At 38.6% G+C, this 62,731-nt stretch overlaps 1 protein-coding gene across 5 annotated transcripts; it reads left to right on the forward strand.

Annotated features, from left to right (window-relative positions):
* The first annotated feature begins 3,814 nt into the window (after positions 1 to 3,814).
* Positions 3,815 to 57,132, forward strand: NR1H4 (nuclear receptor subfamily 1 group H member 4). 5 transcript variants are annotated; one of them, XM_068560392.1, is made up of 9 exons: positions 3,815 to 3,893; positions 18,609 to 18,974; positions 37,777 to 37,929; positions 39,867 to 40,000; positions 41,499 to 41,597; positions 41,922 to 42,021; positions 47,195 to 47,341; positions 54,729 to 54,842; positions 56,587 to 57,132. In XM_068560392.1, the coding sequence occupies exons 1-9, from the start codon at positions 3,815 to 3,817 to the stop codon at positions 56,823 to 56,825; spliced, it is 1,431 nt and encodes a 476-aa protein (XP_068416493.1). In that variant the 3' UTR covers positions 56,826 to 57,132. The 5 variants fall into 5 exon arrangements, with proteins under 5 accessions (XP_068416493.1, XP_068416494.1, XP_068416495.1 ...); XM_068560393.1 differs by having other exon boundaries at positions 37,777 to 37,917; XM_068560394.1 differs by having other exon boundaries at positions 3,822 to 3,893; positions 18,755 to 18,974.
* The last annotated feature ends 5,599 nt before the right edge of the window (positions 57,133 to 62,731 follow it).

Raw genomic sequence — 62,731 nt, forward strand, 5'->3', positions numbered from 1 at the left:
TACAGTTATTCATAGTCTACCTATGAGGTTACTTTGATTTTTTTTTTTAATTTCTTCTGTTATTTGTTTAAGGCAGGAATTAAACTTTTTCTGCAAAGGGCTAGATGGTAAATCTTGGCTTTGTGGGTCATACAGTGTGCGTTGCAACTACTCAACTCTGCCATTGAGAAAGAAGCCATAGATAGTCCAGAAACAAATGGATGTGGCTGTGGGCCAATAAAACTTTATTTATAAACACTTAAATGTGAATTTCATGTAATTTTCACATGTCATGCAATATTTTTCTTCTGATTTTTTCCCAACTATTTGAAAACGTAAAACCATTCTTAGCTCACAGGCGTTACAAAACCAGGTGGCGGGCCAGCTTTGGCCTGCGCGCAATAGTGTGCCAGACACCAGTTTAAGGTATGGGGCCCTTTATGCTAAGAGAGGGCATAGTATCAGAAGGATACACAAGAAACCAGCTATGGCGGTTGGTAAGGGAAATGCGTGACAGAGCTAAAAGGAAGACTTATTTTTCAGTTTACTGTTTGAATTGCTTACCATGTGCTTGTGTTACCATTTCAAAAATGAAAGAGTTTCCTTTCTATTAAACCCCTTCAGGAATCATAAACCAACAGACCTGATTTGAGCAGACTTGGTCAACTGTCTGGATTCTGGAGGGCTTTTTGTTATTGGCTAAGCAGGGGCACCCACGTAGTGGATCTCCAGCCAGGGGTAATAACCCAAATGATGCAGAATTAGGAGAATCGGACTTTCTTTCAGGCGAGAAACTAGTAAATTTTGTCCCTTTTGCCAATAAGAGAATGAAATCCTAGTCTTGTGCCATTTCTCCAGGAAGAGCATGCCGAGTGTCAGAGAGTTTGGCAGAACTAAGCAGTAGAAACAATTAATACAGATCATTTGATTGAGCCAATATTTCTTAGGGGCCTATTGTGTGCCAGGTACTTGAATTAAAGATGCCAAGTTTATATGAATATATAGAGGAAAATATAAGAATCCAGAATGAAAATGAGCATACATGGAAAATAGTAGAGAGCTGTAATGTGCTGTGGAAGTGTGGGGGAGCTTGGTGACCAGGACGGAAAGTTAAAAAAGACAAATGTGAGAAAAAGCACAGAGGGAAACCCAAAGTTAAGAGTCACAGAGCTGAAATCTCCTATTGTTTTTTAAAGACCAGAGCAAATGGGTCTTAAATGACAGAGGGTAACTTTGGATTGAATATTAGGAAAAATTCCTGACTTTGCTCATTTGTGGATTCCTGGAAATTATTATTATGGGAAACTGTTGAATTTTCTACTCCAAAGATAAGGGTAACTATTTAAAACAATAATTGCCTGAATTTGGGGGAGCTTTTCAACCTACTTATTATATGATATGCAGACACATATACACAATTGTTATACATAATTCATATATGTATTAAAATATACACATTGAATAGATACCTATACAATTCATATGCACATCGTGAAAGTTGAATTTCCCTAGTTCTCAGCTAGCTTATGAGTATGAATGAGGTCCCATCAATAGTGACAACTGACCTTTTACTGGCTTATTCCTCAGGACCTCCAGTTCCCTATCAGAGGCCTCCTCCCCCTGCAGGTATTTCAGGAATGCTCTGGGGTCTCTTTATGTTTTTTCATAATCAAGTCTACTCTGGCCACTTCTTCCACTAGTTTTTGTGTCCATGGGGGAGAGCAGTGCCCAACCAGTGGTCACGGTTCCTCTGCTGGGCACATCTCCACAGGTTATGGTGATACCTGGCATGGTACTGCTGTTTCACAATTGCCCCAGAAAGGCTTGGAGTCAAAGCTCCACTGTGATACATGGCAGAGTTGTTTGAGGGTGACGGTGGAGTTGAAATGAGCTCTCTGCTACTTGTTGCATTCTTTTGGAAGATCTATCTTACACTTCAATACTTTCAGACTCATATTTATTTATAGTCCTTTCCCTTCTCACCTCACGGTGGCATGAAGGCCTCTTGAATCTAGTTTGGGTTGGTCAAACACTGTGCCACATTGAGAATTACACATTCCTCTAAGGACTGAGGCTTTACTTTGAGGTGAAGATCATGGTTCCTGGTTCCTTCTGACTTTAGGATGGGTTTTCTCCTAGCAAGCCCCTTGGCTTACTGGACAGCAGACTTTGGTAGGGCCAGGCCATTGGTTCCCAGATGGACCCAGATATGTCTGCATTCCCACAGTGGACACAGCTTGTATCGTTTCACAGGAGCTGCTCTCTCTCTCATTTCTTCAACTTCTCTGGTATATTCTAGATGTGATCTAGTATTGCCTACCTCTAAAAATTGCCCTCAAAACCACATTTTCCTCCAGCTACTTCTCTACCTCAACTCCTTTTCACACCCAGCCTCTGCCCATTAGAGTATCCTCATCTTTGCCTTCATCAACAGCTTTCAAGTTAATACGTAATCATCTATGTATTCCTGTGATTGTTTTTTAATGTCTTTTTTCCTCATTAAGCTTGATGTCATAGATTTTGGATGATTTTTTTTTCCTTTAACCATTTTATTTCCAAAGATCCAACACAGAGGTTAGTTCAGAGTAAGTCCTCAATAAGTATTTGTTGAAAACATGAATAAATGAATGAACGCAGCAAATGTAGTCTGGTGGACTACCTTACCATCAGCCAGATGTCTGCTTGAGCTCTCACTTCTGCTTGAGCTGGAACATTTTGCTGAGTGAGGGAGAAAGAAATAGAGACATGAATAGTAGGGAAGTTCTAATGAAATAAATATTTGTCCAACAAAAACCCTGTATTCTCTTTCTGAGTAGCAAGTATAAGTAGGTATTTGTAAACGAAATGATTTCTTGGTGGAGATAGGATGAAAGGTTTAAAAAATCATCCTCAGAAAACAGCCTTGGAAAAAAGTTCTGATAGCATACATTTTCATTATTCAACTTTTCTCATTACTTTTTCAGGGAGGTAGGAGACATTGGAAGGAAGGAAGAAAGGAAGGAAGGAAGGAAGAAAACAAGACCTAGAGATATAGCTAGAAGTGAACACTGCATCTCTTGGATTTTTGGATGCATTCTGGACATCTCCTCAGGATGAAACTTCAGACATTTTGGTGAGATTTACCACTGTTTTGTTTTGTTTTGTTTTTACCATAACTTCTTTTACCCTAGATAAATATATGATCAAGGTAGACCATGAGTGAAAATTCAAGCCCCTGAAATTTTCTCTAAAAGGTGAAAATAAAGATGATCTTGGGTGAACACTTTCTGAATTTTTTATCTGCTAATATGATGCCTACTCGACTTAAGAAAGAAGGAAGGAAGGAAGTTGTCTTGAACCACTTTTGTGTCTTTGCAAAGACCTGTTCAACTTTAGAATAAAATTTAAGATAATAAATCATCAATTCATCCCATTTTAATCAAGGCTTTTATATCTGTTTCTGTTTTTTCTACATGTAAAAGAAATAAGGATATAACAAAACATCATCATATCTTGCCCAAATCCCCCAAGTGCTGAAACAAATGAAAACATATGGTGTTTTCCCAGATAAATTAGAGAGTATCTATTCTGAAAGCATATATCTTAGATATTTATAAGTCCATATGAGGTGTAAAAATGGTAAATGTTGAGGAAAGGTATGTACAGAAAAGCTATGATAAAATGTCTACAAAGGGAGCCATATGTGCTTTTTAAGATTAGCTTGCTCTCTCTCTCTCCCTCTCTTTCATAATCACCTCCCTACCCTCCCCAAACACTCTATGTATTTATTTACCTTTCAGGGGATTTTTTTGAAGACCACCATAACAAAGATACATTCTCAAACAGAAAAGTTTGGATGGCATCAAAAATGAATCTCATTGAACACTCCCACTTACCTGCCACAGATGAATTTTCTCTTTCTGACAATTTATTTGGTAAGTTGTCAAGTTCATTTGAATATTAGTAAAAACAAACTGCAATTTGGACATACATAAGAAAAAAAGCCCAAGTCCAACAGAGAGTCCAGAAATTTTTTTTGTTCCTTCTAAGTACTCAATGGATGTTAGCTACTATGCAAGGTTAGAGGTAAATCGGACCTTGGATTCATTGAACCTAATGGTCTTCGTTTTTATAGATGAGGACTGCAAGACTCAGGGAGCTTTGTGACTTGTCCAAGGCCATGAGGCTAGATAATTAACAGAGCTGGGAGTAGAAACGCATTCCCGTTCTAGGGCTAATTCTAATATTATTATAGCCTGTACTAAGTTATGAAATCATGATTCTTATGGTTTAATATTATACCTATTAAAATCTGAGGTTACTTAGGTTATAGCTCTGCGATAGGTTTCCTTTCCACCATTCTTCTGGTGCTGCAGGAAATATGGCACAGTGTCAGGATTAGTCATTTAAGCTGGATTGAGGACAAATTGTACTAAGTTGTTTTCAGTAGATCTGTAACTAGATGGTACCATAAAATGATCTATTGCTCCACTTTATGCATTTATAAAATAACATCTCATTATAAAGAGTCTGAATTGAGAACATCAGCAAAATGCCGGCAGGGGCAATATTTTGGGTGGGGCAGGGCAGCTTTCTGCCACTCTTAAAATAATTCCCTTCTGCATTATAACTCTGCTGGGAGGCTTGGATGCTCCCAGTTTTTCACTCTATATTAATATATCAACCATGATTGATGATGATAGTGAAAATGCAAACACTTGAAATTCACAAAATTCAATGTGTTAAGGCACGATCCCCTATTTGGTTGCAGAAATCCCTGGGAGACATTAATCAATAGCTTATACGATTACCTACCAGTCATTAGCTTTAGTGTGCAATGGTTTATCAGGTCATTTCCAAGGAGGGGTCATTATTTTATTATCTATTTACATGTCTACCAGCCACCATTCAGTATAAGAGTATCTAAGGACAGTGACTGTATTTTATTAATCCTAGTATGTACTTGATAAATAAGAATGAAATAATAAATAATAGAGGGAAGGAGGAAAGAGGTTTAGGGGAAAAAGAGACGTTTATCAGTAACTCTCAGAGAGATCAAAGGCAGCAGTTATTATTTATGCAATGCTAGTTCTCAGACATACTTGCTACATCTATTTCTTCCAGTTGGCTTCTCTTCATCCTGTGGGTACAGTCAAGGGCAGTGGGACACCTACCTCCATGTCTGGACACTTGACCATTTGCTTCTGGCCTACCCTTCTATGGGTCTTTAAAAAAATCAATGTATGGACATCTTTATAATTTGTGATCTACCCATCAGAACTCATAGGATGATTAAGACTGTAGGTGCATATCACAGACTAAAGAAAATTACACTTGAGATGATTTTTTTCACATATAAACTCCATTTCCTGCTCTGAAATTTTACGACTGCATGTTAAGATCTCCAAATCTAAACTCTGGTGTCATCATTATGAAACAAATCCGTTCAGCTCTAATTTGTATATACATCAAGAGGAAAGGGTAAGATCTTTCTAGCCCACTTTAAGCAAGCCATCAGGTTGAAAGTTGACCTCAGTTGTCATGAGGTGAAAAACTTGTAAGTAGATAGAGAAAAAGTTGTGAAGGAGCTGTCAAGTTAGAAGCATCTGAAAATGATTGCTAAGGAAGCACCGTGGTTCATGCTTTCTTCCAATGGTGCTCTTCCCTCATCCCTCCTTTGCTGGACCACATTCTTTTACAGTTTCCTAACACTTCTTTTAAGGTTTCTTAGAATATATAGCACAAGATGCATAAGCTGCAATGCATAGCTGTTATTCCCAGCTGGAGCCGTTTCCTCAAATCTTCATCTGGTCCACCTCTCTTGGGAAACTAATCAGAGCCATGTGACCATTGGGACTCCTTTTCCTCTTCCCCATTAAGTTCTAGAGCCAGGTCTAAGCATTTTTTTCCCCACGCCTCTTTCCCACAGGGGAAAACATACCTGCGCTAAAGGTCCACCAAAGGGGAGGACAAAGAGCATTTTGACCCCTTTATTCCTCCTGCCCATCTTCTTTTATGTCCTGATGACACTGATGGATTCTATGGACCTCCCACCCTGAGCTTAGGGTACAGAGCGCCAGGGAAAGGACTGTGGCTCATGGATGAGTAGCCCACAGTGCCTAACTCACCACTCCTAGATCTTGAGATGTGCCCGAGATTCAGAAGTGTTAACTCATGGGCTCCATTAGCCAGAGAGCTGTACTCTTTTCCAGTGGTCTAACTGTAATCAAAAACAGCCATCATGTTGTTAGAACAAGGGCAAGTGAAGTTTACTGGATTGCATATGGATGGCTATAATTTCTTCCAACCAAACATTGAACACTGACCATATGCTGGAGGTTGGAATAAAGCAGGGAAGAAGACAGGAAAAGAAACAGGCAAAGGAATGAGTAAATGAAATAATATCAGGTAGTGGTAAGCGCTATGGAAACAACAAAACAGGGTGATGTCATGGTGACTGGAAGAATGAGCCTGCTCTAACTGGTGTGGTCAGGGGAGGCCTCTGGGGAGTTGACAACTGAGCTGAGAAAGACAGAGCCAAAGGGAACATTCTAGGTGGAAGAAATAGCAAATGCAAAGGCCCAGAGTCTAGAATGACTTGGAAGGGCCTTGTCTTCTCATTTTTATTTAGGCAAGTCAAAAGAGTCTAGAGAACTGGCTCTGGACCCCACATTTCCATTAATCAGCGCTGGTAAAAGGAGATTATTAGGCTGGGAATTCTAGGACAACCTAGAATTAGCATTTGAGTCCACAAATTGCTACAGTTGTCGTGTCAGGAAGTTGTGACTTGGACTCAGTGGTACTCACCTGACATGACATGACTTTCAAGGTGGTCCTGGGCATGATCCCCCTTCCTGCGGGTTACTCTAAAGGCCATAATTAAATCCCAAGACACTGGGATTTAATTTAAGACATTGAGAAGGTGACATAAAGATTACTCAACAAATACTGATGGGCACTCACTAATGGGCAGTGGAGACACTAATGACCTCTTGAGTGAGACCTTTCAGCTGCTTCTAGAGAAGGCTGTGGACCCCTCACCCTCTAAAGGCTTTGCTCAAGAAGGGGACGCATCTCCACCCATATAAATGGTTACCCTGAAAAGCAGAGTCTGAGGCAACGACTTGTGTGCAGGCAGTTTATGTGAGAGGTCATCCATCCCAGGGAGCAGGAACAAAGGACTGGGTTGATGAGACAGGGAAGGAGGGAAAACCAAGACGAGATGAATTATGAAGATCGCTGCTGTGGGCAAGGGGAGCTTGCTTCCACTGGGAGAAGCAGAGAGAATTGTCCACTGAGGCACCGGGCATGGGGGCAGTTATTAACCGACCTCTGGCTCCCATTGGTTGAGGGTCGCCCTTGGGGGCATTAACTTCCCTGCACTTCTGGGCTGTGCTTCTGCTGCTCCCAATGGAATCAAGCCAAGTGGTCTCCTGTGGCACTGGAGAAGCTCTGGGAAGAAAGCAAAGAGACGTGCAGCAGAGTGCCAGTGTGAAGTGAGTCTGAGCTCGCGCTTGATTATCTGCTACAGCTGCAGCTGAAATGAGAGGTGGGTCCAAGGATGTGCATCCTCACCAGAGGGGCTGCCACACAGTATTAATGTGATTTCCCCCCAAAGTCAATTGGAGTGTTTAAAGGAAAGCTAAGATGGTGTGGGGCGTGGTAGGTGAGGGGAAAAGGTGGAGATTTGCTCTATAGCTCTGTTTCCTTAGGCTGGCCCTTATAGAAAAGAAGGAAAGAAACTTAGAATAGAATTACAGAGATGGGGCTGGAGTCACCTTGTGAGGTCCTCTAACTTATTCTGCTGCCACACATCCCTAACAAATCCAGATGGGAATCTAGCTCATTGGTAACTCAGTCCACATGCAGAACGCAGGATGGAAGGAGGTGGTGACCTAAGAGAGACAAGTCTGCTTTCCTTTGGGAGATCCTGAAAGCCAGGAAACTTGGTCAAAGATTAATTTAGTGGGTTAATAAAGGCTTCTCTGATGAATGAAGAAGGCAGGGTCTTATGCAATTAGTGCATAATAAAAGGTAATAATGACAAAGTCCACAGCTTCCCATGGTTTAACATAGTGAATAGGTAGAATGTGACATGTTAATTAAAATCTATGTATCCTTTTAGCAAATTGTGGTTTAAGAACTAAAGAAAAAAAAATCACAGAATTTTAAAGACTCAGTAAATAGAAAAGCATTCTAATAATAGCACAGAATAAGCAAGAAGAGGTACAATCTTATGTTCCCGTACCAAATGTTTCCAGTACAATGGGTCCAGTTCCTTTAGCTTGGTGATACTGGGAAACGTTCAATGAATGTGAGTGGAAATAAGCAATGAAATTGAAAGAAATAAAGTCTCAGAGGCAACTGAGACTCTCTGAACTTCAGTTTTCTCCCCTGTAAAATGGGAATAATAATGACATTCACTTCACAGTTTGTTGGAGGATTGAATGGCTGTGTGGAAAGTGTTCTGTAAATCTCAAGGCATCATAAAGCAGTATTGCTACTCCAGGGTTTGAAATGTAGTTGTTATTATTTAAATTGTTAGAATGATAAACACCACTCTACTTATTAAAGGGAGGGAGTTCTGTTAATCTTATCATTGTTGAGTGCTAAGAATTTTCAAGGAGCCAACAAAAACCAACAATATGGAACTAAATTTCTGGGTGCTCTAAGAAAAAAACACATGTTCTATCTCACCTTGGCATTACACCATTGCTAACAACAGCTATGGAATCCAAGAGAGGAACGGTAGGGCACAGAGCACCATGAAGAAAAGGAGCCTGTGTACCCTCTGTCACAAGCATCCTCTTCCAGAGAACTCTGGAAACAGTGCACAGACGTTAAAGAATTCATCACTAAGAACATATTTGTGAAATGCTTAAAAAAATAAATAAATAAAGGAAAAGAAAATTTAAAAACCATGCTTCTCAGATCACAGCCATTTTCCTTGTAAGAAACAGATTACTACAGCCCCTACTAATAAAAGCTGTAACATTACAAGGGAAAAAATAAAAAAAATTTTATTATTGTTTCTAGTAGTCTTTCCAAAGCCCCATTCGGAATGAGGCCTAGCAAGGGGCAGGAGGGCAGATTCTATATAATCCTATTCACTCACACTTCATTTCCTTTAGCTACTTCTCATAACGTTATGCTTTTCTCAGCTGTTGATGCAGATTTTCTCTGGGTAGCTTTATTTTTATTTGAATCTTGTTCTTGCCTATGTCTTTTGCTTAAATTAAAAGAATCTTTCAGATGTTACAGAATCAGCTGGATGTTTTAAAATACAATTAAAGGTCTTGAGATGCAGTGTTGTGTAATATTTCTGACATTTGATTTCAAGTCTTCTTCCATCTCACTGAGTTTAACACAAGTGAATGTAGTTCTGACTTGATGGGTCAATCAAAGCCAAAAGTTTCCAGAAGATGGAAAGATACCACTGTCTCAGACAATATGGAACGTTGCTTTAGCATAATTTAAATATTTTGTCACTACCATTTCTCATCTATATCTCTTCCACAGATTGAAGCAGTCTCTAAGATATTTTACTAATTCCCTGTGGCTTTGGTTTTTGCTCTCCCAGGATTCTCAGATCTGGTGCTCTTGTTAGTGAGGTTAAGAAATGGGAGAAGGAAAAGAAATATCAGAAGAGCCTTTCCTTATTACAACATAAATTACTGCTTCTTTTAGATAGGGCATGCATAGTTTGGAAAATGCATGCAATGAGGTGCATGTTGGCCAGCTAGTGGGCAAATCCATTGCCATCCAGAGCCTGGCTCTCAACCTTGCAGGCTAAGAAACAGGTCTCAGGGGCTCTCAGAATAACCAAACTGAGAAAGGTTGACTATGAAAACAGACTGCAAATTTATACATTTACAGTGATAAAAAAAATTGTGATCATAACAGCTACCATTTCTTGAGTGTTTTCTATATGTCAGGCATCATGCTAAGCACATTTTACATTTGTTAGTGGACTCTCATTCAATCCCATCTCTGCCATTTACTGGTATGTGGTCTTAGGCAAATTCTTTAACTTTGTGCAAGTTACTTGTCTTATTTAATAGAATTCTCAGAAGAATGCCTGGCACATTGTAAGTACTCTGTAAGTATTTGCCATTAATATTAATTCTCATAACACTCCTATAAGGTAGATGCCATTACTATTCCCCTTTTACTGCTGAGAAAATGGAGATTTAAAGATGTCGAAGAATCTGCTGAATTTCCATAGATAGTAAGTAGACAACCAAAGTATAGTCAGGACAAGGAATCGGAATTGGATGATTACGGATTCAGGTTAAGAGAACACTCCTGTTCACCTTCTCAGTGGAGAAGGTCTTTCCAGCGAGATTATTTCACTCAAAGTCTGTTAGCCAAGTCTATTCTCAGGGATAGTTCTCAGAAAAGCATTGCCAGCACTTGCTCTGGGACTTCCCTATTTTTTATAGCATCATATCTAATGCCCCTCCTTGCCGTGACTGGCATTTTATTCACATTGCCCCAAGTACCGTCTACAACAGTGCTGTCCACTAGAACTTTCTGTGATGATAAAAATGTTGTAGATTTACTTTGTCTAATGCAGTAACCACTAACCACACGTGGCTACTGATCACTTAAAATGGGACTAGTGTAACTGAGGAACTGATTCTAATTTTACATAACTTAAATTAACTTAAATTTAAGTAGCCATATATGGTTAGTGGCTACTGTTTCAAACAGCACAGACCTGTAGGGGAAAAAATGTACCTTGGGGGAAAAAAATAGCACGAAGCAGTTGGTCCTCACTGCAAAAGAAGCAAAGGGATTCAATCAGTCTTATTATGAGAACATCCTGTGTGAATTTCACTCAGCAACAAGGGTTTCCTGGGTCAGCTAAATTATCCTGCTCATTTCTTTTTCAGTATTGAAGTTTCTGAGGGCAACAGACAGGCTCATCTGTTTGACCAGTGAAAAACTCAGTAGAGAATTCTTGAAATATAAAATTCAGAGATAGTTTGTCCTGGTTCTTAGCCTTTGGGTAGCTCTTCCAGCTTAGAGTCCCTCAAGGCAAGTATAGCTCTTGGGTTGTGGGGGGGGGGGAGAATGAGGTCAGAAGTAAACAGGATTGAGAACAGCTTTGCAAATGGTGATTCTTGGTTGAGCAATCCAAGCTGAAATACACCTAGGAACCATCATTCTTTCCTTTTTCTTGGCAATTAGGGCAAGCGTGCTTTAGTTTTTCCACCACAAGGTTTTGAGCGAGAAGACCTTGGTTAAAGCCTTTGCTTCATCCCTTAATAGCTGGGTGACTTTAGACAAATCATTTAACTTCACTGAGTTGACCTTCCATGTCTGTAAAATAGGGTAAAAGATAGTGGGCATCATAAATTATACCTTCCTCAAAGGGTGCAAGTAAGGATCAGATGAGATAATGCATGTAGAACCACCTTGTAAACCTGTAAAGGCTGAGGAAATGGCTTAGCAGTGATTATCACGTTTATACAGATCACATTTGCCTTTTAAAACTGCTTTCACACTTATTATGTTATTTTATCTTCACAACGGGTCCATGAGGGAAGTAGAGCAGGAATTATTAGCTCTGTTTTACCATCCGTTGATGTAGACAAATGAGGTCCACAGAAGCTGAGAGACTGTCCTAAGGTGACACAGTGTGTCTGGTTGCATTATCCCTAAGCTCAACCCTGGACCTACTGAGTCCTATTCTGAAGCCCTCCCTTCCAAAAAATACCCAACAGTCACAAGCTTGGTATCCACAAGTTATGCTGCAGAAATTATTCCTGCTCAGGAAGCAAGCCGCCCTACAACAAGAGTCCAAGGCTAAATAATTATAATATCGGTATAATGATGGTGGGTAGCCACACACTCTGCTAAGCATTTAATAAATATTATTTTATTTAATCCTCATAATAACTCTATGAGGTTGCATGATTATCAGTCCCATTTTACAGATGAGGAAATTGAGGCAGAAAATGGTTCAGCTAAGAGCAGGACAGGAATAAAGACGCAGACATAGAGAATGGACTTGAGGACACGGGGAGGGGGAAGTGTAAACTGAGATGAAGTGAGAGAGTGGCACGGACATATATACACTACCACATGTAAAATAGACAGCTTGCGGGAAGCAGCTGCATAGCACAGGGAGATCAGCTTGTGCTTTGTGACCACCTAGAGGGGTGGGATAGGGAGGGTGGGAGGCAGACACAAGAGGAAGGGGTTGTGCGGATATATGTATACGTATAGCTGATTCACTTTGTTATATAGCAGCAACTAACACAACAGTGTAAAGCAATTATACTCCAATAAAGATGTTAAAAAAAGAAAAGAAAATGGTTCAGGAATTTGTCCATGGTCCACAGAGCTAGTGAGTGCCAAGGAAGCCTAAATGTATTAGTTTGCTAAGGTTGCTGTAATAAAATACCACAGACTGGGTGGCTTAAATGACAGAAATGTATTGTTTTACCATTCTGGAGGCTAGAAGTCCAAAATCAAGGTGTTAGCTGGGTGGGTTCTTTCTGAAGGCTGAGAGGGAAGGATCTGTTCCTGGCCTCTCTTCCTGGCTTGTAGATGACTTTTTCCTTGTGTATCTTCACATTGTCTTTTCTCTATGAGTTTCTGTCTCTGAAATACAAATTTCCCATTTGTATAAAGACACCGGTCTTATGGGATTAGGAGGGGACACACTTCCACCCATAACACTGGATATAAACCCAGATTAGTTTACCTCACGTTCTTAAGTATTATGCTTTAATGTTTCCTGACATTACAAAATTATACCAATCTGTATCCTTTTGAGAGGAACCAATGTCAAGACGTAGAACATGGCATTTGACCCCCAAATCCACTTTTAGAGCCACTGAACAAAAATCTGTCCTCTAAAAATTCCTAAATTGGAACGTGCTCCCCAAAAATGTTTATCTAAGAGACTGGTTTCCAGCTTACTAGGCAATTTGGCATCGAGGACTTTTCTCATAAACATTTACAAATATTCTGCTCGGTAATGAAGTTAATCAGTAAACCCCACAACCTCTGGCCTCTGTCACTCCTTACCTAGTCTCATTTTCAGTTGCTGTGAGTAAGCTAAGAATGGTAATGCAGTTTCCGGAGTTAGAAAATCCAGGTCAAATTAGTCCTTGTCACAGCTGCACGTCTTTGGGATTTGCCATGGAAATCATGAGCATGAAGCCTGCTAAAGGTAGGCGGAGGTTCGCAGATGCTGGCGGTGGGGCTTCTGCCACTGGACTGAGGAAACATGGGGCACTTTTGCTTGAGATTCCAGTAACAGATCTCTGTCAAAGATGGCTCAGTCAGAACCAGAAGACTGGGGTGAGAAGCTGGGGTGGTGAGATTACTATAGGGTTCCAGGCAGGTGAGTATCTCATTGAGACTAAATCTAAGTGTGTTTTCCCTATAGTTCTTCACTGGATAGTGTGTAAAATTAGCACCATTCTTCCAAGTTAAACACTAGGCAGTTCTAGCATTAATGCCTTGGACACTTGAAAAAACATTTTAAAGTACATGATTTCATGCAGTGTTTTTAAAATGGCAAGTCTCAGATCCCAGTGGGTCATGATATCTATATTGTGACTTGTGACCAGCATTAAAAATTTAGAACAGAATAGAATAGGAATACAATAGAAATGTCAGAGTGCCCGTCAAGAGGTAAGGGTAAGTGTTATTTCACAGAAATTTTGTTTCAATTATTTACACATATGTATAAGTGTGTATGGGGTAATGATATAAGATTTATTTCAAACTATGCATTGTGATGAGAAAAATAAAAAGAGATCAAAAAACATTAATTTACTGAACTAGTTTCACAGTAAATTTCTCCCAATAGTCAATGGAAAATCAGATAAGTAAAGAGTATACCTTTAAGCCCGCTTTGTTTTCTCTGAAGTAAAATATAGATTATAATTAAAACATAAACAGTATAATATAATGTTGTCTGTTTTAACATTTTTTTCAGAATAGAATCTTACCTTTTGAATTTCCAGCTAAAAGAGAAACTCGAATCATTTTTATAATAATTACAATTTTGAACATATTTCTGGTTGTAGACTTGGCAGCACGTTATTTTGTTTAAATGTATGTTTAAAAATGACTGACACTGTATTTTTTTTTTAATAAGTTTTTTTATTTACTTTGGCTGCATTGGGTCTTCGTTGTTGCATGCGGGCTTTCTCTAGTTGTGGCGAGCGGGGGCTACTCTTCCTTACGGTGCGCGGGCTTCTCATCGCGATGGCTTCTCTTGTTGCACAGCACGGGCTCTAGGCGAGCGGGCTTCAGTAGTTGTGGCATGCAGCCTCAGTAGTTGTGGCTCTCGGGCTCTAGAGTGCCGGCTCTGTAGTTGTGGTGTGCAGGCTTATTTGCTCCGCAGCATGTGGGATCTTCCTGGACCGGGGTTCGAACCCGTGTCCCTTGCATTGGCAGGTGGATTCTTAACCACTGAGCCACCAGGGAAGCCCCTGACACTGTATTTAGAGGTGGAAATTAGTTGGAAGGCTGGGGAAGTAAATTTTCCATCGTTTCAACTTAATAAACATTTATTAAAGATTTACACTGTGTCAGGCTTTGTGTAAGGTGCCAGGAATGAAGGAGAAAAGGGAATGTAACATATGGTAATCTAATGTATTTCCCAGGAGTTCACAGACTAACCACAACAACAAAAATGTATTGAATGTTTATGCTTAGGCACTATGCAGTTTACATTCTTTGTCTTAGTTTATCTTTATTGCAACCTTTAACGTAGATACTATATTTTGTTTCAATTACTATATTACCCCAGCTTTTTAAAAAAAAATTTTATTGAAGTATAGCTGCTTTACAATGTTGTGTTAGTTTCTGCTGTACAGCAGTGAATCAGCTATATGTATGCATATAGCCCCTCTTTTTTGGATTTCCTTCCCATTTAGGTCACCACAGAGCATTGAGTAGAGTTCCCTGCGCTGTACAGTAGGTTCTCATTAGTTATCTATTTTATACATAGTAGTGTATTATATTATCCCGGCTTTATAGAGGAAGGAACAGAAGCTTAAAGAAGTTCAATGTCTTTCCCAAGTTCATACATCTAGCAAGTTGCAGGTGAACTGAATCCAGATTTGTCTACACGGAAGCGCTTGTACCGAGTATGTCCTACCACCTCAAATGATATAGCATGAAAGATAAGCCTGTAAACCAACAAAAATGATGGTATATGCTTCTGAGTGCTGCAGTAGAAGTGTGTACAGAGGGTAGGAGAGATTAATTCTACCTAGGAAAACTGGGACAGGCCTCACAGAGGAGGTGATGGGTTGACAAACCGGGTGGGGAGAGGCACCAACATCACAAAGGCCTGGCACCAGGAACGGCACACAACTTCATAAACCAAGTCATATCATCTATTAAGAAACCATGGATTGGGAAATAAAGGAAGGTCGAGAAGGAAATTTTTCCATTCATGAAACATTTCAACAAACATTCATGAAACATTTACTAGAATCAGCGTTGTGCCAGGGATGAAAAACTGGATATAATCTGAACCCTTTATCGGGCTCATCAGAAACTAACTGTGGGTTTATGAAGAAGTGCCATCCTTTGTACATGAACCTGATTCTCCCATTTAGGTACACAGTGGTTCTGGTCACAAACTCCTTAGAGCTGTGCTGTCGGATATGGCAGTCGTTAGCCACATGCAGCTATTTAATTTTAAATTTAAGTATTTAAAGTTACATAAAATGAAAAATTCATTTCCTCATTATTACTAGCCGTGTTTCAAATGTTCAATATTCCATATGGTTAGCGGCTACCATGTTGAAAGGTATAGAATGCTTGCATCTCAGAAATTTCCCTTTGATGGTACTCCTTTAGAGAAACTATTAAATGCTGCCAAATGACTCTCTACCCAGAAAAATGTTGTTTCCCTTTACAGGGGGTCTCAGCCTCTCCTGGAGTCCATTCAAGTGTTCGCATTTAAGAACTCTTCCCTAAACTCCCATGGAGAGTTTCTGTTATAAACAAATCCAAATTCTCCTATTTCTTGATAAACTGATTCTTTAAAAAATCACTCATAAATTGTATTAAAATAGAAATGAATTTACCTTTTCTGAAAGTACACTCTAAAGTTAACCTACCTTTGCCCTCTCCACATCTTATGCTCTGTCAGAAAATTCTATATTTGTTTACTTGGTTTTATCCCAGCCCTTGACATACCCCCACCCCTCCCCACCCCAAACACACAAACAAGAGAAAGTCTGGGACCTCTTCTATCTGTTTTCTATCTGTCTTGTTCACTGTTGTATCCTCGGAACCTAGGACAGTGTCAGGCAAATTGTAAGTGTTCAATATATTTATAAGTGAAAGAAGTATCCTATAACTTATAGCATCAAAACAGACTGATGTGTATTAATATTTACTAACTAACTATCATTACAATCAAGATTTTGCTAGGTTCTTTAGGAAACAAACATGTCTTTTTATGGCACTCAACTTATCAAAACTTTTTCTCAGAAACTGTATCTTATACTCAGAATTACCTTATGAGATAGCGAGGCTGGGTGTTAGTAGCCCCATTTTACAGAAGAAACAGAAAAATGTTAGGCAGTTGTTCAAGGTCTCACAGTCAGTTCATGGAAGTTATTCTTGTCCCACCATTTTGGAGGATGTTGTCCATGCTGGGTTTTTTTAATTGTAAGTTGCCTGTATATTTATTGTCTCTACTCTGTGGAAATTTGGTGGGAACACTGTGAAATACTAGAAGTGGATGTGCTTTGGGAATAGAGGCATTATTTAATAATATTGTGTACTGATCTCATATTCTTACCCTGTTTTGTGTTGTTTTCATATAGTAGAATTGATGTCTTTGTGAAAGTGTTCCATTTTAATTGAGATGATTCCAGATATTGATAACATGATTTGACTTGAGTTGGGACTCCATTGTGTCTCTTGATTATTAAAAGATTTGTTGAAATAATGCTCAGAGATCTTGGAATTGTCTTGTGAGGAGAAAACAACTACACATTTCCTTAGGTACTACAGAATCCAGATTCTGTCATTAATTGATTATGTGACTTCAGGCAAGTTGCTTAACTTTACTAGACCTGTAGATGGAGAGAAACTGGGGCTGGGAGTGGGGATGGGAAGTTGAGTGAGGGTAAGATGGGTTGGAGGATAAAATCTAGATGAAACTAATGATTTTAACGCTTTTAGCTCTTTTCAATTGTATTCACTCTAGAAATTTTAACCATATTTAGTTATTAAATAGATCAAGATTTTGCTCATATTTTAGCTTCTCTTTTTTCTGTAATAATTCCATATTTTTGTATTTTTCCATTTTGCAGTCATAAGACAAAGCACCATTGCCAAAATTTTTTGACACTCAGATATACTGACTCAGTGCTGGTTTTATATGGATAAGTTGGGCATGAAAGAAACAAAATTGATTTTGCACAGACATTGTATCCTTTGTGTTCCATCAGTGATTTCCTGTATCAATGCAGAAAGCATTTTTTTTTCAACAAACATTTAACATACATATTTTCCACTTTGCGTTGTAGAAAGGCTCTGAATTCTAATGCCCATAAACTGTTGGTCATACACTTATAGAGGTTTTAGACATAAAGAAGAACTATATCATCATGCAGCATGGAGTCTTCTCTTTACAGATAAGTAAAGGGAGGCCCATGAAGGGTAGGTAAGTACTATACAACTGGGTTCAGACACCCAGGGACCTAGGTTTAGGGAAGACTTCCCAAGAGAAGCTATACTTAAAGGGAAATTTAGAGATAAGTGGAGAATAGTGAGATGACGTTCTTGGAGGGAATGGCTGTTGAGGAAAGTTCCAGGCTCAGGAAGCAGCATGTGGGAAATGTCCTGAGTCTGGAAGCAGCAAGGCATATTTAAGGAATATGGAAGTCGGAACATGGGAAATGGCTGGAAAAGAAAGAAAAGGTAAGATCATGCAGAGTCTTGCAGGCCTAGCTATAGGTTACCTGCAAGTGGAGGCATTGAAGGGACTAACAAACTCAAGTACAGAGGGAGGAAGAGAAAAGCTTTAAAGCATCACACACTTGAAATTATCCCAGAGAGGAGCAATTCAGCACATGGGCTTTGAAGTCAGACTCAAAGCCCAAATCTCAGCTACTTAGGTGTGTAGGAATAAAGTTGCCTAATTACTCTGTGCCTCTGACTACTCAATTTTAAGTGGGGGTAATACCGTTACCCACTTTATAGGATTTTGTAAGACAGAAATGACAAAAGATAGCATTTGTATATGCCTGTCCTTTATCTTTGTTTTCTGTGGATTGTTGAATGTTTTACATGTTGAATAGTTTTTTTAACTTTCCTTTTTTTCTTTTTCTTTTAAACATTCTTGTTTGTTTTCCTTTTCTCCATGTTGAATGTTTTCTTATTGGTTTGTAAAAGCTCTTTACATATGAATGATATGAGTGTTTTGTCTGTCCGCTATGTTGCAGCTATCTTTCTGAGCTTTTAATTTTGTCATTTAATCTGTTAATAGTTCTTTTACTGTAAAAAAGTTAATTTTATATTAAAATTTTAATGTAAATATTTAAATATTTCAATCTTTCCTTAGAGCCTGTACTCCTAACCATATGCTAAACTGCCTCTCTTATTTATAGAATGATGACATTAATTCCAGTTTTGTTATCACTTTTGTTCAGGTGTACTAACAGAACAAGCAGCAGGTCCTCTGGGACAGAATCTAGAGGTGGAACCATACTCACAATACAACAACATTCAGTTTCCCCAAGTTCAACCACAGATTTCCTCATCTTCCTATTATTCCAACCTGGGTTTCTATCCCCAGCAGCCTGAAGAGTGGTACTCTCCTGGAATATATGAACTCAGGCGAATGCCTGCTGAGACTCTCTACCAGGGAGAGACTGAGGTAGTGGAGATTCCTGTGACAAAGAAGCCCCGACTGGGTGCATCAGCAGGGAGAATAAAAGGGGATGAGCTATGTGTTGTTTGTGGAGACAGAGCATCCGGTTACCACTATAATGCACTGACCTGTGAGGGGTGCAAAGGTAAGCCTCTTTTGGTTGGCAATTTTCTCCTTATTAAAGTTTTTCTCTATTGGTTGTTGAAATCCCTCAAACTGGATTCTTCCCTTTTCCCAAATAACTTCCCATTTTCTCATCCTCTGCTCCTACTTCTTCCTACATCTTCTCCTTCATTGGGATGTCATAGATTTCTAGGGAAAGCTTACTAGAGTATTTAGCTTGGATATAAGTAAACTTTTTCCTATTCACAACCTCACACATAGTTAGAAGGAATTTATGATTGTGGGTTTTGTTTGTTTGTGTTGTTTTTTAAAAGAAAGAGAAATTGCTGAACTCATCTCTTTTAAAATTAAGGTCAAGGAGAATAAGATTTTATTCAATAAATATTTTAACATACATTTTCATGTACTCTAGTTAATTGAGGAAGAGACAGAGGAAGAAAAACAAACAAAAGAAAACAAAAAGGAAGTAATGATAGCCTATATTCAACAAATATTTCACTTAGCAGGAAAATAGATCTGTGAGCAATGCTGTAGGGGAAATCAATGAAATTGCAATCCATTTAGGATGGATAAAGTATAACACATGAAACATGAAAATGACTCAGTATAAAGCCCTATGTGATCATTCTCCCGATAAGGACACAGATGATAAGTTTGTAAAATTTCAGAGGAAAGAACTTAACGGACTAGTAGATTCATGTATTTATTTTTGCATTTGTTCTTTCAACAAATATTTATGGGATGCCTACCATGTATTAGGCACTCTGTTAGCTCCCAGGACTTTGAAAGCTGATAAAGAACTGTCTCCGGAGTAGAATCTGTTGAATGGTGAGCCAGTTTGCCAGATGCCAACGGTGTTCCCAGATGCCAATGATTGCCATAAAAATAAACAGAGGACCCAGCCACATAAGAATGGCTCTAGGACATTTCAAACCTTTGAAAGTTCAAGTGATCAGATTGTCTAAAATTATATTAGTCAGCTCTTTAAAACTTGGTGTGATTTCATTAGATTTTTAAAAAACAAAGTAGTATTTATGCCCCAAATTTAAAAATTAAAACAGATCTATAAAGAAAATTTCAAAGATCTCGTTTATGGCCTTTAAAATACTCTTATCCTTTTTGTGGAGAGCCAAGTCTATATGGGTAAAAGTTACATATAAATTCTTTGAAGACATAGATTGTGTCTTCTTCAGCTCTGTTACTCCTCATAGCATCTAACACAGTGTCTGGTACATAGTAAATGTGTAAATAAATAAAAGCATAGTAAATTTGGAATGCCATAATGAAAATCCATGCTCATCGCTTCCTAGCTAAGAAGGGGTGTAGCTTCAAATCTCCTGCTTCTAAATCTAACCCCAGAGCCTCTATTATTAACCACCAAGTGATCATTCTGCTCTCTGAGCTATTTGTTCAAGGCTAATATTGACTAACTTGGTGGCCAAAGGAAGAGAATCAAGTGCTCCATTTAGGTGTCAAGGTATCGGTATTATCCAAACCAAGGGGATAAAACCCTAAAGTTAGTAACCTGGACCAGCTCACCTCCTTACAGGTGAATGCTGGAGTGAAACCTGGTTGTCCTGAGAATTCCGGGGTGTGGCAGGGTGAGTAGAGGGAGACCAGAGTGCCATGGACAACCCTACAAAACAGCGACTCAAAGACAGGCAGAGGATGAGAAGCCCATAAAGGATAGAAAATAGAAGTCAAAGCTAGGAAGCTACTAGGCAAGTGCAGGGTCAGGAGACCAGGGGACAGAAAACTGGTCTAAGGAGAACCGGTCCTCTGGGGAGCTCAGGGAGGAAAAGCTGGATCTGAACGTAGGTGTATTTTTAAGAGCAGAGAAAGGCAGAGCTTTTTCTTTGATTTTGATTTGAGACTTTGCCCCCATGATGACAGCAGAAGGACAAGAGTGCAAGAGCAGATGAGATAGAGCCAGGCAGGGCCCATGTTCTACATCAGGGTTTGGCAATTTTTTTCTGTAAAGAGACAGATAGTAAATATTGTAGGCTTTGCACCATAGCGGCCTTGTTGCGATTACGCAACTCTGCAAACTCAGCCACGTAAGAGTGGCTTTACTTAGCCTACAAAAATAGTCAGGACAATAAAAAACAGGCAGTGGGCCGAATTTGGCCCAGGGCCTAGCTGTAATTTGCTGACCCCTGTTCTAGACCCATAACTCTCGATGGTCAGTATCAGAATTAACTGGAAACTATGCAGTGAGAGAGCACAGCACTCAGGGTATATATGCAAGAAAAATAACCTTTTTTGTATAATTGGATTTAATCCAATTTCAAGCCCTGGTGGAAACATTATTTCATCAATTCAGGATGAATCTCCTGAGATTTTTGGGCCCTGGAGGTGGGGCTCTGGTTCTTGGTGCTGTTAACATAGTCCAGCATCTGTTGAGGGCTGTTCTCGTTGGTCTTCTCTCACCAGTGGGAAAGGTCTCTGAGGTGCCATCCTGGCAGCCTGAGCACACTCCTGCTTCCCATCTGGCCCCACCTGCTTCCCTGCTGCTCAGATGGGTGGGCTCCTGATGCTTCTGCACCATCACCTGGAATGCCTGGCTGCCCAGGGAAACCACATGGCCACGTCATCCGTTCCTGTGCCTTGTGGGGTGCAGGGAACCCCAAGGGCCTCCCTTGACTCTCCCCAGGAAAGAGCACAAGAATCCCTCTGTTCTAGGATTTCCCAATGATGTGGAGTTCCCATAAACTTTCTGCAAACCCAATCCCAGGACTCAGTCTGAGGATTAGGGGGTGGGAGGGACAGAGTTCAGGACCTTCTCATGTACTTAACATGTCTTAACTCTTTGGTTGTCTGCCTCTCCCAATTTGGGGAAATTTTGTTAGTGTCTGGGATCTTGGGGCTTAGGCTTTGGTGACTGAAAAGCCAATAATTGGCTCCTTTGTGCTTTTTAGATGTTCTCTCGAGAAAACAAATGAAAATCATTCTAGCTTAGTAAATGGGGAGGAAGTGCACAGAATAGGGTAGAGTTCAAGCCAAAGAACCAGTGCCTCTGGGCCGGGCAGGCCTAACAGCTTGGCCAACTTCATCCCCCCGCCCCACACCCCTTGGATATCTGCGCTTACCAGATACAAAATGAATTTCACGCCATAACTTTCCATCAGGGGGAGTATGAGCTCTGGGATTTGACAGGCATGAATTGAGTCTAGGCTCTATACCTCTTGGCTGACTAAGCAAGTTCCTTAATATATTGATTAGTCAAAGTTCAACAAAGTAAGCAGAAACCAAATTTCAAGCAAAGAAGAATCAGTACAGGAGAACTTGGAAGGGCAGAGGAACAGGTTCTATGCTGAGTCTCCAAGAGGATGCTCCAAGCCACACTGCAGAACTGGTTTGCCAAGGCAGTTGTTATTCAAGAAGATGGGGGGTCAGGAAGCTAACATAAGAATTATTGACTCCGGGAAGACGGCACCTTAGTTGACCTTTAGGGATCAGGAAGTTGTCTTCACTGCAATTACTGGCTCCAGAGCCATAGCAAAGATGCCATAGCCATAGCAAAGATTACTGGCAGCCATAGCAAAGATCACGGTTAAACTTCCTGATTTCACTGGTCTCTGTTTCTGTTAGAAATACTTTAATTTTTCTTAAGGTTTTATTTGCTATAGGTATTTATGGCATCAATGAGATAAATTTTGATTTTTTAAAAAAATAACAACTGCAGAACACAAGCATAATGCCAAGTGACAATGATAGCCATTTGCTCGGCACTAGATTAAATCGAGAGCTGTCCCTCCCCCTCGGTTATCAGTGTGGAGCATATGGAAATATGCTAAGGTCTGGATGAATTTTGATTCAAACCTCAGACCTCAACTGACAAAACTGATCTGCATCTGACTGGATATTTCAAATGGCTGCATTCCCAAATAGGTCAATGTCAATGTCACTCACAACTGTCTCCATGCCAGGAAAGAATGGTAGAACGCTTAAAAGGCATTTTATGAGTAAATGGGGGACTTTTCATCCTTTGGAACTTATTTTCATATAAGATAGTGAACCAGCATTAGACTTAGTTCTGAAGTTTTAGAAAAGATTCTAGAATTATTGAAACAATTGTGACATGTAGGATAGATGTAGAGAGTTTCCAATGGGCCTTTGGTTTATGGGTTAGAGCTGAGATGCCCTGACTTACTTACAAACTTACTGAAATCCTATTTGATTTTGAGGTCTGATTTTATAAAATTTAATAATGATCCCAATGAACTCTATAGGTCAAATTTTCTTAGAGTGTGATTCAAGGGGTGGGGATTCAAACGATTTCACTGGATTGGAAGACTTTTGTTATAAAAGTCTTGGGAAGAGTAGGACTCTGAAGGCAGATAACCTAGATTCCAACCCCAGCTGATTCTCTTCCAAGTTACTTAATGTCTCTGGGCTTCAGACTTCTTACCTGTAAAATGAGGATAATAATAGAGATGAGGAGGAGGAGGGTGAGATGATGGCAATGTGATGATGATAGACAGATAAATAGCATACATCAAGTGATTATTTTGTGCAGGCTTTATCAGGAGACTTTACATGTACTAACTCATTTCATCTTCAAGAAAACCCTTTGAGGTAGATTTAAATAAGGTAATGTATGTAAAGTGATTAACATAGTCTTTGCCAATAGGAAACCCTCAATAAATGCCCGCTATTATTACTATTATCACTGGGTTGTCATGAAGAAAAATGAGACATTGGTGTTTTTTGTTTTGTTTTTTTCTGTTCTTTTATTTTATTTTTTTTAAGTTTTTTTTTTTCACAACTCACACACACACACACACACTGTATTTTATTTTTACAAGAGATAAATAAACTGACACCAAGCATTGTAAATGGATGACCACAACAAAAGCAACAATGATTGCAACTACCCAACACGAAACACACTCATACTATGTCATAATATTGACATTCAGTCCAGTAGTCCTCCACTGTAACAGCTCCTTTACTTTGCAGTGAAAATTGATTTCTATATTTTTTGCCTCTGAGTCCTTGTGGGATTTTTTTTTTTATTCAAACAGAAAGTCACAAAAATTATAATCATCCTCATCATTTCACTCAGTCCCATGTAATTAATTTTTTTTCATCTTGATCTTTTGTTAGCACTTTTATGAATTCATCAGTTTTCCATTAGAGTTCTGAAAATGCTTATTCATTCAGTTCAGCAGTATAGTCAGTTACCAGAAACCTGTACTTGTCAGAGTCTTTTCCATGAATTCCTTGAAGATGAAACCCTTTTATAGGAACATTTTTGCGAAAGCATCAGAGTACACCCAGAACTGTCTGTAAATGACAAAAGACTTTAAAATGACCAAGGTTAAAGATTTGATCAAAGTTCATAATAATGCAATTGACAAGGAAATTTAGTTATTTCTGAGATATACATTTTAAAGTAATAACTAGAATTATGACTTATAACATTATACCAGAACATGTAAGGTTTTTAGAAACTTCATGTAATGTCTGAAACATTTATATTAACGTATTTCCATACAAATAACCCAAAGAAAGTTTAGTATTAGTTGTTTTTTTGTTTGTTTTTTTATACTGCAAGTTCTTATTAGTCATCAATTTTATACACATCAGTGTATACATGTCAATCCCAATCGCCCAATTCAGCACACCACAATCCCTACCCCTCCGCGGTTTTGCCCCCTTGGTGTCCATACGTTTGTTCTCTACATCTGTGTCTGAACTTCTGCCCTGCAAACTGGTTCATCTGAACCATTTTTCTAGGTTCCACATACATGCGTTAATATACAATATTTGTTTTTCTCTTTCTGACTTACTTCACTCTGTAGGACAGTCTCTAGATCCATCCACGTCTCAACAAATGACTCAATTTCGTTCCTTTTTATGGCTGAGTAATATTCCATTGCATATATGTACCACCTCTTCTTTATCCATTCATCTGTCGATGGGCATTTAGGTTGCTTCCATGACCTGGCTATTGTAAATAGTGCTGCAATGAACATTGGGGTGCATGTGTCTTTTTGAATTATGGTTTTCTCTGGGTATATGCCCAGTAGTGGGATTGCTGGATCATATGGTAATTCTATTTTTAGTTTTTTAAGGAACCTCCATACTGTTCTCCATAGTGGCTGTATCAATTTACATTCCCACCAACAGTGCAAGAGGGTTCCCTTTTCTCCACACCCTCTCCAGCATTTCTTGTCTGTACATTTTCTGATGATGCCCATTCTAACTGGTGTGAGGTGATACCTCATTGTAGTTTTGACTTGCATTTCTCTAATAATTAGTGATGTTGAGCAGCTTTTCATGTGCTTCTTGGCCATCTGTATGTCTTCTTTGGAGAAATGTCTATTTAGGTCTTCTGCCCATTTTTGGATTGGGTTATTTGTTTCTTTAATATTGAGCTGCATGAGCTGTTTATATACTTTGGAGAGTAATCCTTTGTCCGGTGATTCATTTGCAAATAGAGACATTGTTTTTAAAACTTCCAGCTCTGTACCTGGCATACCTTGAGTGCTCATAAAGCATTTGCTATTGTTGTTTTGTTGATGAATTCCTATTATTTTATCATTGTTATTCTTCTCTTCATCCAGCCCCCCTAATTTGGATCGTGCACTATTTTCAAAACTATCTCTCTTCCTATTAGTTAACTAATTAAGCCTCTAGCTGCTGGGAGTTTGAATTAATTAATTCAATTTTTTTCAGTAAATATTATTAAGTACCAACTATATGCCAGGCACTATTCTAAGCCTACATGATACAGTGGTGAACAAAACAAAATTCCTGCTCTCACTCTCACCATTTTAAAGCAAAGTAGGAAAACAGTTTACATAATTGAGCTAAAATAGACAAAAAGAGAAACCAGTAAAACAAGCAAACAAAAAAGATTAAAAATACAAAAGCAATAAAATGATATCTAAAAGAACGTACAGAAAAAGGAAACGATAGAAGGGTGATTTCCAATGAATAAAAGTTGATATTTCAAATAAATATAGAGCAATGATATAAGACAAACTGAAGACAATAGAAATTAGATTTAAGTAAGAAAAAATGTTTAAACTAAATATATAAGCAATATATAAATAGGAAAGTAGTGACTAGAGGCCACTAGTCAGTATAAGCCTCCAGCTCCTGGGAGTTTGCCTACCCGGGAGTTTAAACAGCTGTTAAAGGCCTGAAAAGCCCAACCCCTGCAGATGTTACCCTTCCCCTCAATCTCCCAAGGATACCCAGTGGGGGTGAGGGTGTCCACGGATTTTTGCTTTCAACTCCTTTAGACAACTTCGTCACTTAAACATTTTGTCAAAGCAATGAGTACACGTCACTCAAAAGTCAAACGGTAGAAAAGCCCCTGCCCAACCATTTCCGCCCCAAGTCCTGTTCACCAGAGGCAACCACTGATAACCACTAGTGGTTTTGTGTTTTTGTGTTTTGCATTTTGTTTTTTGATCATTTGGATAGGCTTTATTTCCACAGAACCATCTCCCCTCCTTACAAACACAGAATTAAAGATATAGAGAAGGCATACAATTTTTAAAATAATATTCCTTTATTATGCTTTTCATATCCATGGAATTAGTAGTAATGGCTCTCTTTTATTTCTGATACTAGTAATTTGTGTCTTCTCTCTTTTTCTTGGTTAGCCTTGCTAGATATTTTTCAATTTTATTGATCTTTTTGGAGAGCCAGCTTTGGTTTCATTGATTTTCTCTGTTGTATTCCTATTTTCAATTTCACTGATCCTGCTCTAACTTTTATTATTTCTCCTCTTCAGCTTACTTTGGATTTAATTTGCTCTCTTTTCTAGTTTCCTAAGGTGGAAGTTTAGATTATTGGATTTTATGTATTTCTTTTCTAATGTATTCAGTTAATGCTATGAATTTTTCCTCTGAGCACTGCTTTTGCTATACCCCACAAATTTTGATGAGTTGTATTTTCATTTTCATTTAGTTCATTTCTACTTTTTTCCTTTGATAGCCACCTCCGTATTTTAGATGTACTTTATGTGTAACATTTCAGAAACACTTTGTTACTGAAACAGGTAGGACTAAGTGTAAGACATATCATATTTCTGTATTTCTGTAATCAAATTTAATCTTTCCCAGGCTCATAATCCCCCTGGCTGATGAGAAATCCCACTGGGGAAATATTTGGGGATGCTCTTTTCCCCAGGAACATGCACAAATCTCAGGGGTCTTACACAGGGTGGAATATTTTGGTATTAGTTGATATGCTCCTTGTTCACCTTTGAATTGATCCCTTGAGAGTGGACAACTCAGCCACCTTTTGACATGGGTATTTTATCTCAGGGTTTCCAAGGTCATGGTTATTAGTATCTTCCTGTCCTCATCTCAGAGTTATCCCATTAGAGATTTGTCACCTCTCTAGAGGCTCTTTATGGGTGTTGGTCCAATACTCAGGGAACCTGTGAGACTCATCCCATTCTCAGGCTCTGGTGAAGTTCCCCAAATCTCTTTACAGCTAAGCTGCCTCTGCTCCCCCAACTCTAAAATCACTGACCTCCACCTCCATCATCTTTGAGATGATGCAGTATAACCCTTTCAATGAGGGGTTGAAAACAAAAGCCCTATCCAAGAGTTATCTTTATCTAGAGGTAAATAACTTCAGCTTTTGTCTTAGCAAGTGATCATAAAAAGATGGCTACCCTCTTGGGATGGGATAGAAAAGCAAAAGACAACAAAACAACACCCCCAAACCCCAAAATAATAGAACCAAGTATAAATCACACATGAATCACTTGATAAATCATCCTTCACATTAAAATTCCTAAAATTGTTGGAAAAATACACATTTATGGACTCAGACAAACTGGGGAAGATAATGATTCTCGGTTATGGGCTGGACAGTTTCCACTGGAGACTCTTTATTTCATTTATCCTTATAGTGGCTCCTTGAGATAGTATTATCATCTCCCTTATCCAAATAAAAATACCAACACTCAGAAATTTGCCCAGATCTCACAGCTATGAAAGAATGGAGTAGAACTGGTACTCAAATCTGCAGGACTCTTGAACTACACTTTTTCCTCTGTACCATCCTGCCCCTCATCCTGCTGTCAGTGGCTTTCCAAAGACAGCCAGCACTAAAGTACGTACAAGGAAAGTCAGTGTTTTAAAAGTCAGTTCTGTTGGGGAAAACACTAACACAGAAAAAACAAACAAAGCCTAGATGATGGCAAATCCAAACCCATTGGTTGTCTGACAGAATGGTCTCCTGGTGTTTTCCACCAACATACTTTCCAAAAGCAGTCATAACTATAAGTTAGTGAACAACATTCACCGTGTACAAAATAAAACATCATCTAATAACTAAGGTTATCAGTCCCTTCCACACATAGAAATGAGAAGCATCTGTCATATTTTAAAAAATAAAGAACAGCATCAAATATAGAAATTTATACATTTACAGACAAGATCTTGTTTGTTCATTATCATACATATTAACAAAATATGAGTAAATATGGAAAAAATTTTAAACCTCAAATATGAAATAAAGTCAGTCTATTATACTGACTTTTTTTTTTCTTTTTTCTTTTTAATTAATTAATTAATTTTTTTATTTTTGGCTGTCTTGGTTTCTGTGCGAGGGCTTTCTCTAGTTGCAGCGAGCAGGGGCCACTGTTCATCGTGGTGCGCGGGCCTCTCAGTGTCGTGGCCTCTCTTTGTTGCGGAGCACAAGCTCCAGACGCGCAGGCTCAGTAGTTGTGGCTCACAGGCCTAGTTGCTCCGCGGCATGTGGGATCTTCCCAGACCAGGGCTCGAACCAGTGTCCCCTGCATTGGCAGGCAGACTCTCAACCACTGTGCCACCAGGGAAGCCCCCGTATTATACTGACTTTTAATTTTGCTCAAGCTTAGATGAACTGTGTTTATAACCATTCTGGGAAATATAGGATACACATTGTCAACTAATATAATATTTTTTTTATTACAAAATGTCAGGTAAGTGTAAAGGAGAATGTAGGTTCTGGATTTTTATTTGCAAAATGCAAACCATTAAAAATTGGATACCTCAAATCATATAGTTAATCAGAGAGAAAAACAAGGCATCTAGATATCTTCATTTCTAATTATGGTACATATGAGATTTAAAAGATATACTTTGAGAACCTCATTTGAAAGATGCAGGGAGAGGCTAAGAAGCAGAGGTATGTTTTTGTTTGTTTGTTTGTTTTTAACATCTTTATTGGAGTATAATTGCTTTATAATGGTGCGTTCATTCCTGCTTTATAACAAAGTGAATCAGCTATACTTATACATATATCCCCATATCTCCTCCTTATCCCACCCCTCTAGGTGGCCACAAAGCACCGAGCTGATCTCCCTGTGCTATGCGGCTGCTTCCCACTAGCTATCGATTTTACATTTGGTAGTGTATATATGTCCATGCCACTCTCTCACTTCACCCCTGCCAAAGGTATGTTGTGATTGGTGATCTATTTGAAGTTTATAAAACTGTTCACCTCAGAGGAACACCATACAATCATGTGTTATTATTGAACATTTAATTTTTAACCTACTTAAGCTAATGAGATAACTATTAATAGCGTGTAGACTCTCTCCCTTCATTCATTCAACAACTATTCATTGGGTGCCTCGTAGGTACAGGCACCACTCTTGGCCTAAGGGTATAACAGTGAATAAAACAAAGTTTGACAGAAGAAAATAAAATGTGACTTGCTGATGGTTTGGATGTAGAGTGGGAGAGAAAGAGAAGAGACAAAAATGACTCTAAGAATTTTGGTCCTAGCAACAGGGAGATGGGTGTGAGATCTACTGAAAGGGGAAAACTGGGGAAGAGCAGGATTGGGGATGTAAAAGCAGAAGATCCATTCTGGACAGGTTAAGGTTAAGGTGCCTGTGAGATATCCAAGCGGAGAAGATGAGTAGGTGGTTAGGTTTGTGCGTCTAGGGTTCATTAAACAGACCTGGGCTAGAGATATAAACTTGATAGGTCTCAGTATATCAATGTGTTTAAGCTGCATTTAAAGCCAAAGGGGTGGATGAGATCACATAAGGATTCAATTCAGTTAGAGGACTGAGGACTTAGCCCTGGAGTGCTGGAATATTTAGAGGTTGGGAAGATCAAGATGACCTAAAAAGGAGAATGAGAAAGAGGGACCAGTGAGGAAGAAGGAGAACCAAGGGAGTGGACTCGTGGAGGCCAGTGAAAGAAATTGACTCAAGAGGGAAGAAGCACATAACTGTGTCAAACACTGATGGTGGTTCAATGAAGGGGAGCACTGAGAATTGAAGCAAAGTGGAGGATCCTTTTCAGTGGCATGGTGGGCGTAAAGCCTGATCAGCATGGGTTTAAGAGAAAAGGGAGGAGATCAAGTAGAGACAGCCAATATGGACTACTCTTTCAAGAAGTCTTATCATAAAGAGGAGCAGAGAAACAGGGCAATGGATGGAAGGGTGGAGGTCAAGGGAGAGTTTTATTTTAAGGTGGGGTTTGTTTAGAAGGGGACCAGTCCATCTTTAGTAAAAGGAAGGAAGGCAGATTATGTGGTGCAGATACAGACAGACTGATGGATTTCATGGTGGTGCACATGGGAATTCTCTTTTGATATGTTTGATTTTCTCAGTCAAATAAAAAGCTCAGTTGTTAGCTGAGAGTCAGAGGTGGAGAAGTGGTGTTGAGAGGTTGAAACGGAAAAGTTGTAACAAAGTCTAGGACGGGAGCAGGTGCTGACTAGGGACTTGACAGGATTGCCTGCAGTATGGAAACCCCACCCCAGATTTGCTCTCAGGAACACATAAAACTATTAGTATGGTTGTGTGTTTCTTCCTAGCACATTGAGGCTACTCAAGTGTAGGCATGGAGTAGGTGAAGAGTTGGGTTTAATCAAATTCAACAGAATCAAAAGAATTAAAGGAGATAGATGTAGTACATATATACAATGGAATATTACTCAGTCATTAAGAGGAACAAAATTGTGCCATTTGCAGAGACGTCGATGGACCTAGAGACTGTCATACAGAGTGAAGTAAGTCAGAAAGAGAAAAACAAATATCGTATAATATCGCTTATATGTGCAATCTAGAAAAATGATTCAGATGAACTTATTTTCAAAGCAGAAATAGAGACACAGATGTAGAGAACAAACGTATGGATACCAAGGGGGGAAGTGGGGGTAGGATGAACTGGGAGATTGGGATTGACATATATACACTACTATGTATAAAACAGATAACTAATGAGAACCTACTGTATAGCACAGGGAACTCTACTCAATGCCCTATGGTGACCTAAATGGGAAGGAAATCCAAAAAAGAGGGGATATATGTATAGCTGATTCACTTTGCTGTACAGCAGAAACTAACACAACATTGTAAAGCAGCTATAGTCCAATAAAAAGTAACAGCAAAAAAAAGAATTAAAGGAGATAATTTTAAAATTAAAAAACAAATAAGATTGGCTGTCAGTGGGAAGGACAACTGGGTGTCCTGGGGACAAATGTGGGATGGAGATATTTTACTCTATATTCTTTTATATCTATTGAATTTTGATCCATAGAAAAGAATGAGCTCTTCAATAAGTTATAAGATAATTTTAGATACAGATAAGTGATGTGAAGAATGTAAAACAGAATGGAAAAAACATGGCTAGAGCACATGAAGGGCATGCTATAGATAAAGTGGTGATACTTGAGCTGACATAGAGGATGAGAGGGGTTCTGTCTTCTTTATTATTATCATCATCATTATGATTAATTACAGCTAACTACAATGCCTTTAATTCTGAGCTTGAGTGGGAGGTGATTTATTTTTTGATTATTCAAAATCATTAGGCCAAATAATCTGACCTTTTAAAAATTGTTAAAAGTGATTATGTTTATTTATGTTGCTAAAATGAGGTAGATTTGTTTTCTTTCCCAGTTCAGTTATGTGGTTGAGCTGATAAATAATCTTTTATCTTTGTAAGAAAGATTTTAAAAACCATTAACCTGTAGCTTGTGCCAATCAACTTATCCACATGGTACCTGGCAACGTCTTACACCTTGATCATGTACTTTCTGTTAATAGGTTAAGGCAAAAGGAGAAACAGACTCAGAGCTGCCTCCAGGGCACATGCCCGCAAAGGCAATTCCCAAATGAGTCTAGAAAGAGTAATCTCATTGAGTAGACAAGGAGATTCCTTGCCCACCTCTCTAAGGATGCTCTTTGTGTTTCTGCAGCCTGCTTTTACCCGTCAGGAGGAAGGACAAGATGTGCTGTTAGACAGAATGTTCTGGTCCATGTCTTCTGGGCTTGGGGACTCCTTGTTCCTCCTGGGCATTTCCCTCCCTCACTGGCTCATATTCATTGCTTGAGACTGCATGCAAATACTACTGCTATCCCTGTCTTAGCACAGGGGTTGGCAAACTTTTTCTGTAAAGGACGAGAGAGTCAATATTTCAGGCTTTGCAAGTATTAATGTCTCTGTCTCAGCTCTTTGACTCTGCCATTGTAGTGCAAAAGCAGATATGTAAATGAAGATCTTGGTTTTGTTCCAATAAAACTTTATTTATGGATGCTGACATTTAAATGTCATGTAATTTTTACATATCACAAATATTCTTCTTTTGATTTTTTGAAAACATTAAAATATGTAAAACCCATTCTCAGGTTGTGGGCCATACAGAAATATGCAGGGACCCAAATTTGTCCTTGGGCTGTAGTTAGCCAACTCCTGGCTTAACAGGATGCTCCCTATCAGCGCTTCAGGGCCACCTGCATCTCCTTGTATCTGAACTTGGAACTTCCCCATTGCTCCTACTCCTGCATTCTTCTGCACCTGTCTTGGGCCATGTTTCTTCATAAATTTACTCTGGTTTCTGTCTCTCTGAGATTCATCAACATTTTTGATACACTGACAGAGCAGTATCAAACATTTTTATAGACTATGTTATTTTAATGAACTTTTATTTCACACTTTTTTTTTTTTTTTTCCGGAGGGAGTATAGAAGATTGATGAATGCCCTTTGACTACTAAGTTGTTTGTTGATTTGCCTACTTTGGAGTGACATTAGGCAACTTCCAAAAATGATTCAAAGTCAGTTCTTTTTAAACTTATTTAAGAAAAAAAAATTAGAAATTATAGTGATAAAAGTAAGTGTTGGAAAATCAGGTAGACATTTTTTTGTGGCTCCCTAACAGATAAAGGGGGAGAAAACCTTAAAAGCAACATTAACAAGAACTAAATAGTCAAGAATAATTTTTATCAACTGCATCTCAAAAGTTTGAGAGTTTGCTTTTTCAAAAACAATGATCTAAAACAGCTCCTGCCAGGTGATCAGGAGTCTATTATTGAGTTCTAAAAATTTCAGCAAGCAACTCAAAGAGAAGAATTGAGATCCTAAAGTCTAAGAAATTGTATGATGGAGACCAAAGCTTACCTGGTTTAGTATTGGCAGCTGTTCTCTCTAGTTTGTGCTACTTTGCAGTTTTCTACCAGTGAGACAGAGGTGGAACAGACATCTGGAGTGGGGAGGGAGAATAGGATGTTTCCGAAGAAGTTTTGGAGATAGGGATGAAACTGTGGAGCACTTCACATGCAAAATGGGGTTTGGGGAGATTAATGTCAAAAGACAATTTTTAGAAATGTAATCTCCTTACTAGAAGGACAGCATAATATAGTGGTTAAGAGCATAGAGTATGGAACTGAGCCTATCAGGGTTCAACTCTGAGCTCTACCATTTACTATCTGTAGGACCTTGAGCAAATTACTTAATTTCTGTGTAACTCAGTCTCCTTATCTATAAGAGAGATAAAAATAGGTCTACCTCATAGGATTGTTATTAGTGTTAAGTGAAACGCCATATGCAAAGTGTTTTAAAGTGCCTGCTACAAAATAAGTCCTGTAAAAGTGGGTGGTGGAGTCCTTTTTATTCTGTGGTCTGCTGAGGCAGAACTAAAGGCTGACTTTCTTTAGGCCATATTGGATGTTAAGATAACTAATTCCTCAGTCCTATATGTTTGTTGCTGTTTAAAAAGTCAGGAGACCCTTAGAGATTTAAACATCAACCAACATTTTATTGATTTCAAAGTAATGTGTGGCCTACTGTCAGTCCCTGGAGTCCAGTATGTGCATGTGTGTCTGTGTGGGCACATATGTATGTATGAGTTGGGAGTAGGGTATGGTATGGGTTCTGTCTGTCTAAAGAAGCAGAAAAGCAGGATGTCCAATATTCTGCATAACTGAGGGATCCATTTTACCATCCTATAACTTATTCTCGTGCCACCCCAGGAAGCCCCCTAGCGCTACACACTCCCCCGAGGGCAATGCCAGCCCTGTGTATTCATCTTCGATTACCAGGGAGCCTCTGTTCCTCAGTGAATTTCCTTTCCATTCATTTTCAAATGACTTTTCTGATATGGGCTTTGTTGAATATGCACAAGATAGAGGCAGAGTTATGTGTATGGATTGATTTGCATAAGTATAAATACAGTATATGTAGCCTTATTTAAATGATAGAATGATAATATTGTGTTGCCACCTCAGAGTGAAAGCTAATTAATTCAGCTATTGAGATGATAACGATTCCTTTCTCAGTTAATACCAGAGCAAAAAAACCTGCAGAATTGTCCTAGCACTGTTCCTTTGACTCATCGTGGAATAAGGAATTTTATTTCAGTTCATTATTGAGCTATCAAGATCTATCATGGTTTTAAAGGGAATTGTTCCTGGGAGGGGCTGAAAATTAGTGGGAAGATTGACTCAAGTAAGCTAAAGTGGTCATTGAGATCAATAATTTGGTATCAGGAAAAAAGTTCTTTTTTCTTTTTTTCTTTTCTTTTCTTTCTTTTTTTGTCTGTAGTTTCTGTTGAATTGCATGATGTGGTGTTAGCACTCCCAATATCAACACTGATCTGAAGCACAGTCTTTTTTTAGACTTTATGTGGTTGGATTTGACATTTAGGAAAATGGTAATACCTTTCCTACTGAAAGTTATACCAGCTGACAAATTCACAAGAAAGTCTATGACTTTTTTAAACTTGACATCTCTAACTTTTTCTTCAGCCTGTTTTCATATTGAGTTAGTTATCAAGTCCTGAATGTTCCTCTGTTTCCTGCCCCCCCCACCCCATATAGGTCAGGCATCAGTCACCCTCTGGCCATAACAGCCTCTTGCCTCCAGTCTCCGGTCTCCCTGTCCCACCTTTCTTGACCTTGCCCCAAGGAGTCTTCCCAACATGCAGGTTAGGTTAGCCCCTCCCCTGCCAAAACCCTCTAAAGGCTTCTCTCTCTCTCTACTTGATATAAAGATTCAACTTCTTTGCTTGGAGTTCAAGGGCATTTAACCATATTCTGTCCCACAACATGCCCTCATCCAACTCCCACTAATTCTCCCCACACTCTACCCTCCCATCAAGATGGATTATCTACCCTTCCTTGGAATTTCCATAACTCCGTGCATTTGCTCATTTCCCAGACTGTCCTTCCTCCCTCAAAGTCCATGTTTCAAAATCCCACTTATTCTCTGAGGTCCAGCTCAAATTCTACTTCCTTCATGAGTTCTTCTGTGATTCCCCCTACTTAGAATTAATCAGGGCCATTCCCAGCCCATATAATGCCTTTTCCTCGAGACACTAGACTTTTAGCTGATGGGAAATTGCCATATTATACTTATTTTACTAGGACAATTTTTATTGCCTTCTGCTTGGAAAATTGTCATAACAAATGTGCAAATCTCCAAGTCTATGATAGAATTGCTGTCTCCCTTTAATGTGGCACATCCTTCACAAGCATTTAGTGTGACCATGAAATGATCACTTTTTCATCTACATTCCAATAATTTATTACTTAATTAGCTATCCTATCACTCTACATTTTTATTGTGCTTTGATTTTACTTCTTTGTCTTCCCACTAAGTTGGAAGCTCTGAGGGACAAGGCATGTTTTCTTCATCTTGGTATCTCCCTTGCATTCTCTGATGCAGCTTTCAGGTAGTAGATATTTAATATTAAGTTATTCTACTCTCTTGTGATGCAAGGGGGGCAATTATAGCATAGTGGTTAAGAGTGTGGGCTTTGGTGCATGACTGCCTGGATTGGAATCTTTTTAGTCCAATTATTAACCATGTGATCATGGCCAAAATACTTAACCTCTCTGTACTTTTTTCTTCATCTGTAACATGGGGACACATAATATTATCTTCATCATAAAACTGATATGGAGATTAAATAACTAAATGCAGGTAAAGTGGTTAGAACAACAGAGAGTGGGTGCTTAGTAAATGTCAGCTGTTATTCCAACAGGCTGTTAAAATAGGAGGGACACTGCTGTCTCAATTTTGGCAAAGGCACGAAGACAATAGATGTTACATTCCAAAGTGAGTCCATCTTGCAGTGGGTAGTTAAGAACTAGTTAAATACCTCGCTTACTTTGAGGGTATGAAGTGAGCAGGAGTTGGAAATTAGAGAGTGATCTTTAAAGATTTTGGAACATGTGATTAGTGTGCTAGGAATCCCACATTCCCATTGCAAAGGGGTGGGTGGGGTGTGGCTCTCTGCCCCTGGGGGCCACCGCTGGAAAGTATGGGACTTTTGTGAGAATTAGAAAAAGGTGTCCCCCTTCCCCAGATAAAATCTGTACACTAAGGAGGCCCTGCTGCCCCAGGCCCAGTGGAAGGGTCTTCAACAGGATCACTCAAGGAGATTGACATGTATTCCCTGCAGCTGAGGGACACTGAAGATTGGCGTCTGACTTTCACCTGAGAAGTTGAAAGGGCAAGAGGGTGGGTGGCTGACTGCTCATAGGTAGGTGGGAGCAATTTTCTCTGAGTTTGTTGGAGCAGAGAAAACTGGCATGGGGTTGAGTCCATGGAGTGGAGGGACCTCAGAAGAAAGAGGACGCAGGTGAATTGCCAAATTCCTAGATGCTGAAGAAGGAGATGCAAGCCATGGGCTAGAAGAGAGACATATTTGCCCTCAACAAGGAACTGCAGAGGAAAGTATCCCAGTGATGGGAGGAGTTCTCGAAAGACCCAAACCAAGGGAGAAAGGGTCAGTTTCCGAAACTTGCTAGATACAAACCAGCTTCTAACAACACCAGGCAAGTAAGATCTTTCCTGTCACTTCTTCCCCTGCCTCCCCCAGCCCTCTCCTTATTCACCACTCCACCTCGACTCCAGAAGTGTCAGGAACCATGGTCATCCAGGTCTATGGGTGGAGGAGGAAGAGGAGAAGCAGAAAGGAGGCCAGTCAGTCCCCTCCCCACCTCCAGGAAGCTGAACTGTAGCAGCTGTAGCTGTGGCTGCATCCTCTCCGGGGAGATGTTTATTTTAAAGCACGGTTGGCATGTTTATTATTATACCAAGCTGCGTATATTAAGTACTGAATTGAAACCTCAATACTCACTTCAGAGTCTGACCTCTGCATCCAGAACTGATCATTCAGTCAGCCTCTCTGCCTCAGCACAGCCCAGGAACACGGAATTTCACTAGTTTGGTTGTTTGCCTCTCTTTGTTCTCAACTAACCTGTAAACTGTAAGAGGGCAGGGATACCTTATTCACCCCTGTACCACCAGCACCTAGAGCTCATTAGTACATAATGGTCTCCCAGTAAAGATACACTAATGAAAGTAATCTATCTTTTAAAACAAACCAAGATTTTTCCAAAGAGAGGCTATAATTCAAATGTGTCTTTATTTTTGAGAAATAAATCATTAACAACAGCAGCCATCTGGACCGTGCAGCACAGCCAAAAGTACATTTGTCACCGATATGGTCAAGGATGGCCTGGGTGCCCCGCAGGGGCTCATGAGAAAAATGCTCTGGCATCTCTCAATCCAAGTGTATTGTTAGGAGCCTCTTACTTCTTTCTGTGTTTCTTCCCCAGGTTTCTTCAGGAGAAGCATTACCAAAAATGCCGTGTACAAGTGTAAAAACGGGGGCAACTGTGTGATGGACATGTACATGCGAAGGAAGTGCCAAGAGTGTCGACTAAGGAAATGCAAAGAGATGGGAATGTTGGCTGAATGTATGTATACAGGTATTCGCAACAAGCAATTAAATTCCACTAAAAATCTCTTAAGGAGGCAGATGTCAGGTAACTCACATGATTAGAATTGTATGTCACATATTAAAGAAGAGACTTATTAAGCCATCTAAGTTCTTGGAAAGGGTAATGAACCACTGAAATTGTCGAAACTGTCAGCTAAAGAGCTTCTTATGCACCTGAAAGAAACAGCTGTGTTTTGGTGTCCATTGTTGCAATGAATTATATGTGAAGTGAAATGGCCTTAACATACAGTCAAAATAACATGTTTTAATAAGCTACAAAGAATGACAGTCTAAATGTTTCCTCCAAATAGGATTTAATATCCTTCTTATTTATTGTTTAATCAGCATAAAAATTCACAGTTGTGGGAAAAATTAAGAATGCTCTGTACGGTGTAACTGCCTGTGAATTGTCTAAATAGAGTTTTAAAACTAGTCATTTTTTTAAGACTCCTTTTTCTCTTAGTGCGGCTTTGAACCAATTTGTATAGGTTTACACAGGAAATTAACTACTCCGAGTTTTAATATAATTCGGTCCTTCAATCAGATAAAGAGGCACTGTATTAACTGCTGGCTTTGTGAGAAACCGTAATCTTCATCAAAATTTGGAATGCATGCTAGTACATAACATATTAATTTTTCATTCTGCAAATTCTACAGACCACTCAGATTCTGAGATATGTCCTATTCCTGCTCAAAACACAAATAATAGACAAACAAACGTCACCAAGGGGATGACAACATTCAGAGAGGGAATGCCACATGAAATAAAAGCCTTTGGAAGATGACTCCAGTTCTATTGTTCCCCAACTGCAGGCAACTGGGATGGACCCAAAGAAATAACGCGTGCAGGAGGGGGGGAAAAATAGGTCAGTGTAAATAATCCAGCTCTGGATGGATGAAAATTTTATAGTGCCCGATCACAATCTCTTCTTAGCGTATATGAAACAAGAGACTGCGGTAGGGGCTGTGGCTGGAATCCAATCTTGCAGTGGAAACACTTACTTCGATCCTGGGTGGTTCATGTTCCTCATCACTTAAATATGAACCTGTTCCAGCAAGGTCCTGAGGACATTTTTCATGACTCCACCTACAAAAGTCTATAATGTTATTTATGAAAACACAAACTTATCTAGTAACAGATATAAGAGCTTTTGTATGATCCTATAAAATAAATGCCCTGGGCAAAGAAACTCTTGGAACTTCGTTTCATTAACATTGAGAGAATAAGGAAGTTAAATAGAAACATGGGAGATTGTTCTTCATTATTTTAATAGTTCTGTTTAAGTGTAAATTTATGATGATATTGTATGATTATTCAAAAGATAGTTTCAAAGCCCCCTGGAGTTATTTTCATCTGTAACTATATTCTTAATCATTTATACAGTTCTGAAAATTAACAGGACTTTAAAATTTTTCCCTAAAGGATGTTGACATCATTTTACTCAACACGTTTACTTTTGTGTTTAATGTGAAATTGGATCTACTTCTTACAGTACAGTTATGTAAACATCGATGGAAAACAATATTAATCCTATGTTTTGAAACACTAGCTTTCAAGGCCCCCTAGGCCAGGAAGAGGGTGAGTGTCATTCACCTTTTTTATTGAATACCTTACACTTGTACAATGCTCTGGTGTTACAAATTCTTTGCAGAAAGCTCATTTTAAAAAATGACCTAATGATATTTAATCTACAGAAAACTCTGTGGGGTAAATATTATTCTCATTTTACCAAGGAAGAAACTGAGGCTCACAGGAGATGCATTTCTTGTTCAAGGCCAAGTCTTAAAGTGTCAGTAGGGCTAGAATTAGCTCTGTGCCAAATGGCAAAGGAGACCTTTTGAGCCGACCACACCTCAGCCGCCTCATGACCACACACCCAACAGGACTTTCCTTGGATGGCGAAGATTCTCTGTTTATGTTTTCAGGCTTGTTAACTGACATTCAGTGTAAATCTAAAAGACTGAGGAAAAACGTGAAGCAGCACGCGGATCAGACCATTAATGAAGACGGTGAAGGACGTGACTTGCGACAAGTGACCTCGACAACTAAGTCATGCAGGGTAATGACGGGCCAGCGTGTCCACCATAGCCGGCGGCCACTGAGCTTCTAGGATGTTGTGACTTGGGCGGGGGGCTTTCACACCAGGGCCACAGCCACAAGCAGAATTTCATTTCAAGTGTGCATCAAGTGCTTTTTAGTCAAGAGAGTAATACATGCTTCCATGTAAAGATTCAAAGGATAACAGTTATGTAAACATGGATGAAGTAAGATAAGTGAAAGTTCTCCATCTCCCTGATCCCATTCTCCTCCTGCTTCCCAGAGGTAACCAGTGGGAATGGTTTGGGGTTTAAAACGAGTGTCAATGTCATTTTTTTCCCTGTCAGTGAGAAGGGAGGCTCAGACTGGAAAGGATGTGGACTCAATAGGTGTTTGTGGATTAGTCCTTATCAAGGGGTATAACAGGGTGAATACACATCTGTGGGTCAATAGAGAAAGGCCCTTCTCCCTGAGGTCGCAAATTACTCAAGAAATCCTTTGAGTGACTCAGGACAAAATAGAGGAACAACATCTTGGATGCTTAACCAAACGTGTTGTGATAATTCACAGAACATTTGGAGGAATTTTAATTTGCCATTAGTTGAAAAACCAATAATCCATGATTGATTAAGTCACACCCTTCTCAATATTTATTATACTACTGACAAAGAAAATTTCATCCATTTTAGTTTTGCAAATATGTTATTTTGTGTTCATTTCAGAAAAAATAATTTTACGTAAAAAGTACAGTTGACCTTTGAACAACTTGGGGGGGTAGTTAGGGATGTCCACCCTCGGGCAGTCGAAAATCCACATATAATTTCACAGTCTGGCCCTCCCGTAACCTCAGCTCTGCCCCTGTGAATTCAACCAACCACAGATTCTGTAGTGCAGTAGAACATGTTTAGTAAAAGAAATCCGTGTATAAGTGGACCCACGCAGTTCAAACCCTGTGTTGTTCAAGGGTCAGCTGTATTACTTTGTCATAGTGCTTCATCAATAACACTTTGGTAAAGGAAGCAATGAGTCGACACTATTATTCACACTCATCAAAAGATGCTAATCAGGGGGAAAGAGGTGTTTGTGGTCTGAATTGTCCAGATTGATGAATCACTACTTCAGGGGTTGGCAACATTTCTGTAAAGGGCCAGATATTTTAGGCCTTGGCCACATGGTCTCTATGAGAACTACTCAACTCTGCTATGGTAGTAGGCCTGATAGGCTTTATATCCTGATTATTATTTATTCACAAGAAATACATGAAAGGAATATTTTGTTATCCCTGTTTTATAGATAGGAAAATTACCCACTTGGGACAAATTTAGTGAAATGTGATGTGGCTTGCCCAAGGAACTAGAGAAAGCAATTACACATTATAACAGAGTGCATGCACAGTTTCTGCCATATTTAGGGCTTTTTTCAACAATTTCTGCTAGTGGTTTACTCCAGATGAAAGTACACATGGGAAACATGCCTTATAACCAGCTTCCCTGACACCTTTCATTTTTTTGCCAGTGTAGGAGAAAACTGAACTCACCCCAGATCAACAGAATCTTCTTCATTATATTATGGATTCATACAGCAAGCAGAGGATGCCTCAGGAAATAACAAATAAAATTGTATGTACAATATCTGAAAATACATGGGTTTAAAGTTAATATTTTCTGGAGTTTTACTACCTTGGGGGTCAAATTTATATATGAATATGTTATTTTAAATGATTAGGGCTTAGAATTTAAGTTGTACATTTAAACTTTTTGCAGCATTAAACAAAGAGTAAGAAGTCTCATACTTAGCTTGGCAATAGTAATTGTTCTCCAAGGATCTGAAAATTTTGAGCTGGGTCTTAAAATTTATTATCTAAATATGGTTCTATAGTCTAACAATTTTATATTGATATCTCCTTCTATCTACTTATTGTTTACTTTTTTCTTGAAATTTAGTTAAAAGAAGAATTCAGTGCAGAAGAAAATTTTCTCATTTTAACTGAAATGGCTACCAGTCATGTACAGATTCTCGTAGAATTCACAAAAAAACTTCCAGGTATTTTTACATGTTGTTACTTTTCTACTACACTGTACAATATTCTTGTGACATTGAGAGGCAGTTCTGTTCATTGTAAAAAGGGAATAATGCCACATCTGCTTTATAGCTTTTTATTTATTTACTTATTTTTTAAGTTTTATTTATTTATTTATTTTATTTTTGGCTGCGTTGGGTCTTCGTTACCGTGCACGGGCTTTCTCTAGCTGTGGCAGTCCTGGGCTACTCTTCCGTGCGGTGCACGGGCTTCTCATTGCAGTGGCTTCTCTTGTTGCGGAGCACGGGCTCTAGGCGCGTGGGCTTCAGTAGTTGTGGTACGCGGGCTCAGTAGTTGTGGCACACAGGTTTAGTTGTTCCGTGGCATGTGAGATCTTCCCGGACCAGGGCTTGAACCCGTGTCCCCTGCATTGGCAGGCGGATTCTTTTTTTTAAATTTTATTTATTTATTTATTTGTTTATTTATGGCTGTGTTGGGTCTTCGTTTCTGTGCGAGGGCTTTCTCTAGCTGCGGCAAGTGGGGGCCACTCTTCATCGCGGTGCGCGGGCCTCTCACTATCGCGGCCTCTCTTGTTGCGGATGGCAGGCGGATTCTTAACCACTGCGCCACCAGGGAAGTCCCCCACATCTGCTTTAAATTAATGTGTCTAATTACTGTAGACATGAAATATTAGAGCCAGATAGGATATTTTAAATTGTTTATAATAATTCTCCAAATTGATAGATTAAGAAATTGAGACTTTCCAAAGTTGTCATTCATCCATTTATTCATTTAATTACCATTTTTTGAAATGTACTCAATGCTAAGTACCTAGCGATTACCATCAAGGAGAGTGATTAAAGGCTAAAATTTAAAAAAAAACAAAAAACCATGTATACAAAGTGCTGTTGAACAGAGAGAAAATGATTCCTAACTGTATCTGAGAAAGACCGGGAAGCTTCAGAAAGAATCATATTTGAGTGTAAAAGAAAAAATGAGTTTTCCCAGTGGTATGAAAGAGAAAGGGCATTCCAAGTCGAGAGATCTGCTTGTGAAAAGGTAATGAGGCATGAACAAGAATAGGATTATGAGAAATAGAAGAGAAGATTCCGTGTGGCTATAGAATAATGTCTGTTGTGGGCTCCTTGGTTAGACATAAGGCAAGTTGGTACCAGACTGATAAGGATGCCCTGGATGGTAAGAAGTTTTTGGTGGCTTTTTTTTTTTTTTCTTTTTGAGAGGAACATAATGAGATTTATGTTATAGATATATGGCTTTATTGGGTTTGTATAAGATGGATTTGAATGGGGAGGGACTGCAGGCAGGGAGGGTCAGTTAGTATGCTACTGCACCAGTCCAGGTAGAGGGCTTGAAATAAAGCAATAGCAGTGGGAGAGAGAAGAGGAAACAAAATGAAGAGAGACTCAAAGATTGGTAGGGCTTGATGAACAAGTGTATGTATGGGATGAGGGAGAGGGACTTATCCATAGTCGTTTAGATGGTGCCAGTACAGAAAGTGGAAGTCAAGGTTCTTGTCTCCCACTGCCACTCCTCCCTCATTCTTTCAGCCACATTATCAATGCTCTCTAAGCCAATAGGTTTAAGTTGTTTCAGTGTTTTTAAAATATTTTAGTACATTAGAATCCATGGTCTAGTAGAGTATAATAAATATCTTGTATAGCAGCATAACACTGTAATATTAAATTACAGAAGGTGACTTCTGATGTAGGATTTTAATTAGACAGTCTAATTTGCTTTCTTTTGTCAGCATTATGCTATTATTTTATTAAATGTGTCATGGATAGACATAAGCTTATATAAAAGTCATAAGATGTGGGGAGAAAGTTCTTATTATCATTGAAACATTAATATTCTCTCATTTATTTATTAACAATGAAAGAGAAACTTAATTTGTTATATGCTAATTTGGCTGAAGGCAATCATGAATTAAAAAAAGATTGCGCAAGAGTGATAACTGTGGGGGGAGAACTGGGAAAGGGAGAATATGATGTTCTTGGTTGTTTATGGGAAAAGGTTTTTCAGTTCAAATGGTCAGTTGGTATTGAATCAGGAAATAATTGAAGGCGAAAAAGTATCTTATTCATAAGAAGGTAACTTATCTGAAAGCAATGGCAATATCTTACACACTTCTTCATTTCCAGTGCCTAACCTATTTCCTGAGGGAGAGAAAGAGTACAATTAATGCATGTTTAACGAGTAAAGTAGAAGGAAAAAAATTTAAATGCGGCAGGAAATAAAAGGCAAGAAAACCTTGAGAAAGAACAAAATATCTTTTAACAATAATTATAGAAATGACAACATTATTATATATAGTAATAATAGTGATATATAATACCGGTATGAAAGGGTGTTTTGTGAAAGACCCAGCTGAGTCATTCCTTTCAGCGGTTCATTGAGCATAACCTGTGCCAGGCACTGTCCAGGGTGCTGGAAACTCAGCATGGCTCCTGCCCTCAAAGGAGCTCTTAGGTTCTCTAAGGTAGTGACTTGTTGAAGAGTCATAATAAAAGACTCAAGTTCTCAGAACAGGGGAAGGTTATTCATTATCAACAGGAAAAGAGAGGGTCAATGCAGAGCTGCTACTTAGAGAAAATGTTCTGCTGCTCTCATTGATCAGGCATTTGTGACACTGAGGTGAAAATGAGACTTTAGGACTGATTTAAGTTTCTAGGTTATATTTTAGGAAGAGAAACAAAGGGGTGATTCAGAATCTTGGGTAGAGGGAGACAGGGAGTATAGTTTGAAAAAGCCTGTTCTTCACTCTCACAATCTGATTTTATACTTGGGGGAAAATGCAAATTATCGAAAGGGACTTAAATATTTGCTTATCAACATAGGGGTTGAATTTAGAAGATCAATGGACTTTGATAAAAAGTCCTACCAGACAGTCCTACTGCTGAACTGAATGAATAAGCATTTTCAGAACTCTAATGGACAACTGATGAATTCATAAAAGTGCTAACAAAAGATCAAGATAAAAAAAATTAATTACATGGGACTGAGTGAACTGATGAGGATGATTATAATTTTTGTAACTTTCTGTTTGAATAAAAAAAAAAAAAAAAAAGTCCTACCAGAGACCTTTCCAAACATCCTTAAAATCATGCCTCAGAGAGCTGGACCATCTCGGAAGGCAGGCTCAGCAGGCAGGAAAAGAAGGAAATTTTCACCCCATTTTTAAAGTTTTGTATAGAAAAACTCCAAATACATTGGTACCCATTGTAAGTAATTCAATCATGCAATTCAAACAATGCAGAAATTTATGGACCAGAAAGTTAAAGTCCCCTTCACAGCCATCTGTATCATCTTTATTAAAGGCAACTATTGACAGAAGTCTGGTTTGATTTCTTTCATATATTTTAATCTATACACACATACACATACATAGATTTTTTTTTAAACATGTAAGTGAGATTATATAGTACATATTTGTTTTGGGGTATCTTTTCTTCGTTAACATCTTGCCATATATGTAAATCAGCCTCATGCTTTTAACAGTTGCATAGTATTCCATTGTAATAATAATAGTTAACATTATTTAAGTATTTGCTGTACGTCAAGAACTGTACTAAGCATTTAATATGATTGCCTCATTAATACTTCTGCCAATCCTAAGGGGTGGGTGCTTTTATAATCCCTGTTTTGGAGATGAGGAAACTGAGACACTAAGAGATTGAGTACATTTCCCAAGACCACAAAGATAGTAAGTGTCAGAGACAGAATTTTATTCTAGGCAATCTGATTTTAGAGACCTTATTTTATACTGCCCTCCTATGGATCTACCATAATTTATTTAAGTAATCACCATTAATGGACTCTTGCTATGTTTTCAGTTCTTCAATTCATTCATTTATTCATTGAGCAAGTATTTTTGAATGCCTACCATCAAGGTGGTGACTTTTAATCCTTAGCATTACTCTCTTCTCTGAACTCCATTGTTATTTAATGTTTTTCTAGGGCATTTAGACCCTGATGGCATTAGTTTATCTCTATTTGTGTTTTGTGTGTCTATGTGTCTGTGTGTACATATATGCATGTAAATTTGTGTTTGTTTCCCATTCATTCATTTAGTCATTATTAACTTGCTGAATAGTCATTATTCAACAAATAATTCTTGGATACCTATTATATGCCAGGCACTTGGGGTACAAAAGTGAATAAAACAGGCAAAGTCTCTGTCCCCAAGAAGTTTATACTCCAGGAGAGGTGGCAGATAATTAACAAATAAGCAAATAAACTTATAATATCATGTCAGGCAGTAGTAAGTTTTATGAATGAAAATAAAGCAGGTAGGGACTAGTGAGTGCTATTTTAGGTAGGGTCACCTTGAAGCAGAGGCCTGCATACACTGAGGGAGTGGGGCATGGGGATAGCTGGGGAAGAGCATACACCCTGAGGCAAAATCAGACTTGTGTGTTCACCACAGAGCCAGAGGTCTGTGTGACTGGAGCACAGTAACTGGGGAGGAGGTGATGAAGGAGAAAGTGAGGTCAGAGAGGCCGCTGGGGACTATAGCATATAAGCCTGCATAAGGACTTTGGATTTTCTGGGCAGTGTTATATTTCTTCAGGTCATCAGTTTTTTCCCATATGTCTCTGATTTTCCCTACCCCACATGCACAGCGCTGAGCTCAGAGCAGATACCTCAGCATGGCCCTGATTGGTTTTTTGGTGGTCAGGGTGGAATCCTACCCATTCTTCACATTGATTAAAGACTCACGAGTTGGCCAAATATTCATTGAAACCTCTGAATACATGTAAAATGTTTTCTGGCTTGTGGATGCTTCCATTCTGCAGAGTTGACCCTCTCTGACCCTCTCTGATGTGACAAGATATGACTAAAATAATGGCTCAAAGAGAATCTACTTTGTCTCCAATATTTCATCTGAATCAGCCTGTCTTTTCCATAGTATATAAGTATACATATTCCGTATGGACTTGATATCCTCTTTAGTCTGGACTTGTTAAATAAATCCTGCTCAATGAAGATAAAAGTCAGCTTCTATTTGGGAGAGTACAATAGATACTTATTGACTCAGTTTAACTGCTCAATCTTAAAACAATTACAAAATCACTTTATGGAAAGGTTTTATCAATGGGGATGATGGTGATGATGAAATATTGTTATACAACATTCACAATTTTTGCTATTGATTTGATTATCATCTTCACTCAGGGTTTCAGACATTGGACCATGAAGATCAGATTGCTTTGCTGAAAGGGTCTGCAGTTGAAGCTATGTTTCTCCGTTCAGCTGAGATTTTCAGTAAGAAACTTCCAGCTGGACATGCTGACCTATTGGAAGAGAGAATTCGAAAGAGCGGTAAGTAATTTAGCTAATAGTAAAAAGTTTGTTCCTGCAAGTAAGAATTTGTACATCCCATGAAGGCAGGCCTCTTGCCTATCTTATGCAGTTATATGCCCATTGTGACTAGCATAGAGAATGACACTAAAAAGAATAGATGGGAATTTAGTGACTTGGTTCAAAAATTCTTGTTGTAATAGCAAAATACCAAAAAATACTCTTTTCACTGCATTAAGATGAAGGACCAAAGGAGAAATTTTTTAAAGATTGGAATATTAGTCTGATTTTTAAAATAGCATAAAGGAGCTGGGATTATTCAGTCTAGAAAAAGATTCATTTATTCAAAATCTTCAGATATGAATGACTATGTATCAAACTATTATCCATCTCGATGCAAAGCAAAATAAGAAATAATACTAATAGCAACATTTATACATCATTTATTAGGTTTCAGACACTGTTCTGAATACTTTATATGTATTAGTTCATCAAATCCTCACAAAAATCCTGTAAGTTCTGGTATTATTCCCATTTTATAGATGAGAAAACTGAGACAGAGAGTGGTTAAATAACTTTTCCAGAGACAGACATGAAGCCTGACTTCAGAAGCCATATATATTAACCACTATACTCTACTGCCTCTCAAGAGATAAAAATGAAATAATGAGTGAATAACACAATTTAACTTACTATGGAGGAATACTGTGACAGGTAGGGTATGGAGATGACAATGTATGGTCTTTGTCCTCCAGGAACTCACAGACTAGTGGGGAAGGTGTACAAGCAAGTGATTCTAAATCAATGTGCAGTGTAATAGGGACTATAAGGAATGTATATGTAAAATGAAATTGAAGCGTAAAGATGTGCCTGCCTTCCTGTGAATCTACTTGGTGAGTCACAAAAGGCATACAAAGTTGACAATTGAACCATGGAGGATGATTAAGAACTTGTCAAGCCACAAAAGTCTGAGAAAGGCATTCCAAGAGATATAGCCATTATAACATAATAATATAGAAATTGCAGGTGCAAAGATGTGGAGAAATGAGAGAGCATCTATGTATAGGACTCACAAATACCTTGATATTGCTGGAAAATAATATTTGTGGAGCTGAAAATGTAGTGAGTACTAGATTATTAAGGAAGGCAAATGCCACAAAAGTACCTTTAGTTCTTATATAATGGGGATTCTTGGTAATATTCTGAGCAAATATGATATGACCATAGCAGTACTGTGGAAGATCTTTCTAGCAGTAATGTGAAGGAAGGTTTGGAGGAATTGAGACCAGAGGCACGTCTCTATAAAGAGACCAATGCAATAACTAGGTGAGAAAACATGAGGGTCTTGCAGGTTAAAAATATGTAGTGATCAAAAAGAAAAAACCTTGCTTGAGAACATAAGTTTCAGAACTTGTGACACTGCAAGTTTCAGAAGAGTTCAAGAATGAAGTTTTCCAGAACACAATCTGCATGAATAAAATGCATGCCTCCAGCTCATAATAAGATACTTTACCCAAACATCAACCACATATTGTGACAATAAAAACCATCCAAACTCACATGCTGCTTCGTACTTTATTATCTATAATGATGCTTCCATTTATTAATATTTATGAATTTGCTTCTTCCAGTGGATTTTCAGAACATTGCCTCTTCCCCACACCACAGAAAAAGCTGATCTTGCAAGATGACCTTTCAGAATAACTTTTTATTTTTATATAAATATAACACATTCTTATTTCTACTGTACATTTTATTCCAGAATAACATTTCAAAGTTACCCTGTTTAAGCCTACAGAACTCTTTAAAGAACATCATGTGAAATTTCTTTTCTTGTTCTTCAAATTCATACTCTTTTGTTTGCTTTTATCAAATCCCATCATATATACAAAGATACTGTCTCCTGATACACATTTACTTAGTGAGGGTTACAGGGTTTATTTATATTAATTGAGGCTTCAGAACACATATCTGATACAACCTGTGGCTGAGTTGTCTCTACATAATTCTAGTGCATCCATTTTTTTATTCCTAATGTGGTATTATGCAAAATTCATTTATAAGCTGGAATTTTTAATAAATATCGGAATAATCATATGATACCATAAAATATGATAGAACTTAAAAGGGCTTGCTAACACTGAATGAGTTTACATTTTAGCATTAAGGAAATTAGCAATAACTTCTCACACACTTAACAGAACAACTTGTTCTATGTTCACTTCAAATACAAATAACCTCTGAAATTTATAGTATTTTTCGGCCTTTTTTGATTCCCCGCAACAGACATGAGTGAAATATTCAATTCAGTAAGTGTTTATCAGGATGAAAGTATACCTTGTGATTTTACAATGATTTGCTTTTACATGCATCATCTCCTTAGTATTTCCAATGGCCCCTAAATGTGAGTGCTATGCTCCCATTTTATAGATGGGGAAACAGGCTTAGATAGGCTAGGTGACCTGCCCAAGGTCATACAGCTAATCAGTAGACTGCCAGGAAGTGAACACAGGTGTTCTACTCAAAGCCCAGTACTATTTCTACACATTGCACCTGTCACTCACTAAGATATAATATTTGCCCAACTGTCAGCTGGTAGGGAATATTAAGACCCAGTAAGACATGGTTCCTGCCTTTTGGTTGAGTGAGAAAGCATAAGCAGCAGCTAGCAATTTGAAATTGCTTTTAAGCAAATGATAAAATGAATAAAGACGATGAGGTCAGAGGAAGGAGAGATGCTTATTAGCGTGATGAAGTTGTAGTAGATAGTAAAATATACTGTACATAGTATATTGTGCTTAATTTTTCTGCTCTTTAAATATATATGATTTTGCTGCTTTAACCTTGGCAACTTGTGCAAAATGAAAACAATAAGAACTAAATTCTCTAATGAAGCCCATATAAGCTGATTATCAGTTCATAGACAGTCTTTGAAAGAAAGGTTGGAAATGTACAGAAACAAATGACAATATTTATGAGAAAGTTTAATTTAAGAATTAGAATTCTTACCAACTCTCATGTTGCTTTTTAAAGTTGTCACACAGTAATTTTGGCATGGGCAAATTTGGGAGTCAAACTATAGGAAGAAACCTCTTCAAAGTAAAAGAGATTATTAAAGTAATAAAAGCGTCAGTATTTCCATTGCCCCTCAGCAGTATTCCCCAAGCCTTCTGTACTTGACCAGTTTAGGACATTATGTATTTATTTATGTATCTGCCTTCTCCATTAATCTGTAAACTGTTTGAGGACTTTTCCCAGCACCATCACAGTGCCTGGCACAGATGAGGCACACAAAAATTGGTGAATTTCGTTGAGATGAATCTGGAACTTGACAGTCCAAATCCTGGCAACTCTTAAGCATCATTATCCTAAGATAAATTTGAGCCAGTAGGACTACTGGAAAGTATGTTATTTATTAAATATCCTAAATATTTTACATTGAAAGCAGTTATTTTTTGAATTGCTACTGTGATGGCAGCTTTTTACTCAAGGCCAACAGTATGGTACAAATGACTCACTGAGTGGAGGTTAGCAATTGAAACAGAGGCCAAGGTCCAATCTCTTAGCACCAAGAGAATGTTTCCATTGTCTGAATGGCATCCTTTCCCCTAGCACATCTCACAGCTATGTAACCTTCATTGCTGGGAACAAACAAAACATAACATTGCCTAATTTAACAAGCATTTATTAATCTCCTACTCTGTCTCCAGCAGGACGATAGTTACTAAGGATACAGAGAGGAATAAGAAACATCTTTATTGGTCAGGCAGTCTGCCAGGCATTGGGAATACCGCAGTTGACTCCTGCTCTCATAAACTGGATGTGGTATTTCACAGTCTAATGGGAGGGAGAGATATGAATTGTGAGAGGTGCAATAGAATTGAACATAGAGAAGGGAGCAACTAATTCTGCTTCACCGTGACAGGTAAAGCTCCACAGAGAAAGCAAAATTTGAACTTGGCCCTGAAACATGGGTAGGGTGTCCTAGCCAAGCAAGGATGCCTTGTATATGTGCACTTGTGTATAATACACACACATACACACCTTGGCTTTATTTTTGTCCCCAATTAAAATAACTTAAAAGAGCATAGTGTTAATTCTATCACATGGTTATTCTCTCAGAGAATATTTCTTATCACTGGACAATTAATTTATCAATCACAGACCTCTTTTTTTTTTTAAGGCAAACAAGAAACAGAGAAGCAGAAACAATGGTTTTTTACAACTGAACATTTCCATGGTAGTCTTTGTGATTAAGTTTGAAAATAGCCCCCTCTTGCGACCAAAAATCAACTAATTGGACTTAAGAGTAAGTTTCAGAAAGGAGGAGTAAACAGGAAAACAGGAAAAGACTGCCCCTTCAGGACGATGCTATTGTTACATTTCTTAGGTTAGAAATTGCTGGCTCATAAACACTTAAAACACCACTTTGTTTATGTTGGTGTGATTAATTCTGATTATTGACTCTAATTCCAAAAGCAGGTTTATATTTTATCTATCCTGTAGGAAAATAATTTTTTTTAACTCTTCTATTATTTATTTTCTACATTTTCTCTATATTCACTGTTGTTCTTTACAATGTGCACAAGACAAACAGTTGTAATAAACATTTTAACCTGTTTTTTTTTCCCCAAAAATTATCAATTGCAATTAGATAGCTAATGGAGGTATCATCTTTGGAGGGTGAGAGAGGATTTAGAAAAACAAATAAAATAGAAAATTAGGTAGTCAAAGATGATTTCATAAATATTTTCAAATCTGTTGCCTTTAATCTTATCTCCAAACCCTTATATACTATTTAAAATAATGACACAGTCGTGAATTATTATTTTAGGTAACCACAATTAACGGGTGTAATACCCAACTATTGAAGACTGCCATTTTTTGAAGATGAAAAAGAATACCTTTATTAACAAATACAGATCTCAGCTTAGCTTTAATACCTAGAGAAAAATACTGAGGCAAATCACTGATCAGCCAATTTGTATTCATCCCTAGCAAACTGCAGAATGCAAAAGCCAAACAAAAACAAAAATGTAGCTTTGTAAACACAGAAGTACATGAGCTTAATCGAAGGTTAAGATGGAACTAATGTGTTGACCCAATTCTCCTGAATAACAACATTAATAGTTCTTTTTATGATTATTTGCTCTAACATTTATTGAGGGTTTACTATGAGCCAGGCATGGTGCTAAGAACTCTACATATATTATCTCATATAATACTATTGATATAACTCACATTTCACAGATGAGGGAACTGAGGCTTAAAGAGTTTAGGTAATGTGCCCAAGATCAAGTCATAGGTCAGCTTTTAAACTCAGGCTTACTACCTCTTAACCACTATGTTTGTTGGCAACCAGGACTAGTAGTCCCAGCCTCACACACTCCAACCCTCTGCATTTTAAGTTGTATCTCGTTTGGTCGTGGGTATTCAGTTCAGTCTGTAACAGCTGGATAGAGGGCAGTCTTCCACATGGTGTCATCCCCAAGTTGCTCAACAAAGACACTGTCGTTAAGAGAGCCAACTGGGGTCGATTAAATGTCAAAGGAGAAGAAAGTGTGCTACTTTGACTAAAGAGAGAAAGGCCAAGGATTCTGTTTGAGAAGATTCTTTAGATTCATCTAAAGGTGAGGATTCAGGCTTTCTGATTCTGTGAAGTATAATATTAGATGATAATTATACTCTTTAGCATCTGGAATCCAACTTTATTCTGGTGTGTTTCAACTGAAGCTCTAAGGCTTTTAGGTCGGGCTTGGGATGGAATAGAGTAGTCTATTCTAGTGTGGACCAATTCTGGGAAACTCATTCTCATCTTAATTCATCCATAAGTCACAACACACCTTTTTTTTTTTTCTTTTTTTTTCTGTCTGCACAATTCCCCAGTCAAAGCTTTTCTGGAGTGGAGCCATGCACAGAACAGGCACCAAACTAATAGGTGTTGAATGATTGGGGGAAGTGGCACAAAGGAATCTTAAATTATGAAGAGGAGTAAGTTATAAAGGAGAAGGAAGATATTCCAAGTAGAGAGAACATGTACAAAACTGGGCAATAGAATTGTTTAGGGAACTCCAAGTGCCTGAACATGTCTGGAGTATAGGCTGTGTGATAGAAAGATAGTACCCCTTAGTCACAACTAAGAGCCAGGACTCTGGAGCCTACTAGCTTTGGTTTGAATCCTGGTTCCACTTCTCACCAGCTGTGTGTCTTTGGTCAAGTTACATAACCTCTCTGTACCTATCTCATGGGGTGTTAGAAAGATTAAATGAGTTCTAGCATAAGAAGTGCTTAGAACAGTGCCTAGTACATAATGAGTACTCAGTAAATGTGAACTCCTATCGCTATCATGTGGGTGAGTATTGGGTGGTGGGAGAGGCAGGGGATGGGTCCAGGAGTTTCCTATGTAAAAAGGAAGAACATTTATGCCAAAAGCCATGGAGAGTTTTTGAAGGTTTGTAAGAATTGGGGAGACAGGGTGTGGTTTGAATTTTAGAAAGGTGATTCTGGAATGGATTAAAGAGGACCACACTGAAGACAGGAAGACCAGTAAGGAGGCAACTGGAGTAATCCAGATGAAAAGAAAGGAAGACTTAAACTAGGTCAACCAGATGCAGTGAAGAGGGGAGGGAGCACCAAGTGAGAGTTAGCTGGTCAAATACGCAGGACTTGACTCAATCCAGGCACTGGACTGAGTTAGAGGAAGGCTGAATCTTGGTTGTCAGGTGGTGACAATTGGATGGGTGAGGATACCAATCACTGAAAATGGGAACATCAGGAAAGGAGTGGATTTGGAGGAAGATGGGGAATTTAGTTCTATACATGGTGTCTTTGATTTTGGACACACCAAGTTTGAAGAGAAGGGCCAAGTACCATTGCCTAATAGGCAATGGATAAACAGGTTTGGTACTTCAGAGAGAGATCAGAACTCTGATAAGAATTCTAGCCAATGTATTAAGTAGAGTTTATATTTCTGGACTGAAGAACAATAAATTTTTGTTGGTTAACATGCTGTCTATGTCTTGATTATAGATAGTAATGTTAAAAAGATTAACTAAAGCCCATCTAGAACATGGTGAAGTTCAGAGATTCTTTTGGCAATTCGAGAACATTATCATTTATTGTTACACAGTAGTGACTAAAACAAAGGCACTGCCAAAATCAAAGACATACAAATCGCTGATTAGGTTATATTTTGAGGATTTTAACTGATCTTCTTTGCAATGCCTCACCTTTGGCTGGGACGTTTAATATATAGTCATTATTTAAATGTGGCTGGGACGTTTATCAAATGTCTACATATGGGTATAAATATTAACATGTATGTATATATATATGTTTGTAATTTTACACTTTTCAGTCATTCAAAAATTTTACTATGCCTCTGCAATTTTTCAACTTTCCCCCATAGGTATTTCTGATGAATATATAACGCCTATGTTTAGTTTTTATAAAAGTGTTGCAGAATTGAAAATGACTCAAGAAGAGTATGCTCTGCTTACGGCAATTGTTATTCTCTCTCCAGGTAATTTCAATGTTACATTTTTATTTTTATGCCATTTGTTGGTTTTCCCCTCAAGTATAGTAGTAATATTAAAGAAAATCTTGGATAAAAAACATAAAGAGAAAGTAAAATGGCATATAATTCCACCAGTCAAATTGAACCATTGTTAACATTTCAGTGTAGTTGTTCTCAGCCTTTTTCTAAACATCATACTCATTCATTCAGTAATTTCATTTTGAACACCTTATATGCACTAAACATGTTTCTAGACATTGTGGGATATAGCAGCAAAGAAACAGGCAGGATACAGCTACATGGAGCTTACATACTAGTAGGGTGAGAAAGACAGTAAATAAAGAAATGAATACAACTAATTTTCAGGAGGTGGTAATACTACAAAAAATATAAAGATGTGGGTATAAGGAAAGAAAGTGGCAGCAAAATGCTGTTATAATCAGTGGTCAGGGAAGGCTTTTTTAAGGGGTTGAAGTTTGAGCAAGGACATAAATTATATACTTTTAACATAATAAAGAACATACTGTCTTTAAGTGTACTTTTCCCATGTCATTAAATAATTATATTGGTAAAAGTTTGTTGTAATATGTACATCATATTCTATTGTATGATGTACAGTCATTTACTCAGTTGTTACCATGTTTTGATATTCAGGATGTTTCCAGATTTGTTGTTGCTGTTGTTTTAAACAATGTTGAAATGAATACCTTTGTACATAAAATTTGTCTATATTTTTGATTAATTATTTGGGAGTAAGTGATGCCATGTTCATGATTTGTAAAGCTTAATTACAACGATAGCCTTAAACCACTTTTATACACGATACTGAGGCAGAAACTAGTTGTTAGTTTGTTTTACCATAAGAAATTATAATTTAAAAAAGAAAAACTTTTCAGCGGTACATACTAAAGTTACACACGTTAATACCCTATAACCCAGCAATTCCAGAATATACCCACCAGAAATGATACTTATGCCCATCATAGAGTTTACCTTGAGTGTGTTTATTACCTTCTCCAACCTCGTACTGCTCCCTGAATGATGGGCCAATAAATCAAGAGACGAGGTGTTGGGACAAGGAATAGCAACTTTATTTGGAAAGCCAGTAAGAAGATGGTGGACTAGTGTCCCAAAGAACCATCTCACCCAAGTTAGAATTCAGGCTTCTTTTATACTAAAAGGGGAGAGGGTATGGCTGGTTGCTGCAAACTTCTTGATGCTGAAATCCTTTGTTCTTGCAGCTGTCCAGTGGGTCTGGTCACAATGTTCCCATAAACCTCCAACAAGATAAATGTTATTCTCTGTTCTGCAACTTTTTATCTCTATATGAATGGAAAAGTGTTATACCTTTAAAGGTCAGAACCTTGAGAATGGGATATCTTATATATTTCAGGCTCTAGGCAACATTCTTTCACAAAAGGCACAGAGCCAGCATGACTAAGCACAAGCAACACAGCACAAGGGTTAGAGCTAAAGGAATAGATTCAGTATGGAGTCTTTCTGGTACACATTGATTGGAAGGAGAATTTAGGGAGGCCTCTGGGGGGCAGTAAAGGTCTTATAGCTTGATCTAGTTGTGATTACACGAGTCTAAATACGTGTGTGTAAAAATTCATCAATTTGAACACTTAATTTGTACATTTTAAGTGTACATTTATAACTTACACTTCAAAAACGTTAACATTACTGTAATTATGCCAAATTATTACTTTTCTACTTTTTTGTCATTTTATTTTAAACTTCTAAACAGACAGACAATACATAAAGGACAGAGAGGCAGTAGAGAAGCTTCAGGAACCACTGCTTGATGTACTACAAAAGTTGTGTAAGATTCATCAGCCTGAAAATCCTCAACATTTTGCCTGTCTTCTGGGTCGCCTGACTGAGTTGCGGACATTCAACCATCACCATGCAGAGATGCTTATGTCATGGAGAGTGAATGACCACAAGTTTACCCCGCTTCTCTGTGAAATCTGGGATGTGCAGTGATGGGCATTTCAGGGGCAGGGTCTAGCTCTTCATTTTCCTCATAATATAAATCCTGTATATAACTTTCCTTTATTTCATTTGTACCTGGTTTTATGCAAGAATTCTCATCAATATTTATGTGGTAGTTATATAACCTCCACAATTGTACATGTGGGGCTAGGTTGAAATACTTTCTCTACATTGTATTCTACAAGGCTTCAGGGAATCTTTCATTCAAATTGGTATGCCCTGTTTGCCTAATTAAATTAATCATTACTTCAAGTCTATCTGTTGAAATAGGGAAAATCTCATCTTGCTCTTCATCTTACCTTACTGCATATATTTTATTAAAAGGTTGTGTTAAATTTGGGCAATAAACTGAACATAATGGCAACAGGCTTTTCTTTGGGAACAAAATTTGAAAAATATACAACTTATTTCTTTAAATGATGAATGGCATCCTATTGAATCTGAGGGGGTAATTTCCACAAAGGTAAATTCTTAATACATAAATTGTGCTTTTCTTATCCCTGGAAGCCCTGGTGAATATTCATTCATTTTCCATAGCCCCCTGATCATTTCATATTCTTTGAAGTTCAAAGAGAATAGCATACAGAAAAGTTAATTATCCTCACATAAAACATTCCCTCAAGCAATCTCTTTCCTTAGTTAGGGTCTTGAGGCAGCATTTACAAATTCAGAGTACGCAGATAACTCCAGTGATGGGACATTCCATTTAGTCTCTTACAAGTGCTCACTATTGGCTTTAGTGCATATAATTAATCATTTTTTGTTTGTTTGTTTTGTTTTTGGAAAACACTCCTTCCGCTGGGTGCACAGCTGTTGTATACTTCCCCCAAGGCAGGAATTAGTTCATTTCCTTCCTTCATTGTTATACTGTTGCATTCTTCTCCCCATTATCCTTTGGTGAATACAATAAAACACCTATAAGTAATGGGCTTATATGTCCCTTTCTCCTGAAATCAGCCAAAATGGAGCTTGCTTAGCAAGCAAAGAGGTTTTCATATTAAAATATTAGGGCAACCCTGAAGTCCTAAAAATGGCTAGTCAGTAGAAAAGGGAGTGAGTTGGGGCTAACATTAGTTGGATTCCATTTGCTACAACAAAAAAGACTTGAGTCCCCACTAAGTAAGATATTGTTGCTAATTTCCATAGGAGATACAAAGATGATTAAGACACAGTAACTGCCTGGAGGGGCTTACAAAGAAGAGCAAAGTGCTGTGGGCTCACCTGAGAAAATCTCAAGGAGGAGGTGGCATTTCCCCTGGGCTTGGAAGGATAGTCAGGACTCCATGGGTCAGGGTAAGAGGGGAGGGGATTCAAGGTGAAAGGGGTGGCAGGAGCAAAAGAAGGGAGAAAAGGGAGTTGTGCAGATGTTAAAAGACCACAAGTAATCTGGGCAAGAGAGTGAGGGTGCACAGTACCTTTGTAAGCCACAGTTTCACCACTGCAAAATGAAGATCTCAGTACCCACCCGCTAAAGGGATTTAGCTGATGAATGAAGAGCAAATGGGAAATTGCAGACCCACCAGGGAAGAGGGTGGTAAGGAAAGGACATTTAAGACAGAGAAGTAAATTTCTGAATGCCTGAGGGAGTAGGTCCAGTTTGGGGAACTGAGTGTAGTTTGGGGTTTCCAGATCATAAGGCATCTGTGGGGAAGGTGGTGGGAAATGAGCTGGGACTAAGGGGGCACTGTAGACAGAGCTAGGAATTAATCCTGTAGGTCTGGATTTATGCAAGTGGTTAAGACCTTATAATAGCAAGTAATAATGCTTCTTATGTGGAAAATGAATTGTGATATAATGAGAAATATATATTTGGTCTTTGGCCCGTTTCTGACAGAGAGCTTCTAAAACGCTTGGCATTTCCTGAGCAATAGGAGCATCTTTCATTATTCCTAACAAGACCCTTTCAACCATACCTGAGTTTACGCTAATAAGGTGACTCTTGGGAATTCCCTGGTGGTCCAGTGGTTAGGGCTCTGCGTTTCCACTGCAGGGGGCATGGGTTTGATCCCTGGTTGGGGAACTAAGATAACACATGCCACTTAGCGTGGCCAAAAAAAAAAAAAAAAAGTGACTCTTGGTGGGCCCCTAGATGCTTCAGGATGGGGGATGGCTGCCAGAGGAACCAACCATGTGATTAGAGGGTTAGAACTCTCAGTCCCATTCCTAACCTCCAGAGAGGGGAGAGGAACCCAGAGATCGAGGTCAATTAGCAATGGCCGATGATTTAATCATTCATGTCTGTGTAATGGAACTTCCAATTTAAAAAAAAAAACCCTAAATGATGAGATTTGGAGAGCTTCTGGGTTGGTGAACACACCGAGGTACTAGGAGGGTGATGTGCCAGAGCATGGAAGCTCCACGCCCTCCTCCCTATGCCCTATGTCTCTTCCATTTGACTGTTCCTGAGATGTAACCTTTATAATAAACTGGTAATGGTAAGTGAACTGCTTTCCTGAGTTCTGTGAGCCATACTAGCAAATTAACAAATCTGAAGAGGGAATCATCTGCAAAGATCTTATTTCCAAATAAGGGCACATTCTGAGGTTCCAGGTGGACACGAATCTTGGAGGGAACACTATTCAACTCACTATATAGATATAATATTTTAGTATTAATCACAACTGTGGTTATCATACAATTTTATATCATTGAATTACTTACGGATATTTGTTAATGTAAATCAATAACATTCCTTTATAATAGAACTTAGTCTTGTTTTTAATGTAGTTGGCTCTCAGATCATCTGCTGAATGAGTAGTTTAATTGTGAATGAATCAAGATCTCTATTGTCCCAAAATTTCATCCAGCAGTTCATACAAGGCACAATCCATATATTGATAGTAAATAATGTCAAAACATTAAAAACAACAGCAGAAACTATAAAATGCAGAAAAAACAACTAATAAACCAATCAAAGGAAAAAAAATTCTCCAACAACTACAGTAAACTTCAAGAAATAGAGCATTCTTGAAGAGCTGTGGGGAAAAAAAATCATATTTCAATATTCAAAGGTTATATAAGAGACTCTTCTGTATTCTGCAGAGATGTTTAGTCAGATGAACGAATATCCCTAATGTAATAACTTGAAAAATTTGATCTCCACACATGGTGCTTTCTTAAAGCGGGCACATAATCACAATCTCAGGAAAGTCAGAACTAAAATAGTTTATTATCTGATGGAAACAAACTGGTGAGTCTTGCTTTGCATGTTACAACCATGCCAATTTCAAGTGAGAACATCTAAAACATTGCTATTAACCTAACCACCAATTAGAAAATGTACACATGAAAGTAGATTGCAGCTCATTAGGTGAAACCCTCAATTACTAATTGCAGTGTTAAAATCAAGGTAGGTAAGATGGTGAGTGTGCTTAGGGGGCAGGGTACTAACTGGGAATTCATGTAAAAGTGAGGCTGAGGGAGCAACAAGGGGAACTTTTCTCTTTTTCACACATAAGGGAAAAGCAACAAGAATCAAAGAATCTAGAAGGGAACTCCTTACCCAATCCCCACATTTAACCAGTGAGGAAGATGGGCTTAGAGAAGAGATGTGATTTGCACAGATTTCCTGACTTGGATTCACTTTCCATCACAACGTCCTGTATCTTTATAAGGTAGAGGAGTTACCAAGACAAACCAAACAGACAATGAAAATAAAAAGAAAGCAACCATAAAAATACCCTGCTGCCAAAGTTTCAGCAAATGGCTTAGAGAAATATCAAGTGGTGTGTGTGTGTGTGTATTTGAATGAGAATGTGTACATACTTCAAATAGCATAGTTTCCATTTTTAATAAGTGGTATTCAAATGTTTAGTTACATAGTATGCATGTAAGAAAAAATAAAAGAAATGTTAACTACTGGCTCATCAAACAAGATCTGGGTGACACAATTTACTTATTTTTAGGGTTCTGTAGAGAAGTGTACATATTTTGATATTAGGGCTCAACAAATCCAATTTAAAACCAGAACTCCACTTGAAATTTGGCTAAATGAAATGGTATGGAAAATTGCCCTTTAGTTTTTTTTGTTTTTATAATTTTTGGCTGCGTTGGGTCTTTGTTGCTGTGCGGGCTTTCTCTAGTTGCGGTGAGCGGGGGCTACTCTTCATTGCGGTGCATGGGCTTCTCATTGTGGTGGCTTCTCTTGTTGCGGAGCACGGGCTCTAGGCGTGCGGGCTCAGTAGTTGTGGCACGTGGGCTTACTGGCTCCGCAGCATGTGGGATCTTCCCGGACCAGGGCTCGAACCCATGTCCCCTGCATTGGCAGGCGGATTCTTAACCACTGCGCCACCAGGGAAGTCCTGCCCTTTAGTTTTAAATAGAAACACTATAAAACATAGGTTGATTTGAACAACAGGTCCTGTGAAAATGAATCTATAGCAGTCATGGGCAGCAAAGGGTTCTGGGATAGACATCAGTAAAAAAATGGAGCAACCACTCTTGGGCATCAGGTTCAATGACCACTTAAATGTCAACTTTTGGATGACCATCTTCACCTGCTTAACCCAGAAGGTAAGCTCTGTGAGAGCAGGACCCCAGTGCTTAGGATGGAGTCTGGTGCAGAGAAAGTGCTTAACAGTATTTATTGAATTGACTTCTCAAATCTGTATCTCTTTCACAAACTAATTTAACCAGCTTCAGACCTAACTTTCCAACCATCTTCTGAACACCTCAACCTGCACGTTCCTTTCACATTTCAAAGTGAACACAACCCCACACCAAAATGCATTATTCTTCCCCCACAGTTGTTTTCCCTGTGTTCCTTAGAGCGGCATCGCCGTCACATGATACCAAGTCCAGATAAATCAGCCTCTTGAATATCTCCAGACCCTCTTTCTCACCCTCCCTTCTCAGCTAGTTTATGTAATTATCATCTTTTCATTTTTAGAATTGCTGCCAGTCTTACTCCTTTCTTCAAAAATCCTCAAAAATGAATTTTTTTTCTTTTCCTGAAACACAAATCAATCACAATTGCCTGCAAGACAGAATCTAAATTCCTCAGTACCTATGAGGGTTTTCATCTGTGCTTACTCCTCCAGCCTGATCTACCTCCGAATCCCCAAACTTTAATCATTCAGAACTACTATTCCCAGAACAACTGCTCTCACATCCCTGGAAGCTTGTTGTTCTCTCTGCCTAGAAAGCACTCCTTACTCCAAATTATACTCTCTCTTGACAGATTCTTATTCGTCCTTCAAAATTCAAGTCCTTTCAAACCTCTGACCATCACCCTCCAAGACTGTTAGGTGTTCCCTCTTTTCGCAGACTTCCACTGGTTTCCACTGAGTCTTTACCACGCTGCTGGGCACGTGAAGGCAGGGGCTGTCGTCTTCACTTTAGTCTCTTCAGCGAGCAACAGTACCTCCTCATTGTTTTTGATGGGTGAATGAAGGAATAAATGCTGGGGAACATCATTCCAGGCAATTCCACTCTTTACAGATGGGAAACTGAGGCCCAGAGAGGCAACATGATGTGACAAAATAAAACTAAGAAGAGGGGAAAGGCCTGGCCTTCCAGGCTTTCGGCACCGGTTTTGCCCCCATAATAAGCCACAATTAGTGATCACAGACCTACCTCTTGTTACATTCAAGACCAGTCTCCATACTTCAACTCTGGGAGCTAGTAAGCAGCTCTCTTTGCGTTGAGGTTACTCCTTCTCCTCCCCTCCCCCAGGCCCTGCTCCGGTGTTTCCTCAAGGAAAAGCCAACATCCTCTTTCCGCTTTCAGTTGTGGCCTGGAGCTACAGGATTTCTCTCCATCCCCCTCCCCACACCCCTCACAGGACTCCCATTCCTGCAAGGTGACAGTTTGTATCCGGAAACCGTGGCGTCCTCAGTACAGCCAGATAGCGGGTGGATTTAGAATTGGGAGGGGCTCTTAACAGAACAGGATAAAAC

The sequence above is a fragment of the Eschrichtius robustus genome, chromosome 13 (genome assembly GCF_028021215.1).
Source record: "Eschrichtius robustus isolate mEscRob2 chromosome 13, mEscRob2.pri, whole genome shotgun sequence".
NCBI lineage: Eukaryota > Metazoa > Chordata > Mammalia > Artiodactyla > Eschrichtiidae > Eschrichtius > Eschrichtius robustus.

What these genes read in the sequence shown, in the direction of transcription:
- NR1H4 (XM_068560389.1), top strand. Translation starts at nt 13,036, where the DNA reads ATGGTAATGCAGTTTCCGGAGTTAGAAAATCCAGGTCAAATTAGTCCT. An exon ending in GAGCATGAAGCCTGCTAAAG is followed by an intron (nt 13,145 to 18,608) that starts GTAGGCGGAGGT and finishes ACTTTTGTTCAG; the next exon opens with GTGTACTAACAGAACAAGCA. An exon ending in CGACAACTAAGTCATGCAGG is followed by an intron (nt 40,001 to 41,498) that starts GTAATGACGGGC and finishes TTGCCAGTGTAG; the next exon opens with GAGAAAACTGAACTCACCCC.